At 35.1% G+C, this 72,089-nt stretch overlaps 4 protein-coding genes, 2 long non-coding RNA genes and 3 pseudogenes across 7 annotated transcripts; 4 read left to right on the top strand and 5 right to left on the bottom strand.

Annotated features, from left to right (window-relative positions):
* Positions 1 to 151: 151 nt before the first annotated feature.
* Positions 152 to 1,607, bottom strand: LOC120193944 (protein SOB FIVE-LIKE 6-like). Its single transcript, XM_039196365.1, has 4 exons — positions 884 to 1,607; positions 683 to 754; positions 514 to 580; positions 152 to 386 (listed from the first exon to the last, which is right to left on the bottom strand). Exons 1-4 carry the CDS (start codon positions 1,235 to 1,237, stop codon positions 376 to 378), a joined length of 504 nt encoding a protein of 167 aa, XP_039052296.1. The 5' UTR covers positions 1,238 to 1,607; the 3' UTR covers positions 152 to 375.
* A 7,717-nt stretch (positions 1,608 to 9,324) lies between these two features.
* On the bottom strand, positions 9,325 to 20,233 carry LOC120194187. 2 transcript variants are annotated; one of them, XM_039196575.1, is made up of 3 exons: positions 19,564 to 20,233; positions 19,350 to 19,490; positions 9,325 to 9,396 (listed from the first exon to the last, which is right to left on the bottom strand). In XM_039196575.1, the coding sequence occupies exons 1-2, from the start codon at positions 20,075 to 20,077 to the stop codon at positions 19,351 to 19,353; spliced, it is 654 nt and encodes a 217-aa protein (XP_039052506.1). In that variant the 5' UTR covers positions 20,078 to 20,233; the 3' UTR covers positions 9,325 to 9,396; position 19,350. The 2 variants fall into 2 exon arrangements, with proteins under 2 accessions (XP_039052506.1, XP_039052505.1); XM_039196574.1 differs by lacking the exon at positions 9,325 to 9,396 and having other exon boundaries at positions 19,262 to 19,490.
* A 53-nt stretch (positions 20,234 to 20,286) lies between these two features.
* LOC120194190 lies at positions 20,287 to 21,486 on the top strand. The gene is made up of 3 exons (XM_039196576.1): positions 20,287 to 20,530; positions 21,023 to 21,128; positions 21,430 to 21,486. The coding sequence occupies exons 1-3, from the start codon at positions 20,421 to 20,423 to the stop codon at positions 21,442 to 21,444; spliced, it is 231 nt and encodes a 76-aa protein (XP_039052507.1). The 5' UTR covers positions 20,287 to 20,420; the 3' UTR covers positions 21,445 to 21,486.
* A 565-nt stretch (positions 21,487 to 22,051) lies between these two features.
* On the bottom strand, positions 22,052 to 31,124 carry LOC120194191 (annotated as a pseudogene).
* On the top strand, positions 22,483 to 42,170 carry LOC120194194. The gene is made up of 3 exons (XR_005522952.1): positions 22,483 to 22,702; positions 26,764 to 26,773; positions 42,160 to 42,170. It is a non-coding gene; the product is annotated as an uncharacterized LOC120194194 (long non-coding RNA).
* Positions 42,171 to 44,058: 1,888 nt separating this feature from the next.
* Positions 44,059 to 48,754, top strand: LOC120194193 (annotated as a pseudogene).
* Positions 48,755 to 49,190: 436 nt separating this feature from the next.
* On the top strand, positions 49,191 to 50,615 carry LOC120194192 (annotated as a pseudogene).
* Positions 50,616 to 56,970: 6,355 nt separating this feature from the next.
* LOC120194508 (transcription factor RSL2-like) lies at positions 56,971 to 58,201 on the bottom strand. The gene is made up of 4 exons (XM_039196793.1): positions 57,551 to 58,201; positions 57,203 to 57,460; positions 57,058 to 57,123; positions 56,971 to 57,003 (listed from the first exon to the last, which is right to left on the bottom strand). Exons 1-4 carry the CDS (start codon positions 58,199 to 58,201, stop codon positions 56,971 to 56,973), a joined length of 1,008 nt encoding a protein of 335 aa, XP_039052724.1.
* Positions 58,202 to 66,637: 8,436 nt separating this feature from the next.
* Positions 66,638 to 69,790, bottom strand: LOC120193795. Its single transcript, XR_005522910.1, has 3 exons — positions 69,693 to 69,790; positions 66,869 to 66,978; positions 66,638 to 66,775 (listed from the first exon to the last, which is right to left on the bottom strand). It is a non-coding gene; the product is annotated as an uncharacterized LOC120193795 (long non-coding RNA).
* Positions 69,791 to 72,089: the final 2,299 nt, after the last annotated feature.

The raw sequence follows: 72,089 nt of genomic DNA on the forward strand, positions 1-72,089 counted from the left end.
CAGAATATTCTTTCAGTATATTACTAGTTTTAAATACTAAAATCTACGGTGAATAAACCTCAAGAATTTACATGGTCTTGCATGGTGATGTCAAGGAAAGAATCTGGAGATTAACACTGAAAAATAAAATAAATATAGACACCAATGACTCAGGAATTTAATTTATTTTAATGTTCTCAGGTTGTTTCCCACTGCAATGACAGGAACAAATAAAAAACTAGAATTAAAGGAAGGAACAAGATCCCATTGTGATCCAATGCCTTTATAAATTTTTTTACAAATTCCTCACATTTTTTCTCTCCAGAGCAGCTGCATGCAGTTGTAGAGACAAAGGCTGTGACAGTTTACCCGTTTTGTCATTCCCCAGTTTCCTCACTAGAAACCACCTGTATCCAAGAGATTAATACGGTACAAATTAGGCATAAATAACCATCAGTTTCCATTTTTACTCTACATATTGCACTATATTCTAAATGCCAAAGCTTCACGAGAAAGTGAAATGTAAAAATTCACCTGAATCTTTGGAACCTGTTTTCCCAGATTTCAAGAAACCAATATTTTTGTGGAATGCTGATTTGCCCTGAAAAAAGAAAAGCTCAAAAGTGGCATAACTAAACTTCAATTCAGGAGAATGTATACATAACAATGGAAGGCAAACTGGTTTAATGGATTTAACTAGTACCTTTAATTGTGTACCAGAGAACCCTTGTGAAAAGTCCAACAAATCCATTGAAACTTCTTTCTTGCAGCACTTCTGTTCATAGACACCAAGAACACCCATCATTACTCTATTTTTGTTTTAAAAAATGAACCGATACTGTGATACATATCAACATAGACTATATAGTAAGAACATTATCTTAATTGAAGAAGTGGAACATACCTTGGAAAAGCTTATTACAGGGGAACTGGCAGTGTCATCAAGATAAGAATGCTGTTGATTGCTACCATGATCTTTGATTTTTTGTTTGTTTTTGCTGCTTCTCTTAGCTGGTTCAGGGGTTGCAGGAACAGAACAGAAGCTCCCATTTTCCTTATGGCATTCCTCGTAATCTTGGTAGTAAGGTCTAGGGCCAGAAGATGCATCAGACATCATGGATAAGTCCTCCTCCTCATCGTCAACCACGAAGTTCCCACTAAACTTTTGATACCTTGATTGAGAATAAGAGGATTGATCTAAGTAGTGTGTCCAACCAGATTCACAGCCACTACCACATTTTGAAGCTGATACATTCATTTTTTTTTCACTCTCTTTTCTCTAACCGATCTACAACCCCTCGTATATTAAAAAGAAATGAATTTGCTATTGGAAAAATGAATAAAAAAAAAAGACTCCTCTCTCTTTTCTCTCTTGGATTTTCACATACATGCAAACTCTTGAAGCTGTTGTTTATAAACAGAAAAGGAAAAGAGGGTATAGCTGGATAAGACCAAACGAACCACACTCAAATCCTAGACTACTTTTTGTCCTTTCTTCGATCCTTTCTCCCTCTTGTTTTTTTCCAAGGTAAATCAATCAAATTTGCCAGTTGGCTTAGTGAAAGAGAGAGTGGAAATGAAAGCAATTGGTAACAATGGTGATAAGGGAAGCGGTTAGCAATTCATGCATAAAAGTAGTAAAACAGCAGCCTGTACAACCATGGAGCTGTCCTTTCGATAAGAACCTGTAAGTGGAAATTGGTGGATGTATTTTACTGCTCATTTAATTGACCTATAACACCTATTGCTTTCCTGCATGTCATTGTTGCTTATATGTAGTCTTTGATTAGTTTGGAAGTGATAGAATGGCTTCAAAGAGGGTAATAAAATCACTTCAAACGAATGTATCAAGCTGGACACCTAATTACTCAATAATGGTAACACTTCCCTTTAAAAGAGATTAGTGAATTATTTAAACAAGGCATTGTCATGACAGTACTGTCTCATGTCTTTAATACTCTTTTACTGTCAGGATTCTCTAAATGGGACCCTTTTTTTTCTTTTTGTTAAAAACTGCAAATTGTTCCATCTTCACTTGCTAGAAATCATAAATAAATCATGATTCAGAGTTTCATGATGTGAAGATCCAATTTTATTCTAAACTTAAAAATAATACCCTTCTTTAATTTGTTTAAACCAAGTACACCAAATGTGAAACGGGGAGACATGCATGTCCCTTTGCTGAGTTGTTGCGGACTCATTTTTGGTAGTAATCGAGACACTAATGTAAACCGATTCCTTTTCCCTTTTCTCTCTTATTTTCTCTATTTATTTTACCTGCGCCACAATTGAAATCTAAAGCTAGAAGTTGGAATGCATTAAAATGGTGGGGTATGGAGTGACCCCATGAATGTTAGGTCATTGCAAAGCATCTGGCATCTGAAGAATATGTATTCCGAAAGGTAATTTTCTTTTAGAAGCATATATGCAAATACAGCAAACCTTCCTGTGGTTGGACTGTAGAGACTCTGAGTTATGTTAATGGCTGGCGATGCTTTTTAGCACCATTGCACAGTTACACTCCAAAGATAATTGGGAGATGGAAAGTAAAAGTCTAAGAACTATTGATGCTTTGATATTTGACGAGTGAACTCTACAAATACGACTTTTCCTTGTTCATCCTGTTCTAATTCACATGGGGGAGGGGGGAGAGCTTTAATAACTCATATCTGAAAGTCATTGACTACTTGTACTGAAACTTTGAAAAAAAACACCACTTGCTTGAGGGACTCGGTCTTTAAGATTGAGAAGACTTTGGTCTTCAGCATTTTGGAATTGTGTGATTGATTCTTAAAACATTTTAACGACTCCGATTCGCGTTGAGCACGCAGCCATCACATCAAAAGCTTGTTCTATACTTGCTTAATCATCGGCATGATAAATGAACCGGTTTTGGTAGGACTGGGAGAAATCTACAATGATGTAATATAATCTGACCCGAGCATGTTAAAGATGATGGACTGACATATTATTCAGATGCTGCTTAAGAATAATATCTTTTTTTTCTCTTTCGGTTTTAAGGTAGAAAATCCACCCTAGTACATTCAAAATAGCTGTTCTTGGGCCCTACTAATAATGTTGAATCCTCATGGTGACCACTGATGCAATTGCAAAATCATACACCGATATCACACGGCTAAACCACGTACGACTTCAATTTTAGTTCTTACCCCAGTGTAAAATTTTGTTAGAAACAATAATTTACTGCAGATCTCATTTCATTTCCAAACCAGCCTTGATTTCATATATAAAGTAGACCAAATAGCTAGCCAACTGGATTCACCTTTTTCCAAGGGGGGACTGAAAAATGTTTTAATCTGGGATCCTTAGAATCTAGGATTATAAAAAGAAATGACAGAAACCATTGGCCGTTTAATTAGGCCAAAAGTGGATGCTTGATTTTAAGAAAACAATGATTATATAAGTTGCAATGCAAAAATGAATCATGGAGCCGTTGTAGTATCTTGTTCTGGATCAAAATGGTCCCAGGCATTAAACTCATGTGCACATGGCCTTTGGTAGTTTGTGGCCCTTTGCCAGTCCATGACTCGTAACCTCTATGAGTAAATCAAATCATCAGTTTCGCATTTGGTTGTTGTTATTGCATGCTCTCTCATTCAGTATTTATTTTATATACATAATGTTTCCCATCCTGCTCGATTATCAGATTAGCATACAAATTAATTTGAGGAGCAATACCTAATCAAGTACAAAACTGTAAACACTTTGAATTAGCATCCTTTACCTTGATTGCATTCTGCCTAGAACTAGAATCAGTAAGACTTTGGCCAATTGCTACAATCCGGTTGTTGAAGGGTATAACAGTATGGGTTTGCAGACAGCTTGGAGTTTTCCAACAGGGTCCCTTACAGTGGAAGAGTCAAAGCAAAATTGCCAGTTGCTTCTTAATGATTACAGCAAAATACCACCCTCCCCTCTCTTCTCCATCAAAATTTCCAACCCTTCCCCTAATAATTAAATGTATGGTTTTCTAGCATTAAAAATGGCAACTCATTTGATGAAACGATCTTAAAATATGCTTTAATAGCACTACTAAATAAACCCCAGGTTTTAATGGCTAAAGCAAACAAAGTGGCAGTCCGCATCAAACAAAAGCCAAGTCAAATCTCCCCATCTTCTAAATAGGGTTGTTTATCGAGCGAGTCGATCGAGAGTTAAACAGTGCTCGATTCGTGCTCGTTAAAAAATTTTGTTGCTCGACTCGATTCGTTGCTCGTTAAGTTCGTTAAATTTTTGCTCGACTCCTGCTCGTTAAAAATTTGTTGCTCCACTCGTTGTTCTTTGAGCTCGATGCTCGTTAAGCTCACCAAAATTTTTACCTTATTTTCTTAATTATAGTTAAAATCTACTAATACTATACAAACATAAATTAATAAATTTAACCAAAAATATTATCAAAGGAGTGTATGAAACAATTTCAAAGTTTAAACTCCAAAGTAACAATCCACGAATACATTAAAATAATAAATATGGTTTGATTTTTTAGTGTAGTAAAATACTAATTAATAATTTAGTATTTTTTGTTGTTTATTAAAAAATTAATAATAATTTAGTATTTTTTTATTGTTTATTAGAAAATTAATAGATTAACAATTTATCATATTTTTTATTATCTATTAGTAAATTAGTATTTTTTAATGAAATAATTTTTTAAGATAACTACTAAAAAATTATATAAAAATTAACAAGATGTTCGTGAACTTATCGAGTCGAGTTGGACTTTTTACTCTAATCAACTCGTTAAGGTCTCGAGTCGAGCTCGAGTTCGAGTTAAGTCATCTCAAGTCAATTTTTTATCGAACTTTGACTGAATCGAATTCGAACTGCTCATAAGTTACTGAACTCATTGAAACCACTACTTCCAAAGGAAAAAAAAAAAGGAGCAATAGTTTTTACACATAAAAGCACACGTCTACTTCGTATTTAATTTGGATTGCACGAATGATTGCGAAGTGGAAGAGGCTACGTATTATTTTATTTTGTTTTATAATCTGGAAAACAGTTGCCTTTCTGTGTTAGCAGCAGTGTCATATGTATTTTATATAATATCGTCCAAACTAATTTTTGTACCGACAGATACTATAGAACTTAGATGCATTCTCAAACTGATGACCATCCATTCCCCAAAGACTAGAGAAGCTCAAGCTCCCCATAGCTTAGTCGGTTTCAAACTGACATGATTTATCTTCATGTTGATGTATGATTCTTCCTCCACTTATACCCATATTTTGCCAGAGTTTTTTTCTTAAAGAAATATATATAAAACAGAGTAGAATTATATTAAATGTGATTGCAAGAAGGTGCAAGTTGTGATGAAAATGAAGTGGGGAAGCGGGTACAACTCGCCATGTTTTCGGGATCGAAAATCTTGCTGCTTTCAGTGGATGATGCTATTTCAGGGCTCAAAAACAAGAAACTATATATAGAGCCGGGACGACAAATTGCCTGAATCTCACCATAACCCAATTTCAGCAGAGTACGTTTTGATCCGCTGACGATCCTTGATTGTCCTTATATGCATACCCGAGTTCTGTTTCTTCCTAATTGTCTTGCCTTATTATTCTCTGCCTCCTAGATATCTTCAACTTCAGAATCTGTCTGCTCAAGTCCAGTCCAATTCTTTAGAAAAGGCTTGTTGGTAGTAGATGCTTTTGTGAGCCGGATATAATTAGATCCATTTATTAAAAAAAACTAATATTAAAACTTGGTTATATTAGATGGATTATTATTTGGTACAACATTAATGAAAAATAAAAAGAAATTAGCGTTAGTGACAGTTGGCAACATTTTCTTTAAACGATATCGAATTTTTATTAAAATAAAAGAAGATACAACGTTTACAATGCAAGAGAGAAATTTAGGGACTATGTTCACCAGAAAAATTCAAACAGAGAATAAAAAGATAATCTGAAAGTGCAATATAAGTGGAAACCTTCTTTTGAATCTTACGACCATCATATATATATATATATATATATATAGTAATCCAGTAATCGTCAATAGTACTCCTTTGTCTCTATCTAATTAGACACTTTAAAGATAATGTAGGAGTAACGAGCGGACCAAAGCAAATTTACAGACTCCTTCGTAAAATAAATCTGAATATATCGACAAACAACCACAAAAGAGAATCTAATCATTGAATAACCACCGACAATCACGAAGCATAAACGAGCGACATGAGGATCTCCACAGGATCACATATTTACCATAGAGATAAAAAAACATGTCATAAGGCGGAAGAAACAGGCCACAAGAGCATAGCAATGCGTACCACAAAAGTAGAGTTAAAATATACCAAAATTACATATGAACATATGCAAAATATACTAAAAGTCTAACAAAAGAGATTTTATTAAAAATTAAAAAAAAAAACTGAATAAAATTAACAAGCTAAAATGGGATATGAAAAAAATAATAGAAAAATAAATACCGACGATCAACAACCAATACAAAAACTGGTGTCATCGCCGACAAAATCAAAAGAAAAAAATAGAATAAGTTACGACCGTAGAGAATAAGAGAGAAAAAAGCTGGGGCTTTGTACAGTTGACAACATTTAAACGTTGTTTGCCAAATTAATTTTTATTGATCGTGTATCAAATAATATTAAAAAAAACAAAAGATTTATATATAATAGTTTTTTTTTGAAATTAAATTGTTATTTTAAGAATTAATTAATTATTTTTTTGGTTCCCAGTTTCAAGGCTTAACCTTGACTAATCTGGACAAATCCACCAACTAGACCAACTTGGTTCGCACACTTGGTTTTGGTGGATAAATTTCCTAGCAGAGATTTTTTGCATACACAATGACTCAAACTCGAGACCTTACTTAAACGATATCAAACTGCTTACCATTTCAATCAACCCCTATTTGTAATTAATTAATTACTTTAATAGAATAAAATGATATAAAAACTAAATAAACGCTGTTAAATAAATCAAAAAGAAAATGTTTAACAAATACCATCATTTTGTCTAAAAATTATATATTTAATCTTTATGTGAAAATAATAAATAGGGTGCAGTACCCTTTGTGCTAGGGCTTTCTCTACCTTTTGGTTAGCCGTAATTCTATTATGTGGGTAGCCCTATGAGATTTTCTCAGTTTTCTCTAGTTTTTTTCGCTAGTTTTGCTTTTGATCTATCTGTTGTGTGATCGGGTATGGAGGACATTAAGCGTGAACTGGAAGAATTACAGTTGGAGGATGAGGAGGAACAAAATTTGGTTTTAACGAGTACAGATTCTACAACGCAAATTTCGTTTGAATTTTTTTTTGTTGGGCATTTTCTTAATGCGATCATGGTAAATTTCCAAGCAATGAGGAATACGTTGGCGAATGTGACATCATATTGGGGGAATTTCCATTACTGAATTGAGAGAGGGGCGATATTTGTTTCAATTTTTTTCATATGGTGGATGTGGATAGGGTTGATATGGACGGACCTTGGTACTTTAATTCACATATGCTGCTCTTGTATAACACCTCAACTCGTATCCCATCGGACCCATTCGGATACGAATCCGATGTGTCACGTTGACTTTTCAAATCGTTTACTTTTAAAAGATAGTTGAAAATTTAAACTTTTATTTGTATAATAATGGTGAAACCCTTGATCAGAGTATATAAAGAGAAGAGAAAATAACTTCAGTGACCGAAAATGCCTTATAATATACGATTTTAACCAACTTTTTTTGAATTTGCCAAAATGACCAACAAATTCACAACACGATCTCAAATTTCGCAACCTAGGTTTCAAATTCGCAACGCGAAAGTCAAATTCACAACGTGAAAGTCGAAATTCGCAACGCGATAGTCAAAATTCGCAACGCGATACTCCAAAATCGCAATGCAATTGTTTCTTAAGAATTTTCTCTAAAAAGATAGTATCCGCGCGGACGTGTCGAAGACACGTATTACCACGACCACGACTGGACGAGATAGCGGCGACAGTGCGCGAGAGTCCCCCTTATTCTCTTTCACTCAACAAGGAAGTGGGAAATCCAAGCCTTAAATACCCATTCCCAATACTATGTGGGATTGAGTATTACCAACACTTGTTTACAATGCTAAGTTGAAACATTTAACATTTGGAAGTAGGAACACATTTAACCAAGTGAACATCCTTTCGGTGGCTAAGATAATTAAGTGATATTTGTAATCGAGTTGGGAAAACTTGGTTTGTTTTGCAATATTTAAATGATATTTGTTTTTAACATAAGATCCTATTCCATTATTACGTGCCAGGATGTACACAACACATTGGGGTTAATTCAATGTTTTTTATGTTGGCTACATTGTGTGATGGCGACATCGTCGGGGGAACACGACGAAGTGCTTACTCTTGCTTCACATCATCTCTTTTATCTTCTCTTAACCCAACTTTCGCCAAGTACATTGCCTTCTCAAGCATTGATTAAATGTGTTCCAACTTAATTATCGTGGCCACCGAAAAGATGTTCACTTGGTTAAATGTGTTCCAACTTCCAAATGTTAAATGTTTCAACTTAGCATTGGAAACAAGTGTTGGTAATACTCAATCCCACATAGTATTGGAAACACTATTGAGAATGGGTATTTAAGGCTTGGCCACTTCCTTGTTTAGTGAAAGAGAACAAGGGGGACTCTCGCGCACCGCTGCCGCCGTCTGTCACGTCCCGTCGTGATCGTGGTCGTTGTAATACGTGTTTTCGACACGTCCGCGCGAATACTATCTTTTTAGAGAAAATTCTTAAGAAATAAATGCATTGTGATTTTGGAGTATCGAGTTGCGAATCTTAAATCGCGTTGCGAATTTTGACTGTCGCGTTGCGAATCTTAAAATCGCGTTGCGAAATTTGAGATCGCGTTACGAATTTGTTGGTCATTTTGGCAAATCCAAAAAAAGTTGGTTAAAATCGTATATTATAAGACATTTTCGGTCACTGAGGTTATTTTCTCTAAAGAGAATTCAACTTAATTTGAAAATAAAAACTCAATATATTACATAAATATAATAATGTATGTTACAAAAATGATCAGAGCATACATGATTAAACATTTAATTACATGCCAACCAAATTCAATACAACAAAATACATGTAACACTCCCAACCCGTATCTGACCCGAATCTGAGTTCGAGGTATCACATTGACTTTTCAAAACGTTTTTCTTTACAATTTGGCTAAAATTTAAATTCACAATTCAAGAAAATGAGTATTTTACATTAATTAAAATCAATTGGTTGAACAAAACATATCAGAGCATATTCAACTCGAATCTCTTAATACATGCCAACTATATTTAATATCACGAAATACACATGATTCAAAACACTTTTCTGATCTAAACTTCGTAAAGGAGAGACTGACATGTCTTGCTCCTCTTAGCTTCTCTTCTTGTTCTCTAGAACCTACGTGTGAAACACTCACACGCTAAGTCGATGACTTAGTGAGATATAAATAAACTTAACTATAACATCTCATTACTAATTCCTACTATGCACACTTCATGTAGTCATATTAAACTATAAAACACATTATGCATCAAAACATAAATACATACATATACATTTCATTATCCTTATTATTATTCTTATCATTATTAGCATTATTATTATTCAATCTCTTAGTTATATGCTCTTGTACCTAACATTCTTAACCAAACAATATACACATCATCATATAATTTTTATAACATATTTCATATCACAAAAGCATATACATCACTATATTTTATTTGTTGTTATATTTTTATTAGCCCATGTATACTTCTGAGAACTAAAGATATGTGAGTACATAGAGGTTGTGCACATATGTTGTCACCACAGCTCGTATAAAAATCCACTGAGTGACATGTGAATTTGTCCCGAAAGACCGCGTAGAAATGTCCCGAAGGACCACATAAATGTCCAGAAGGACCGCATATAACACATATGTCCCGAAGGACCACTCCTTAAATATCACATATATATTCCAAAAGACCAAATATATGTTCCGAAAAACCCCATATATGTTCCGAAGAACCCCATATATATTCCAAAGGATTACATATATATCCCGAATGACCACGTAGAACCCTCGACTCTTGGCATACCAACTATACCCCTAGCTCTCATAACACATAACATGAGCATTATCTTTTATGTTTGTCACATATTCACAGAACAAAAAAAATTCTTATAGCTTCACGGGGACAGAAAATGAGGCCTGTTTCAAGTACCCGATACGTTCCGGTACGGGGACGGCTGGGGTACGTATCGGGGAAGTGCCACAGTGGCAGGGTACGGCTGACCGAATTGAGGGACGGTCAAAGCTTATCCGAGGACGTCCCCAGGGGTAATTTTGCTCATCCATCGGTGACCGGCTTGCCTTCACATCAACCGTCACCAGAAGCAACCGATGAACCCAACATCGAGCTTGAACCGAACTCAAACCCCATTTCCCTTTGTCTAAACCATTAAACCTAGAAAACTAAAATAAAAAACCCCTCGACCTTTGGTCTTCTCCGATCTCTGGTGACGTTTCTCAGCTTACGACTATCAGTTCATTTCCACGGTGAGAAACTCGACTTTCCCAACTCCGACGATACCAAACCCTAGGTCTAAGGTAACGAAAACACTCCTCTCCCTTACTTGTTATTTCGAAAATCTCTAAAAAAGAAAACTGAAAAGAATCGAGATATACCATTTTGAAAATCACTATCTCTAAAAAAATGGAATAATCTCATAGATAGTCCTCAAATATTATATGTTTACTGAAATGGTTACATAATTTACAATAATTACAATTTGATCAGAGAAATAATTTAGGGATTTTACTATTCTAAACTTAATATTATGGTTTGAGTCTTGATATTTGATTTTATTTATGATTTTTTATATATATTTATAATTTTAAAATTATTTTATATGTCGTACTCTTGCCGTTCCCGTACCTTGTTATTTTAAAAATTATCGTTTCCCATCCCCGTCCCCGTCTCAGTGCAACATAGGACGGCATTACCAATGACAAACATATTATTTTATACATGTAGCACTAAGTGCAAGTAACAATGCTGCAACCACATGAAAAGTATTAGACAACAGAATTATGATACCAGTCTATCACCATTCAATGTATTCATTAGTCTTCCTTGATAAGGTAAATTCTGAGCATCTACTGTCAATGACTTCCAAATACAAAAACATTGTAAGAAAATAGGTTATTACCATAAGAAAATTATGCAATTAAACCCTACAAATCCCATCAATAGAAACAAGAGAGGCTAAACTTCTGATTTCTATTTAAATCTTGCTAGCATACAGTCATCTACCTTACTAACTATGGTGCCGGTAGGCCTCAGGTCAGTGAAGGAAAGTAAAAGAACATTACGTTAACAAAAAAAAATTTAAAAAAAACTTCAAATTATCATAACTGATAGATAATATAAAATTTGCTCCACAAGACTAAAACATCAGGAAACCCATATCTTTGACAGACACCAATCACGACGGCTAAATTACATAACTGACACCGTTTGCTTTTAATTTTACCTTTCTGACACCGTTTGACCAATATTTCCAAAAGTAGCACCCTTTCTGCTGAGTTGGCAAAGGCGCGTCCCCGGGGACTTGCTTTACCCGTGTTTTCGCTGAGTTGGATGCCACGTGTGAAAGGCGCGTCCCCGGGGACGCGCCTTTGCCATATCAGCAGACACGTGTGGAAAGCGCATCCCCGGGGACGCGCCTTCCATTAAATGTCATAAATGCCCCCATCCGTTTTTCCTAACTACCCCTCCTCCTCCCCTATATAAACCCCCTCAACCCTCCCTCATTCTTCACACCAAAATCATCTTTTCCTCTCTTATATAACTCAAATTCTCCAACTATTTGAGTTTTAAATTTGTTATTAGTGGTAAGAAATTTATTTTTATGTTAGTATTTTTTTAAATAGTTATTATTTTTATATTAATATATTATGTAAATATTATTTTTTTATTAAAATAATATTATATAATTATTATTATTTAGAATTATTAATTTTTTGCTAATTATATTGTTTTGTCTACAGTTATAATGGAAAACGAAATGCTGTTGCGATTGGATATTGATCATATCTCCAGACATTTTAGCGATATGGTAATATTTTTATAATTAATGTTATATTTAAATTTATTTTTATTTTAAAGTTATTATGAATTTATATTAATTTTTATTTTTTATAATATATATTATTTAGGATGCTGATCGTATTTTATAAACTTTTATTAAAAATCCACGTATACCGACACCGGAACGTATTTTGCCATATTTGGCTTCTGCTGGGTTCGGGTATATTGCAACAATTATAGGCGGTTGCAAACTCGAACATGTCCTAATTTCTGCATTGATTGAGAGGTGGAGGCCCGAGACACACACTTTTCACCTTCCATGTGGAGAGGCAACAATTACATTGGAGGATGTCTCTATGCATCTGGGGCTTCCCGTCGACGGAAATATGATGTGTGGTATGGCGGATGGTGATTGGCAATCAATATGCATTGATTATCTTGGAGCTGCTCCGCCAGAGTTTAATAAAGGTAGAATAGCTTTATCTTGGTTGAAAGCTAATTTTGAGGTTTTAAATGAAAATGCTTCAGAGGATCAAGCAAAGGCATGTGCTCGGGCATATATTCTACGAATAATTGGAGGAATATTGATGCCCGAAAAATCTCGCAACCAGGTGCATTGTATGTGGTTGCGACATCTGATCGATTTTGATGAAGCTGGAAGATATAGTTGGGGTGCTGCAGTTTTGGCATTTCTCTTTAGAGAAATGTGTCGGGCGACGAATTATAAGAAAACTGCTATCGGTGGATGTCTTCTGCTTCTACAATAATGGGCGTGGTTCCGCATGCCTTTCTTATGCCCGATCGTGAATGAACCATATGTATTCCCCTTATTGTTGAGGTAATTTTCGAACTAAATTTTGATTTAAATATTTTCAATTAAATAGGGTGATATTTAGTTTATATTATATTTCATAGGTGGTCGATGAAAAGAAAGGACCATAAAAGTATACCTACTGGGTTAGAGGAAATTCGTTTACTTATTGATACGAAATCTGGGTCTGAGGTATGTTTTTAAATTTGTTTAATTATTAATATTTTAATTTAAAATGTTAGATATAATTAGAATATTTTATTTATTTGAATTGTATATTTATATTTCAGTTTCAGTGGATACCTTATGCGAGCGATGAAGTGAAAGCTTGCATCCCACCCCACCTTAGTGGGTCATTAGAGGTATGGATATCGGTTATACCTCTTATATGTTATGCTATTATTGAGTGGCATCCAGTTGATCGCGTGCTCCGTCAGTATGGTTGTACGCAATATATTCCTGGAGCTCCTAGGAATTTAGACGGCGTGCATAACATAGATAGACGGGGAAAGAAGGATGTTAACTGGGTGGTGAGACACAGAAATTGGATTGCGCTTTGGGAGAACCGATATACACTGTTGGCCCCTCGACAATATTACGCTGAAACTGGTTATATGGTTACGGATAACTATATGGACTGGTTTAATGAAAATGGGAAGTCGTTTCTACTTTCGGCGGAAGCACGAGGGGTTAACATTCCTAGGCGCCGAGAAAGACGTCAACCGTCTCAATATCATCGTCCCCCGACGCGTGGACGGAGAGAAGGCACTATCGGTTCTGCATCAGTCCCACCACAACATCCTTATTCGTCGATGCCGCAAGGGTACATGCCCAGCCCTCCACTTCATATGCCAAGCCCACCAGTTTATATGTCATCTCCGCAGGGTTACATTCCGAGCCCGCAGGGTTACATTCCTAGCCCGCCAGGTTACATGCCTAGCCCGCCAGGTTACATGCCTAGCCCGCAGGGTTTTGTACCATATGGAGGTGCATATACGACTATGTTTAATGATCCAGCATATGGTTCATATGCATCTTATTTGGCTGGTGGTGCTTCTTCGCAGACACCTCAATCTCCATCTGGATCACATACATCGATGCCAATGTTTCCACAGTTTCCACAGTTCCCGGGGAGCGGTGGGATTGTTACTAGCACTCCTCCAGGGTCGTTATTTTATACAGGCCCTTCAGCCCCTTCAGCGTCATCTACACCAAATGAAGAAAATGCTGCTGATGATGATAGTGAAGATAAGGAAACTGAAGAACAAGTTCCACGAAGAAATCCTCCACGAAATAGGCAACCACCGCCATGTGGAACTCATTCGAGAAGACGACATTGGTGATCCAATTATATTTAATGTTATTTAAATAATTATATTTCAGAATTTTATGTAATTTGGTTATGTTATTTAAATGTTTCATGGTTGTTACATACATATTTTTTAATGTTATTTTTTATTCACATTTAACATTAAATGTTTGATAAATGTTTTTAAAATACAAATTATATTATTCGAAATTTAAAATAAAATAAAAATAATATTATTCAAATTTAAATTTAAAATATAAATTATAGTATTCGAAATTTAACATTAAATTTCAACTTAATATTCCAATTGTATTCGAAATTAAAAGTTATATTCCAATTATAGTTCACAATACTTAAATTGAAATTAAATTTATCCATACATATGATTTTATCATTAACATATATATTAAAACGTATACATTAAAATCAACTTATGTTGAGTTCATCGATCGACGGAATCAGCCAAGAGGGGGGTGAATTGGCAATTTATTCAATGTCACATTTCAATGCTCATTCCATACAATTTCAATGTCACAATCAACTTATCACTTCACATTTATTCAATTTATCCATAACATTTTATCTAATTTATTCAAACTTCACATAACGTTTTAATTTAAGTTATTCTTAACTTGTTGAACTTTCAAAAGAAGTTAAATTTTGGTTATAATTTACCTGATTTACTGATATATCTAGTGTCCCCGAGGGACATGAGTGACATAATAGGGCAATGATAACATATTCTCTGATGAAATAATGGAAGGCGCGCCCCCGGGAACGCGCCTTTATGTGAATAGTGAAATAATAGGTACTGATATATCTAGTGTCCCCGAGGGACATGAGTGACATAATAGGGCAATGATAACATATTCTCTGACGAAATAATGAAAGGCGCGCCCCCGGGAACGCACCTTCATGTGAATAGTGAAATAATAGGTACTGATATATCTAGTGTCCCCGAGGGACATGAGTGACATAATAGGGCAATTATAACATATTCTCTGACGAAATAATGGAAGGCGCGCCCCCGGGAACGCGCCTTCATGTGAATAGTGAAATAATAGGTACTGATATATCTAGTGTCCCCGAGGGACATGAGTGACATAATAGGGCAATGATAACATATTCTCTGACGAAATAATGGAAGGCGCGCCCCCGGGAACGCGCCTTCATGTGAATAGTGAAATAATAGGTACTGATATATCTAGTGTCCCCGAGGGACATGAGTGACATAATAGGGCAATGATAACATATTCTCTGACGAAATAATGGAAGGTGCGCCCCCGGGAACGCGCCTTCATGTGAATAGTGAACCGATTATAGACACTATTATATGCAACATATTATAAACTTTCAAAACAAACTTCAGTTCACAATCTTTCAAATTCTCAAATTCCCAAACTCTAAATTCTCAAATTCTCTGAAAATGAGTCGTCTTTCTGCTGTTGTTTTGTATGATTGAGAAATTAAGGAAGCTGAAGAGGGGGTTGTTTTTGAGTCAGATCATTATATCCCCTTAACCTTGAAGAGAAACATCACAATTGAGGAGTTAATCACAAAAATTTCGTTAAAGATTCGTGTAGCAGGCCAGAGAAGACTATCTTCACTTCAGTATAGATTTCCTACTGAACTTTTTCCGCTCACGTATACATCATTTCAGCTTTCAAACGATGATGATGTTTCTATGATGGTTGATGCTCATATGGGGAGTTCACAATCTCTTATTGAAATGTATGCCACTTTTATTGAGGTTCGTGCAACTCGTGATCTCTCATATTTCTCTCACTTTGGCATTGCATATCAAACTGATCAAGTTGATAGCCCGACACAATTGATATGTAATGATTTCACATCATTAATGGCGGATCCAACGCCATATACCATGCCATCAAGTTCAATAGGAAGGCATTCATCTGCAACTGCTTATGATCTCAACCCACGTGGCTTCACCAATAATCCATATGGCAACATCTCTTCTACTTCAAGGGGCAGACATTCATCTGCCAATGTTTTCGACTTACATATGGAAATGCCAACGAGACGACAGTCTATTCACATCCCACATGATACAATGGCCTCAAGTTCAAGGGGAGGACACGCAAGCGGGAACTTATTTGACCTCAACATTGGATTATCGGAGGAACCCTCATCTCCACCAGAAGAACCTCTTCGGGAGCCAGGTGCAGATGGTGCTGAAACGAGATTATTCGTTGAACCTGACTCACCACAGTTTAACGTACATTTTGATGATGACGAGGATGACGTTCCGATAAATACAACACCAGCCGAACTTCCTGCACATATGTATGAGGCTGATTATGATGCAATGTATGAGCCTGAATTTCCAGATCTTCCTGATGTTGGCAACTATGGACTTCAATCATCAGTCAATGACGGTAATTTACATATTGGAATGGAGTTCGCATCGAAGGAGGAAGCAATGATGGCAATAAAGAGTTACAATATTCGTAACTCAGTTCAGTCCCGAGTTGATCGATCTAACACGGAGAAATATGTCTGCTACTGCGTCCAACGTCACAACGGATGTCAATGGATGGTCCGTGTATCAAAGAGGAAGAGGAAGAACAACTTATGGGAACTAACCAGATACAACGGTCCTCATACATGTTGTGGAACAGGTATAAACCAGGATCATCCCAACTTGGACTCCAATATTATTTGTCAAGCAATCATGCCCATTGTGAAGCAAAGCTCTCATATAAAAAAGCGTGGTTGGCAAAACAGAATGCCATTTGCAAACTTCATGGCGAATGGGATTCCTCTTACAACGAGCTGCCCAGTTGGTTTCATGTTGTGCAAAGACTTAATCCCGGGACAATTGTTGAGTTCGAAACTCAACATCATTACGTGAATGATCGAATGGTTCGCGATCGCTGCCAATTTTACCGAGTCTTTTGGACTTACCCTCAGTGTATTAATGCAGTCAAGTACTGTAAACCAATTGTCCAAATTGATGGTACTTTCTTGTATGAGAAATACAAGCAAGTTTTATTATTGGCTGTGGTCCAAGATGGAAACCACAATATTCTTCCTGTTGCGTTTGCCCTCGTTCAAGGAGAAGACACTGAGTCTTGGGCTTTTTTCCTTAAAAATTTACGTTTACATGTTGTCACCAGGGAACAACTATGCATTATTTCAGACCGAGGAGCCGGGATAAAAGCAGCAATGGACTCTTTGGGTACAATGTATAGACCTCCACATGTTCAACATCGTTATTGTGTCCGTCATATTGCTGCAAACTATTACGGAAAATACAAGAAGAACGATGAACGTCAGTTAGTCGTGCGGATGGGTATGTTACTTTTTCTCAATTTTTCTATCAATTTCTTATTACTTATTACTTATTTATACTTCATATTAACTATTACATATTCCTAATGGCTTAGGTTACGAACTCTTACCTTAAAGGTTTGAGTCGATGCTACAAGAGCTGTTTGGCAAAAATAAGAAGGGGTGCGAGTACATTATGGACATCATCAAAGAAATGTGGACAAATGCATATGACGGGGGGTATCGCTATGGTCATATGACAACAAACTTGGCTGAAGCAATAAATTCAACCTTAAAGGGGGCGCGTCATTTACCAATCACGGCGTTGGTTAAAACGACTTATTTTCGTTTGGGTCAACTCTTTGCAAAGCTCGGTGGACAAGCTCTTACTTGGATGCAAAACGGACATATTTACCACCCAAGACTAGTAGTTGATTTACAGAAAAAAGTGGCTGCATCAAATGTGATGTTAGTTACAAATTTTTCTCGCACCCGTGAATTGTTTCGTGTAACCGAAATGCCACGTCCGCTGCAAGGGATTGAAGCTAACTCTTTCAGAGTTAATCTGCAAGAGAGGTGGTGCGATTGTGGTTTCTTTCAAGTACTCAAATATCCATGCTCTCATGTCATTGCTGCTTGCTCACATTCGCATTTGGACTACAAAAATTATGTTGATCCTGTATACCAACTTTCACAAGTATTCAAGGTATATGAATTTGAGTTTCCGCCCATAGGAAACGAAAGAGACCCAAATGAGATTCAAACTTGGCTTACAATTGTACCAGATCCATTGCTATTGAGGGACTCAGGTCGTCCAAAATCTACTAGAATACATTGTGATATGGATATTCGGGAGAAGTCAACAGAACAAAAACGATGTGGCCATTGTAGAAACATCGGGCACAATAGAAAAAAATGTTCAGCTCTGTTATCATCATATAACCGTCAACTCTTATGTAATTAATATTGTATTTAAATGAATGTTTTTGTTTCTAATAATTTAATGTTATTGCATTTATATAATTTGTCAATGTATGTACACCTAAATAATTTTTTTTAACTTTTAAATACATAAATATATTTAATATATTTATTTAATATAATAATTAATATTAGTTATAATTTTTTTTAAAATATAATAATAATTCCACCTTCTAAGTAGAGAAAAATATTAAATTAAACAAATTAAAAGTTATTAAAAAATTTATGTATACGATGACACATTTCATGTTCTGATTGGAGGATTAAATTTATTAAATTAAATTTTCAATAAGACTAATTTTATAAAATATGTAAGTCTTGAAGATTAAATATGTAATTATACTAATTTATTAACTTATGCATCAATATTTTCGTTAAATATTGATATGAGATGACTAGATTGATAACATTTAAATAATTAACTGATAAAATTAATAGATCGATAATCAAAATCAAAAATAATCGAAACTTGATAATTCTTACATTATAATCGAAACATTTTACATAATATATTATTAATTTATAATAATAATAAAAATAAACTATTTATTATAAAACAAAATACGTGTATGCTGAGTTGGCAAAGGCGCGTCCCCGGGAACGCGCCTTCCACACGTGGCATCCAACTCAGCGAAAAACACGGGTAAAGCGCGTCCCCGGGGACGCGCCTTTGCCAACTCAACAGAAAGGGTGCTACTTCTGAAAATATTGGTCAAACAGTGTCAGAAAGATAAAATTAAAAGCAAACTGTGTCAGTTATGTAATTTAGCCAATCACGACAGAGTTCCCACACATTCAACAACAAAGGCTTAACAAAATTTACCAGAATTCAGTAATAGCAAAAGAAAATGAAGCAAATAAGGGCAAAAGAGAAAGGAATTACCTTATCTTCCCAAATGTGGAAAAAATGGTATGGGTGACCAGCATTGAAGGCTTGGATGAAACTCTCGGCTCCGCAACCATCGCGACGGAACCCCTCTCAATACAATCGTATCTGGATCGTGTCTTCCGCCCCTCGAGTAACCTACAAATAAAAACCCAGTTGAAAAGAAAAATCCCGATTTGACTTCAAATTCAAGACAAAACTGCATGCAAACCTCTATTTCGAAAAGCGTGTAACTCCTCCCAATCTTTCTTCATCGTTTCAAAATCGTCCGAAACTGGAATTTCAACAGCAAGGTTATACTCAACTCCTTCAAGATTAAGCTCAATCCCATCCATTTTCTCCGCTACATAGCTTCTCCAATCCAGAAATTTCTTTTCCAATTCCTTCACGTCATCTTCGGTCTCTTCACTCTTCTTCCTACTACTCAAAAACCCAAGGTCACGAATGAAGAGAGCGCCATGGGCAACCGGCTCGTCTCGCTTCCGTTTCTTGAGGTCTTTGAGCCTTTTTATCTGGAGGTCTTCTTCGGGAACGGTAACGGGGACGGAAAGCGAGGACTTGAGGAAATCTATCAGGGCTCGCTTTAGCTGCCATTCATCAATTGGTTTCGACACCGATGGGAGGGCAGGGTGGAAAGTGAGATTGAGTTTCACGCGCGGTACTAGTGACAAAGCATTCTCGATTTCTAGGGTTTCCGTTGGCAACAGAGTCTCTAGCGGTCGCATTTTAATCGAATAACCTGTCAAGTTTCCACCATTCTCTGCAATTCCTGATACGATTCTTGGTAGGGAAAAGAGAAAAGAAATAAGAGAAACGCTGCCGTTTAGTTCTTCAAGCCGCTGGAAATGGCTTTGTTACGACGCAGATGGTAGACACATTACACATATAATGCGTTTAAGAAGATACGAACGAAACTCCTACTGCCTCTACGAAAAGACCAAAAAGTTTCTTATTTATGACGTGGCGGCGTTCAATTGGTTTAAAAAGGGAATAAATAAGTAAACTCATCCGCAATCTATAAAAGAACGGGTAAGGAAAATCAAATCTCAAAGGAGAACGGAGAAAAAAATGGGGTGTTTCTCTTGCTTCGATGGAGGAAACAAAGAACAGCGAAAGGAGGAAGAAAGATTGGCCTCTGCCGAAGCTCGTGCCAAAGCTGCTGAGGCTGCTCAGAAAAGGTATCTTAGTCCCCTCTTATATTTAATTTTTCAATCCCTTCTACAATTCGCCTTTCTGTTATCTCATATTCGGTTGCTTCTATTATACTATTACCATATGAAAAATATGAGTCTCTTGCATTTTTTTGGATAATTCTCAAATGTTCGTTATCTTGGGCGATCGATGTAAGATTGATCCGTTTTTTTAAAAAAAATTGTTTACGGTTATTGCGTTTTGATCAGAAAAAGAGGAGTTCAATGCTGAAAATTAGGATTTGCTACTATGTTATGGAAGATTTAAACATTGTAAAATAAGTCCGATTTGATATCCTTATTGAAATTGTTACATAAATTGCTAGCAGCGATATAATTATATTTAGTCTATTGTTCTTTTTAGTTGTGAAAGACGAATTTTCCTCTGGTTTGATGTCAAGTAGAGAAGCAGGCCAAGTTGAGCTTTCTAACAGTTTATTTTATTTTATTTTAAATTGAAACCATTGATCAAAATTGCAGGCAAGAGCAATTTGAACAGTCAGCTGCAGGAAGAGCTGCACGTGCACAGATGCAAGCGGCTGCAAAGCAGTCAGCAAACTCTAATAATGGCGAACCTGTTTTGAAGGTTTTTGTTACTAATATGCTAAATTAGCTTCAATGACATTGGCTTCTCAAGTTTTATGGTTATGAAAATAAAATCTGCCTCATAAAGTGGGGAAGATATGAGAGTTTTTCTCCATCTTATCAAGGCACTGTGTTTCCCGTAATGATGCCCTTGTCCTCCAATCTCATGCCGTGCTGCCTTTCGCTCTTGCACACTGATAAATAATTTCCTTTCCTTTGGGGTTCAGTTTCCATTATATTTATAGTTAAGCAAAAAATACACAAATTTTACGCATCTGTAGATTGGTTATTACGTTTTGCAGTGGCAGATGGGTTGAAGTCGAAGTTTTGCTGTCTATATTCAGCCTAATTTGCTCATGTATATATGGGTATATATTTCTATATGTTTATTCAATTAACAATTTTGTTGATAGATTATCGTTAATTATTTTCTGTGTTTTTTCTTAAATCAGGTTTACATCCTAATTTCCACATTGGTAGTATCATGCACAATACCATTGAGAATTTTAACACATCATTTCCATCATAAACTCATGTTTTCTGATGTCTCTAAGGTTTCTTCACTTGATTTTGCTCCTTCTAAACTTACTGTTTTCTGTCGTGCAGAAATAAAATTTAATGCTACCGTAGTTTCCAAGTTGTGAGCTCCTCTTGTCAAATAAGTGATACAGTAAAAATGCACCAGCTGTCCATTCTTTGTTCTCTATCTTCAGTTGTAATGGATGATAAATCCAACAAGAAGTTGAAACTGTAATTTTACATGTTTGCTTTGTTCAATATATCAACCTCAACGTATCTAACTTCTTGATTACCTTTACAGATTCCATTCCCTCCCCGGTAATTTTCTGCCCCTGTAGACTTTTATTTGTGGCCTGGATTCAGCTTCTATGAAATAAAAAGAATTTCGTAATGGAGAGAAACCTGTGACTTAATAAGAATTTCGGTATTGATCAGAAAAAAGCTGAAGCTAAAAATTAAGAGGCTGCTATACATTTTGATAAAAACTAGTCAAAATCCCATCATGGCTAACTAATCAAATTCCACCATCATGTGAAAGCTTCAACAGGAGCTGATAGCCTCAACTCATAGGCTGCTTGAAAAAAGTCCGCTGCTAGTCGCAACGAACCATCCATTTTTGCAATCAATCCAAGGTTCATCCATGCATCATGATTTGTAGGATCTAATCGAAGAGCATTCATTAGGAAGCTTCTTGCGATTGGAACTGATTGACCACCAGATTGCCTGAGTAATGCAGCTGTTGAAACAATGCTGGGTACGTAATCTGGTTCCATTGACAGTGAGACTGAGAATGATACCAGGGCCTCTTTATAAAGTGATTGGGCTTCAAATAACAAACCTGCAAAACAAACACCTTTGAAATTAAAAAGGAACCGCATAAACAAACATGCAGTGATAGATGGATTTGTACCTGTTGTAAGCCAACTTTTGGGTGAATAAAGTTCAATTGACTTAGCTTTGTCTAAACATATTTCTGCATCAGGCTACGAACCAAATTTGGTATAAATTGTAGCTAGATCTTGCCAGGCAGCCATTTCCATATTTCTTTCAGCTGCAGTCTGCAGAAGACATCAGAACAATGGTGGAAAACGTTTTGCTTTCACCCTTAGGTAGGTTTTTCTCTTACTCTTGTTTAAAGAGAAAAGATCACAGAACAACAGTGTCAAACTAGCCAGTATTTTAAGTTAATTACAAGCATAATCTGCAAACGCATGAACATAGGCATGCTACTGTTTGAGGCCAAAGAACTCGTACCTCTGTATCAGAACTATTAGAGTTATTTATTAGACTGTGCTTCTCTTTGTGCTTGAACCAGAGACAGCAAGGTTTGGTAAGTTTCAATTGATTGCTTGGGCTGTTCCCGAGCAATCTGAAGTACAGCTTTCAAACTAAGAAGTTCTAACCGATCCATCCTACTGGCTTCATCTAAAGCAAACTCAAGTATTGTTTCAGCATCTTTGGACCGCCTGTCAGCAGAAAGTATCAATGCTAATAACTTCCATCCTCTTCCCGAGTTTTCAGCCACCATGCTAGAATACTTCATTGCATTGTCGAAGGCTACATTTTCCAAACTGAGGTCAAGCATCACTTCTGGGTCTTCCTTCATGCTGAGAGAAGCATAGTTAAGAGAGGTCAAGGATTCTTTCTCGAAGAGAGTTCTTTCAGAATCTGATATGGAACTTCTAGCGGCATTCCCATAGCAAATGCCAAGGAACTTATGGGCTTGAACCGTGACTTGTCCATTCACTTCATCTGTCAATTTGATCACATTACGAGCAAAAGTTATTCCATGATGAGCATGCTTTGCATCTTGAGAAGATATATAAGCACCAAACAATAAAGCAAGGATATGAGGTTCGTGCTTTGCTTCGGACAGGCCAGAAACTTTCTTTAACAAGTTCAATCATCAATGCCACCTCATTCTGGCCAGCAGCAGCATAACAAAGAGCAAGAAAATACCACCTCTCAGCTCTTTCATATATGCCCGGAGGGGCCTGCTCCCCATGTTCTGCTAGTAATTCAAACTGCTCAGTAACTGAGAGAGCAAAAGCGAGATGATCCATAATTTCTGCATCCCACTTTATTTCTCCAAATACCACTTTTTGCATAAATGTTAGAAGGATAAGAATTGCTTCCTCTGTATTACTATTCGGTGTAGTTGAGCCCCATACAGATAAGTGAGGTGGGAGGGTTGTTTCAACACCAAATTCCACGGTTTGACTAAAGCCCAAATCTTTTTGTACGCTTGCTAACCTCTGGGGATCCAAATTCCATGGCTTGACTAAAGCCCGACGATACGCAGTTATAGCTTCATCGAGATAACTGTTATGGATTGAAGAGAAATAGAGAAGATTACGAGAATAGAGAGGATAGAAGAAGAGAGAATTTAGAGGAAAGGAAAGTTCATCATTCATTTCATAACCCCTTTTTCCATTACATTGCTGTTTTATTTACATACAAGCAAATAGATAATCTGTTATGCCAGCTGGCCTGTCCTTGCTAACCAATTCTGTTATCTCCACAGGACTTGGGCTTTACTGGGCCACCCGTGTATCACTTGGATCTCCTGGACCCAGCATCTGAATCTGCTGGATCAACCGGTTTGGTGATTTAATAATCCCCGTGTGCCTCACGTGCTCCTCTTTCAGGTAATTACTTCCCCATTCAATCTTAATCCCTAACCCTTGTTTCTTCATTTCCCCCAATTCTCTCAATTCTTCTTCGATACTCTTTTCTCGCCCTTCGTCTTCTCCCTCTCGCCTACCTTCTCCAACTGTGACAATACCCGCCCCATGAGTCGTGCGTCTCGTCCAGGTTAGTCCAACGAACCAATAACTGTGTAACTGGTTTATTCTGTCTATTAATAATCCTTCTGCCCAATATTCTACTAGGTTCGATTTTGAACTGACCTTCAGCATCAATATCAGGAGGATCAGCTGAAGTTGTTGCTATGTCTCCAACATGCTTCTTCAATAAGCTAACATGAAAGACTGGGTGCAAACGCGAGGTATCTGGTAAGTCCAATTTATAGGCTACTTCTCCAATTTTATAAATAATTTTATAAGGACCATAACACCTTGCTGCCAATTTTAAATGTTTTCGCAGGGCAAGAGAAGATTGTCGATACGGTTGCAACTTCAAGTAAACTAAATCTCCAACTTGAAAAACTCGTTCTGACCTGTTTTTGTCTGCTTTCTGTTTCATTCTATTACTGGCTTGCTCTAACTGGACTTTGACCAATTGTTTGATTTCTTCCCTGCTACGCATTAATTCTGCTACTGCATGTACATTAGTCTCTGTATGCCAAAGCATTGTAGGAGCCTTGTAGCCATAGAGAGCCTGAAAAGGTGTTAACTTTAAGGCAGTGTGGTAGGTGGTATTGTACCACCACTCAGCATGTGGCAACCATTTAGCCCATTGCTTGGGTTGATAAAAACAAAGACCCCTTAGGTACTGTTCTAAGCATTGATTTACCTTCTCTGTCTGTCCATCAGTTTCAGGATGGTAGGCAGTGCTAAATAGAGTCTTAGTTCCTAAGAGTTTCATCAGTTCTCTCCAAAAGAGACTAGTGAAAGTCTTATCTCTGTCTGAAATGGCCAATTTAGGCTGTCCATGAAGCTTATAAATATGATCCAAATATAATCTAGCCACCTCAGCTGCTGAGTAAGGATGTGACAGAGCCAAAAATGACTATACTTAGTAAACTTATCAACCACTACTAAAATACAATTTTTCTTCAATGATGTAGGCAGCCCTTCTATAAAATCCATAGTGATGACCTCCCAAGCCTGTTGAGGAATAGGTAGTGGCTGTAGCAGTCCTGGTTTAGAAACATGCTCCACCTTAGTTTGTTGACAAACTGCACAAGCTGTGACATAGGTTGCCACCATAGCCTTAAGTTTAGGCCAATAAAAATATGATCTAATTCTTTGATAAGTGGCTTGACTTCCAGAATGACCTCCATAAGGTGAATCATGTAACGTCTGAAGAATCTGTAGTCTTAAGGTTCCAGCAGTTCCAATATAAACTCTTAAATCTAAGGATGCCCTTTGAAAATCTCCAATTAATATCAACAGTAGGATTCACAGTTAATTTAGAAATCCAATCAGCAGCCAATAGATCTTCTTTATAACTAGCCTCCACATCTTGAACCCAGTTAGGAATAATTACAGTTGTACCCATAGCAAAACACTGACCCTGATCCTCCCATTGCCTAGATAAGGCATCTGCCACAACATTGGATTTTCCCTTTCTATACTGAATAGTATAATCCAAACCCAAAAGCTTAGTCAGGCATTTCTTTTGAATTGTAGTAGTCAACTTCTGTTCCAAGAGATACTTTAGAGGTTCATGGTCAGTTTTAATGACAAAAGGATTTCCCTCTAAGTAATGTCTCCATTTAAAAACTACCAGTAGGATAGCTAGATACTCTCTTTCATAAATAGAAAGGCTAGAATTTCTAGGACTAAGAGCCTTGCTTAAATAAGCAATAGGTCTGCCATTTTGAGATAAGACAACACCTATACCACCTGAGCTTGCATCTGTTTCCAAGCAAAAATTCTTGGAAAAATCTGGGAGAGCTAAAACTGGAGCACTACTCATAGCTCTTTTAAGTTCTTCAAAGGCAGTTACAGCTGCACTAGTCCATTGAAAGTTGTCTGTTTTAAGCATCTGTGTCAGTGGCTTGCTGATAGCACCGTAGTCTTTAATAAATCTCCTGTAATAGCCTGTTAATCCTAAAAATCCCCTCAAAGATTTTAAGGATTTAGGAAGAGGCCAATTCTTCATTGCTTCCACTTTACTAGGATCAATAGCAACTCCTGCAGCTGAAATAATATGTCCAAAGTATTCCACTTGGTTTTGTCCAAAAAAACATTTGGAGAACTTTGCAAATAATTGATTAGCCTGTAACACCTCTAAAACTTTCTGTAAATGAGCAATATGAGCTGCCATAGAACTACTGTAGACTAAAATGTCATCAAAAAACACCAACACAAATTTTCTAAGGAATGAACTAAATAATTCATTCATTAATGTCTGAAAAGTAGCAGGGGCATTAGTAAAGCCAAAAGGCATTACCTTAAATTCATAGTGGCCTTGATGAGTTCTGAATGCAGTTTTGTGTATGTCTGCCCTTTTAATTCTGATTTGCCAATACCCTGATCTGAGGTCAATCTTTGAAAAATAAACAACACCATGTAACTCATCTAATAAATCCTCCACCACAGGAATAGGAAATTTATCCTTAATAGTCATGCTGTTGAGTTGTCTATAATCCACACAGAACCTCCAAGATCCATCTTTCTTCTTAATTAATAGGCAGGGATATGCAAATGGACTCCTACTAGGCTGAATAATAGAGGAAGACAACATAGTAGCAATTTGCCTTTCAACCTCTGCCTTCTGATTATGTGGAAATCTGTAGGGCCTTAGATTAACAGGAATTGAATCTGGCTTAAGAGGAATACCATGGTCGTGATTTCTTTTTGGTGGAAGGCCTTTTGGTTCCTCAAAAATAGTCTTGTATTTTTCTAAGAGAGGCCGAATAGCTGTAGGAATAGGGTTAGAACCTTCTGTCATAGATAATAACACCACATGTCCCAAAATAACAGAGTCTGAAGCTGTCATTTTCAATAAAGAAGCCCCTGAAATTTGCTGCAAAAATTGAGATGGTTGCTGACAATGTATAACAATTTGTTCATCCTGATGAACAAAACTAAGAGTCATTTTATTGAAGTCCATCAAGATTGGACTAAATAGTTTCATCCAATCTACTCCCAATACCATATCACTTCCTCCCAATTGTAAAAGTCTGAAATCATGAACAAAAGAGTGCCCTTGCATTTGCCATTCAACCTTATTGCACCTTGCTGAACTATAAAGTTGTTGTCCATTAGCCACTGTAATAGCTAAAGGGTAAGGTGTATTCACCTGTATACCAGCTTCACCCCACTGTGGTGTTAGAAAACTGTGAGTACTGCCACTGTCAATTAGAATGTTCAATGGTTTGCCTTGGATACTGCCCTGAATTCTTAGTGTATTATATCCAATACACCCAGTGATAACATTCATAGATATTTCTAGGCTCTCTTCTTCCTGTAGGACTGGCTGTTCTGAATCAGTAGGTACAATATCTGAAGGAAGAACAATCTCATCTTCAATCATCATGTTTAATTGTTTAATTTTACACTGGTGGCCTGGGACAAATTTCTCACCACACTTAAAGCACAAATTATTTTGCCTTCTGTACTCCAGTAAATTCTGTTTTGGTTGCAAAGTGGTTGAACTCTTTTGTGGAATTGGTAACTGATTTGGCTTAGAATTAGGTAGGGAATTTGTATAGGATGGGTTTCTAAAGACTGGCCTCAATCTTTTACTTTCAAATTCAACAGACAATTCATACAATTTAGCTTGCCTATATGCTTCAGACAGTTTCTTAGGATCTAGGGCTTTGACCCTATGTTTAATGTCATCCCTTAATCCACTGATAAACAAAGAGACAAAGAATTCCTCACCTAGAGTAGGGTTCTGTAAAAGCATGTGAGGTTGTAATTCTTCAAATCTATCTTGATACTCTTCCACAGACCCTTTCTGAACTAATTTAGTAAACTCTTCCACTATATCAGCAAAGGCCTTATTACAGAACCTATGACATAGGTCTGCTTCAAACTCATGCCATGTAACATGGTGTTTTTGCATAATATAGCCATCAAACCAAATTTCTGTTTTTCCTGTTAAGTACATTGTAGCTACTTGTACTCTTTGTTCCTCAGCAATATTACATAGTGAAAAGTACTTAAGACATTTATGTATCCAACCTCTTGGATTACTACCTTCAAAAAAAGGTAGCTCGATTTTAGGTCTGTGCAACATACTCCCTGAAGTATTAAAAGACCCCCCTGTGCCTCTTCCATCCACATCTAAGCCCATTGTATTGTTCTTAACAGCGCTGTTCTCCCCCACTTGATTATCATTTTTAAAACTAGTTATATGAGCAAGCAACTCCATTGGCTTAGATTTTAAAATTCCAGGCTCATCAGGTTTATAAGTAAACCTATTTTTATCATTAATCACTGTAACCTGTACAGCTTGCTTTCCACTCATATTATATGAATTAGGGGTCTGTACCTGTTCCTCCTCAGGCTGATTTTGATCTCTTTTTCGACCAGTCAAAATCCTCAAAAGCTCTTCCACGTATCCTTGATTTGTAGCCATTCTAGACTCCAAGGCAGTGATACGCTCCTCTTGATTTTCCCACCACTTAGGAATCTTAGTTTCATCTTGAGACTGCTTAACCAAAGTAGTCAATTCCTCCAATTGTTTCTGTAGTGCTGCAAAATCTGATGATTCAGTCATTGTCTGGTTTTTCTTTGGCATTACAACTTCAATGGCCAGGAAAATTCAGGCTCTCGATACCAATTTGTTATGGATTGAAGAGAAATAGAGAAGATTACGAGAATAGAGAGGATAGAAGAAGAGAGAATTTAGAGAAAAGGAAAGTTCATCATTCATTTCATAACCCCTTTTTCCATTACATTGTTGTTTTATTTACATACAAGCAAATAGAGAATCTGTTATGCCAGTTGGCCTGTCCTTGCTAACCAATTATGTTATCTCCACAGGACTTGGGCTTTATTGGGCCACCCGTGTATCACTTGGATCTCCTGGACCCAGCATTTGAATCTACTGGATCAATCGGTTTGGTGATTTAATAATCCCCGTGCGCCTCACGTGCTCCTCTTTCAGGTAATTGCTTCCCCATTCAATCTCAATCCCTAACCCTTGTTTCTTCATTTCCCCCAATTCTCCCAATTCTTCTTCGATACTCTTCTCTCGCCCTTCGTCTTCTCCCTCTCGCCTACCTTCTCCAACTGTGACAATAACCTACCTTAATCCATAGATTAGGGAGCAATTCCAATGCTTTGTGAAATATTTCTTGTAGCTTGCAATCTTCTGCAATTCCCTCAAGCATTCCATTAGGCAGTGCCGCCTCAACCACGTCTAAAATAAGTTGCAATCCTTTGCAGCCTCTGATAAATGTAGAAAACACAAGCATCAAAACCATTTAAAGCCTACATTCTAACAACAATTCCATGGATATATATATAAGCCATCCACCAACAAGGGCAATGCCATTTTTAAAATCCTTGATCTTCAACGACCAAATTTGAACTGTCCAAGAACAATAGAAACTACACTAAAACATCGCTCATCTTGATCCAGACATGCTCAGGGAATCATAAGATTGTAAGATCAGTACTTCCTAAGAAGTAAGCAGTCTATTGTGAAGCAAACCAATTATGTAAGTTCCTTGTAGGGAGAAACTAGAAATACCTGTAATATACCCAAGTTCCTCCTACGATTTTGCTTTCAATAAAATGGCTTCCAGAAGTAAGCTCACTGAATGCATTGACATCACAGTAGGAGGGATAACGTCACCTTTGGACCGTGGTTTGCGTTGCCGGGTTCTCTCAACAATAGTCATAGTCATCCTTGGTGTCAAACTTTTGATGTCAATACCCTGAAAAACCTGAAGCGCTGCATCAAAATTCCCTCTTTGATACTCTAGCCTCCCCAACAGCGCCCTTGCTTCCTTCAAATCCGTCCGAAAAACAAAACAAATTATCTTGCAAATGATGGGTTGGAAGAACAGATTGATTTATGGCAAATAAAAGCTCTTGCCCAACTCATAATTTAAGGAGAGAGCTTCTTTGAGAGTGGATTCAACTTCATCCACTCGAACAGCATCAAGCTTCGATTCCCAGACTCCGGTCCAAGATGAAAGTCCACTGGCAGAGAAATCTCTGGTTGCTAAGGACTCCGGCGACTGTGGAGCGTCTTCAAACTCGAACTTTTCACCTGAGCAAGGACACAGCATCTTCTCCAAGGAAATAACAGCCTACGATTTGGATGTCAACAGCTGGAGGAAAATGGATTGGATCAAACAAAATAAACAGATGCAATTGCATTTAAACCGTAATGGAAGCCAGTTATTGAACAGTTACAATATGATAAAACAGAAATGGAAATCCACAAACAAGTATCGATTACAGCAGTGACCCTCATAAATGATTGAGCCAAAAAGGAAAGAAAATGGAAAGAGACAAAATCTCTTGCGGACGGTAAGTTGTAGGAGGAAACGCCAACAACAAAAAGACAAAGCGTATTGAAAGAGAAAAAGAAAAGTTCACATGGAATGAAATGAGCGAGACCAAAGAAGAAAGCAGAGCAGAGCTTTGGACTTGCCAAAAACCAGCAGCGGTGGTTACACCATGAAAGCAACTTCTCTTGTTTCTTTATTTTCTGGTTTTTTGTCAATTCATAAATCATTTCAGCATTTCCTCTTCAAAAAAAAAAATTGGTAAGTTGGTGACAACTGAAACCAAATACTTCAAAAATAAATAATGGAGTGGTTTTAGAGATCTGATTAAGATATTATAGTATTTGTTGTTTGCTTAATATTATAAAATTAAAAGTTGTTTTGTATGTGTGAAGTGATGCAAGCCAATGCCCAATGGTGGTTTTGCAGAGCTTAACAGCTAGATTCTTCTTGTCATTTTCCGGCCCTTTTTATTCTTTTTCTTTCCTGTCTGTATTTTATGAAAATTTGGGCTGAGGCCGTGGCCGTTCTGAAAAAATATTTGAGCGTAGATACGTATATGGTAATGATAAAATAATTTAAATGAGAGAAGTATAAATAAAATTTTAGGATAGAAACTATTAATAAATATATCACTAATCGAAAAAAATTTAGATTTCATGATGAACATAATAAAATTTTAAGGTAAGTATCATCTATAAAATATGTGACTAACTTAAGAAAATACAGATTTTACGTTGGGCACATACCCACTTTCAACTATAAGTGCATCTGCTATTGGATGAGGACTGGTTTTTTCCATTAACACTTTTTCTTTTTTCAATTAAATAATGACACATGTTAATGTTATAATATCTATATTTTTTTTGGATAATTATGATGATAATATAATATATATTATTAATGATATATGTTATTATCTAATTAAAATGTTATTATCTATATTTTTTATTTTTTTTAATTAAATAATGACACATATTAATGTTATAAGAGACAATAGTCACAGAAAAAATTTATACATAAAACAAAAATATTAAATCTAAAGATAAAAAAACATAATCTTCTGTTGAGAATAACGTTTAATATCAAAAGAACCAAATAACCTTTATAAAATTCATTGTCTATGCCGAATTAGACGCTTTACGAAGTTATAAAAGAGTGTTGAGCGAATCAAATAACTTGACAGACTGCTTCGCTACACAATTCTGATTATATCGACAAATAACATTTTACCAAAAATAAAAAATCTGACAGTATGTGACATCCAACAAACTAATCAGAAAACAAATGTGAGAATCTTTATGCAAGCACCAACACGACTGTTGAGGTATGCGGAAAACTTACCAAAAGTCATAAGAAATGTGTCACAAGAGTAAAAAAAACATCTCATGTGGATAAATATTCTTATTTTAAATTAAAAACTCAAGAGAAAAAAGAAAAACAAATGACATAATATGATAAAGAACAATAAATATAATAATCACTTGTGATCGCAATCAATATTAAGAATAATATTGTCACTGATTAAATAAAAATCAAAAGAAAAAAAAACGTCACAAAAATAAGAGAAAAATTATATTGGATAAAAAGAAAGAGAACTTAGGTTTCCATTTACACGCATCAATATAAATTATTTAAAAATAAAACCCTAGCCACTATCTCCTTTCACCCTCTCCCCTTTTTTTTCCTTTATAATTTGTGTCGTTTTTTATAGATCAAATTATTTTTTTCTTCTTTGATATTGTTTAGTCAGTTGCGACATCAGCTTAGATATTGGTTGTCAATCATCTGTTGTCTTTTTTCTTTGTTTCTTTTTTAGTTTTTAATAGGATTACTTTATCTTTGTGACATGTTTATTTTTGTCTTTGTAACACGTTTATCTCTGTCTTTTAGTAATTTTTTTTTGCCATTGTTTTCGTTTATCTTTTTTTCTCATGGTTGAATTTAACATTGTCACGACTGATCAAGATGACACTTATTTGTTATCATGTTGATCTTTCCTGCTTTGGTCCCTCATATTAATTTGAATATGCGTTTTACGTTCGTTGATAGTTTTCTCACTTCACTCGACTCTAATTTGTTATTTGTCGGTGGTCTTTCAGTAACTTGTAAATCTTTATTTTAATTGCATATTTTCTATTTTTAATAAAACTTGCGACTTTCTATAAAAAATAAATAAAAGAATTATAATTGGATATGTTTTTTTCGTAAACTATATGAATGACCACTCAACCATGAGGTAGGTGTTAATATGACCACTATTTTCAAAATTGAGTTAATATGACCACTTAACTATTTAATTGATTCCAGTATAGTCACTTGTTGTTAACATTTAATGAAAATATTTACGTGACAGTTAACAAAATTGATATAATTATACTTTTTATTGTTGATACTTGTTCATTCAATCAATTTGGTCATACTTTTACTTTTATTTAATAAATGAATGATCTAATCAAGTGTGTCACATATGATCATGAAATGTGTCGCATTTGACATGTGGCAACTCTTAATTGTTAATGGTAAAATATTGACTTTAATTTAAAAATTTAAAAATAATAAATTTAGTATAAAAATATTGACTTTAATTTAGAAATGTAAGAATAATAATTTTACTTTAAATTTTAAAACCTCTTAAATACGGTTTATAGTACATATAATCTATTTTATAAAAAAAAATATTTGTTTAATTGATTTATATTCTCTTATATTTTATAATTGGTCTAGATTGAAATCATCATTTGAATGATTTTATTCCTTTATTTTTCTATCATTAACAATATTATAAGATAAATATAGTTTGTTGCAATACTTAATCAAATGAAGCATTTGGTCTAGTGGATTTGGTGATATTCTTCTAGTTAAGAGACCTGGGTTTAAACCCCCATCAAACGCAAATTATCTTTATTTTATTTTCTACCCAATAAGGAGAGGGCAATAAATTAAAATTGATTAAAAAACCTCTAATCAAGAGTTCACCCGTGTTATGATCATACGTTGAAACATGTTATCTTTCGATTGAATAGTTAATTTATTGAATAAAATTAAAATTATGACCACATTGATTGAATGTATAAGTATTGAAGATCAAATATATAATAGAGAAAATCGCCTCAGTGACCAAAAAAAAGTTATAATATACGATTTTAACCAACTTTTTTTGGATTTGCCAAAATGACCAACAAAATCGCAACGCGAAATAAAAATCGCAACGCGATCCCCAGAATCGCAAATCAGTTTCCAGAATCGCAACGCGATTCTTGAAAATCGCGATGCGATAGTACAAATTCGCATTGCGATTTTCCATAATCGCAACGCGAATATGAAAATCGCAACGCGAACACATAAATCGCAACGCGTATCCGTAAATCGCAACGTGTATCCGTAAATCGCAACGCGTATGGGTAAATCGCAATGCGTATCCGTATATCGCAACGCGTATCCGTAAATCGCAACGCGTATCCGTAAACCGCAACGTGTATCCGTAAATCGCAACGCGTATCCGTAAATCGCAATGCGTATCCGTAAATCGCAACGCGTATCCGTAAATCGCAACGATAATCCGTAAATCGCAACGCGTATCCGTAAATCGCAACGATAATCCGTAAATCGCAACGAGAATCTGTAAATCGCAACGATAATCCGTAAATCGCAACGAGAATCTGTAAATCACAACACTGAAATTTTGGGTATATAACACTGAAATCATAAACTAAATCCCTAAATCGCAACTCATTCCATCTCCATCTATCACTCTCTCCGGCGACATCCGTTCCTATATCCAACGACATCCTTCCCCATCCGGCAACAGGTCTTAGTTTCGCATCTCGTTTGTTTAGTTACAACCATGAAATCATCTAATGTTGATCATGTTTGGATAGATTTGTGTTTTGGAGGGTCATGGGATAATGTTAATGGTGTTTTACAATATATGCCTTTACCCATAAATCTTCAACTAAAATTGTCTTTACAAAAGTTAACTTATGAAACTCTAATGCTACGTGTTTCAAATAAATTGAATTTAGAGCCCCTAAGTGGATTTAGGCTATCTTATCAGAGAAATGGTAAAGTTTATTTGTTAACCGACAATGAAGATGTTGAACGATTCATTGCTTACATTAGTGTTTCACAAGATGATGTTACATTGTATGTTGTTGAACCTAGAAGTAGTATTGTTGGGTCAGTAGCGGGTAGTAATCAACTAAGTTTTTCTCAAAACCCACAACCTTTCTCTAATCCAAATCCCAATCAACTTTCAGCACCAAATTCCGGTTTTCGTATTGACCAGTTAGACGATGATGAGCCAACAGAAAAAATTGTGAGTACTAGTCAGTATTCGAAATTTGGTCTTGGTCAATATCCGGACTTTGATATTGGTCAATACACGGATTTTGATGATGTTTCAGAAGAAGAACAGACCATGCGTGTAATGATATTGATATTGGTCAATACCCGAATTTTGATGATGAAACAGCCGTTGCCGAAGAATGTAATGTTGATGATAATGAGGAGGAAGTTACGACTGTGAATGAACATGTTGAACATCCATTCTGTAATTCATATAATCCTGAAGAAGAAAAAGAAGAAGAAAAAGTCCCCGAAGAAAAGAAAATGCCACGGGCGTATAACTGGAATATGCCAGAATTACTTCAGATACCGGAAGAAGAGTTGATAAAGAAAGCAGTTGATTGTTACACAAAAGTTTTTCGTATCAAGAAAGATGATTGTTTTGATACAAAGGAAGACTTGAAGATAGCTTTATATACGAAATGTGTGGAAGATGGCTATCAACTAAAAGTTAACAAATCAAGCAAAGATCGTTTCGAAACAAGGTGTATGATTGACAAAAACTGTACGTGGCGTATGATTGCAAAGAGAATAAAAGATTGCAAAATGTTTCAAGTTAGGACTTTTATTGATAAACATACATGTTCAAGAACCCAAGTTTTTCCTCACCATAGACAGGCAAACAAAAAGGTGTTGGGTGGTTTTCTGGCTGAGTTAATGTTTTTGAATGGCAGGGTATATCGGGGACATGAAATTATGACTGACATGAATGCTCGGTTCAAGATTAGTATATCATATTCTCAAGCTTGGAGAGCCAAATGTTATGCCTTGGAATTGTTGAGGGGGTCGCCAGAAGCATCGTTTGCCCAACTGCCGGCTTATTGTCACAATTTAAAGCTGAAAAATCCTGGGTCGGTAACTCATATCAAAACAGATAGAGATGGACGCTTTGAGTTGCTGTTTATCGCCATTGGTGCTACGGTTAGTAAATCAATATAATTTTGTTGACTCATTTTTGTTAGTTACATGCATTTCACATTTAAATGATTATATTTCTTGTGTATATTATTTTGTAGATTCGTTCGTTTATTACTTGCATGCGCCCAGTTATTATAGTTGACGGAGCACATTTGAAAGGTCGATACCTTGGAGTAAACTTATTAGCAGTAGCCATGGATGCTAACAATGGGATATTGCCAATAGCTTACGGGGTTGGCAAATCTGAAACCTCTGATTCATGGACATGGTTTATGGGGCATCTTAGGGATTGCATAGGTCCTATTAGCAATCTGACAATCATATCCGATAGGGCAAACTCAATTGACAACGCTGTTAGAAGGTGTTTCCCAGATGCTTTTCATGGACTTTGTGGTGTTCATTTGTATAGAAATCTAAAATCAAGGTCTGCTGGTATAAAAAAGCACAAATGGACATACTGGAAGGCTGTAAAAGCTTATCGGGAAGTGGATTTCAATAAGCATATAAATTGTTTAAGACGTGTTTTACCTCAGTGTGCTCAAACACTAGAAGATGTCGGGTTTGAAAGATGGTCAAGAGTACATCAACTTGGAGCAAGATATGGTTTCATGACGTCTAATAGTGCAGAATCAATCAACGCTCTAAGTCGTCATTCCCGGAAATTACCCATTACTATGTTAATGGAGTTTTTTCGAGCCTCTATTCAACAGTGGTACTACAAGAAAAGAAACCATGCAGGTATTATTTCTTTGAATTCGTAACTTATCATATTTATATATTTTACTAAGTATTGTTTATTTAAATTTACAGGAACATTGGAACATCGTGTTACACCATGGACTGAAAAAAAGATAACGAAACGTGTTGTGAAGTCAACATCATGGAGAGTTGAACCATGTTCAAACACTTTGTTTCAAGTACTGGATAATAACTTAAATGGGCTAGTCGATCTAAATGCAAAGACGTGTAGTTGTATGAAATGGCAAACATCTGGTTATCCGTGTGGCCATGTTATAAAAGTTGCTCTTCATTTAAACCAAGATGATTCAAGCGCATACGCTATGGATTGCTACACTACAGAAGTTTATCGACAGACTTATGCCGAGATTGTCTACCCTATTCCACATCCTTCTGAGTGGGACATACCAGATGACTTACAAACAGTTTTGCCACCAGCCATGGACAGAAGGCTACCTGGCCGACCAAAAAGTCACGATCGTATACCGTCTAAGGGTGAAGAGAAGAAGAGATCGACATGTAGTCGGTGCAAGGAAAGTGGTCATACAAGGTTGACATGTGGATCACCAGTGCCATCAAAATCATCTTTTCCTCTACCAAAATATGGATCCTCATCAAAATCCAAAGCTCATATGGTGTGAACTTTGTATTATGTAAACGTTGTTATTCAGTTGTATTATGTAAACGTTTTAACATTTAACATTTTATGTGTATTATGTAAACGTTGCCATCAAAAGCTCATATGCAAACGTTGTATTATGTGGATTTTATGTGTGAACTTTTAACATTTTCAGTTGAATTAATGACTCAGGCCAACCATTTTGACTTAACCAACTCTTGTTATTCAGTTGTTATCACTATTAGGCATGCATTTGACTATCGCAACACGGAAAATACAATCGCAACGCGAAATGAAAATCCCAACATGAAAATCGCAATGCGGAAATGAAAATCGCAACGTGAGAATCGCAATGCGAAATGAAAATCGCAATGCGAAATGAAAATCGCAACGAGAGAATCGCAATGCGAAATGAAAATCGCAATGCGAAATGAAAATCGAACAGACATAATCGCAATGCGAAATTAAAATCGCAATACGAAATGAAAATCGCAATGCGAAATGAAAATCGCAATGCGAAATGAAAATCGCAACGAAAGAATCGCAATGCGAAATGAAAATCGCAATGCGAAATGAAAATCGCAACGAGATAATCGCAATGCGAAATTATAAACGCATTGCGATTTTCATTTCCGCATTGCGATTTTCATTTCGCATTGCGATTCTCTCGTTGCGATTTTCATTTCGCATTGCGATTTTCATTTCGCATTGCGATAGTCATTTTTGCCTTCAACATAATGCAGATTGAAATCAACAAAATCAACCATTACATTTCAATCAATTAAACAAGCACAAATAAGAATAAGAATTATGTTCGCATCAATTACACAAATCAACTTTTACAAATCATCTTTTACAAATCAATTAAACAATCAAAAATTGAATCAACTTTTACAAATCAATTAAACAATCAAAAACAATCAATTAAACTATTGAATCAACTTTTGCAGCTCGACATCATTTTCACGCAGTTCACTTCTGAGATTAACCTGCAGAAACCAAACATTTGTTCAAACAACACTTTCTACGCAAATTATTGAATTCTAATTACTTAACCAAACATTTTCATTTATAAGTATATAAACTTACCAATTGTTTATGGACATTTTTATAACGCGGATGCAGGTAGGCAGCGTCTCGTATATATCGATTTAGCCATATAATGCCGAAACCACAAGCCTACTGCAGCTTTATCTCTATCGGTGGGAGGTAGATACTTGATGCTTCCCGTCGTCAAACGCTCCAACGCCAAGCATACGAGAGGACCACAATCTCCTCTGGCTCCGCTCGTTTGTTGTGGCGCGGTCTCGTCTCTAATAACTGTAATATTGAGCTTCTTTGGCTTCTTGTTTCCAGAACGAGTCCAATAATTGATCGCATCCAAGAATTTAGCCAAATGAGAGCTCCATCCCTTAATAACATCTCTTAAATCAGCCAATGATATGTAATTTATCATGCTGTCATACACTATTGTCTTAAGGGATGGGAGCTGAAGCTCGACGAGAATCCAATGTTTACGTTCCAAAACAGGGATAAACACCTGCAATCATAAGTAATAATTCATTCATTTGCGCACTTATTTCATAAAACCTTTAAACTCAATCTAAAATAAATACTAACCTTATCGACCTCCCACCATGCAGGATAAAGTTTAGTTTGTCCATTGCCCAAATCAAATGATTCATCTCGTGCATTCTTCAAGTGAACGGCGTGAAAAGACGTCGGCATTATTGTATATCGTATATTTTTATTTTTCTTAAGTTTTCTATTATTAGAAGACGTGTCACCCACGCATCGATATGCTGTTTTACAAAAAAAGACATATATTAGTGACTTACATAAATTTAAAAAAAAAATTAATCAAATTGAAATATAAGAAAAATATAAGACTTACCCCCCATCGAAATAGCCATTGTCTTCGACCCCTAATAATACGCCCCACCAAGGCCGTTCAAGCAACAAAAAGATATCATCGGTGAGCTTGCATATGTCAGTGAAACACCCCTTGCTCCGCTCATGTAGATAAAAATCAACTGCGGTCTTAGCCCAAAGGGTGTTATCCAAAATTGTGTCCGGTAGTTGTTCCCTCTCCTCTTCAGATACCGGTATGGTACTGGCCGGTAACTCATACGAGAGCCAACTCTCATCCATCATGTCCGGAACCGGTGGGGGTTTCTCAATACTTCGATATATTACCCCATGTGAATCGGGCTCTGGAATGGTGGGAGGGACCTCTTCAACGATGACAGTTGCCTCTTGAACGGTGGGAGGGGACTCTCGAGGAATGATATGGGGGGCCTCTTCAACGATAGGAGTGGACTCTTGAGGGATGACAGGCGAGTCGGGCTTCTTCTTGCGGTGTCTTCGCACTATTGGGGTGTACGGAGACTTAATAGCACGTGCACGCTGTCTGATGCGTGAACTCCGTCGTGCAAGCATAACCCGACGTAAAGCATCCACTCTATCGGGCCGCTAAATAATTAAATACAAAAATCAGTAATAAACAGACATGATATTTAAACAGTGAAAACAAAGACAAATATGTTTCAAACTTGCATTGTATTCACCCAAGTCATTATTCTATCATAGTTCACAAAATGCATCAGATAACAAAGAAAAATGTTTCAAACTAATACCCTGAAGTTAGTATTTGTCTTTGATTTGTCTATTGGTTGAAGTAATGCAATCCATTCAAGTTTCAATTTGCAGAAGAAGAAATAGTTTACTTTCGCAACACGAAACTTAAAATCGCAACGCGAAACCAAAATCGCAACGCGAAATGAAAATCGCAACGACAGAATCGCAATGCGAAATGAAAATCGCAACGAAAGAATCGCAACGCGAAATGAAAATCGCAATGCGATTTTGGTTTCGCGTTGCGATCTTGTCGTTGCGATTTTCATTTCGCATTGCGATTCTGTCGTTGCGATTTTCATTTCGCGTTGCGATTTTGGTTTCGCGTTGCGATTTAAGTTTCGTGTTGCGAAAGTAAACTATTTCTTCTTCTGCAAATTGAAACTTGAATGGATAAATTTACTTTCAACCAAAAGACAAAACAAAGACAAATACTATTTCACAGTGTTAAAGAATACACAGTTTAGCAGAATTGGCAGCAACCGAACAAATTTACTTTCAACCAAAAGACAAACAAAGACAAATACTATTTCACAGTGTTAAAGAATACACAGTTTAGCAGAATTGGCAGCAACCGAACAAATTTACTTTCAACCAAAAGACAAAACAAAGACAAATACTATTTCACAGTGTTAAAGAATACACAGTTTAGCAGAATTGGCAGCAACCGAACAAATTTACTTTCAACCAAAAGACAAAACAAAGACAAATATATTTCACAGTGTTAAAGAATACACAGTTTAGCAGAATTGGCAGCAACCGAACAAATTTACTTTCAACCAAAAGACAAAACAAAGACAAATACTATTTCACAGTGTTAAAAATACACAGTTTAGCAGAATTGGCAGCAACCGAACAAATTTACTAAGCAATCTAAGTGAAATGGCTAATCTAAGTGAAATTACGAGTAAATTTATCATTAAGTTAAATATGGAAAATCTTAAACTTACCTCGTTGCGTAGAGTATGAACCTCATTCTGCAACGATACTATCATCTCACGTAGAGCGGCAACCTCACCACGTAAAGTTGACACCTCCACACGCCATGCACCATCGTTATCGCGTAGAGTACCGATCTCCTCACGCAAGGCATTGACCTCATCACGTAACTCCCTTGACTCATCCCGTTGAGGTGGAGGTGGAGAACAGGGAGATAGGAGTCGTGGCATCTTTGCCGGTCGCCTATCATGAGGTGATGGTGGAGAAGAGGCTCGATGATGTGACGGGATAGGTGATGGCTCTCGTTCTAGAGATGTATAGTCGGGTCGATCGGGTGATGGCTCTAGGTGAGGTGATGGCTCTCGAATTGGAGGAAGTGGATGCTGCTCATCATCCGTGCCATCAAAAAAATTCTGACTAGCTTGCCACCAATCAGTGGCAAGCTCTTCCTCCGTGGGTGTCAGTCTTTGTAATGGAATGTTGGCCTCCTAAAATATAAAAACTCAAACAAAGTTAAACGTCTACTATTAATAACTTGTTTATATATTATATGAAAGTATTTGTGTTAACTTACATTATTTATTGTGGCATATGGTATTAAGTCTTCCCAATCCAACAGAGTTTTCCTCTTCCAGGAAATAGCCCTGGGAATATCATTTGACGTTTTATTGCATATGTACGCATGCTGGGGAAAGCCTCGAATATCCAAATCTACAAACAATATAATAACAAAATTAGTAATTGTTAAATAATTAATTATAATTTTAGAAACATTATATAGAAATTCTTACCTTAAAGGCCCAAACAAAGCCTGACAAAGTGTATTTGGACCCATCGCCCCGCAAACTTTTGCGGTCATCAAAGGCAGACGACAACTTAGTCCAGGTAGCTTTCCATATATACGAACCCCACGGAAACAGATTCCATGCATTCAGGTCCTCTACCAATATTATTAGCTCCCGATGAATAGGTTGTCTGGCCTCTCTGCCTAAAAAGCCGGCATACACAAGTAGTAGAAGGCATACTCGGACAACATCGACGTCTTCCATCCGAGTGAAACCAGCTTTCTTATTAAATAATTTCTTCAGGTCGTCGACATGTAGGTTCGGCTTCTCCATTGACTCATCCGGAAAAACCCGGGATAACCATGATGGGCGGGCGATATGACGAGTGTACCGGCCTACATCATCGTGTCCGAATCGTAGACCAGTGATTAAGCAGAACTCCTTCCGCCCAAAGCAAGTATACGCTGGTGGAAAATGAAACCATATCTCTTCCTCACCACGTTGTATACTGTCGGGTAGATTTGATGTCATGGTCTGAAGCCACAAATGGGTCAAATTAGCATCTCCACCCGGATGCTGTACTCTCAGCCATGGCCCGAAGCAGGTTTCCTCAAACAATTGTCTTTGAGCAGGTGAAAGCTTCTTTGCAATTGTAGTGGCCAGGCTGACTTTATTTCTCAAGGTCAATTGAGCCGAAAAAAATTTCTACAAAAACAATAAATACCAAGTTAGATATACCAAAAACTACACTGTGAAGATATACCAAAAACAATAAACATAAAAAGTAGTAGTTTATTCTTTAAACTAAAATTTGCAACACTGTTTTGTCTTTTGGTTGAAATGAAAATCGCAACGAGAGAATCGCAACGCGAGATGACAATCGCAACGAGAGAATCGCAACGCGAAATGAAAATCGCAACGAGAGAATCGCAACGCGAAATGAAAATCGCAATGCGATTTTGGTTTCGCGTTGCGATTCTCTCGTTGCGATTTCCATTTCGCGTTGCGATTCTCTCGTTGCGACAGTCATTCCCTCGTTGCGATTTTCATTTATCTCGTTGCGACTCTTCTGCAAATTGAAACTTGAATGGATTGCATTACTTCAACCAAAAGACAGAACAAAGACAAAGACAAATACTAACTTGAAAATCGCAACGAGAGAATAGCAACGCGAAATGAAAATCGCAACGACAGAATCGTAACGCGAAATGAAATCTAAGTGAAATGGTTAATCTATTATTGAAATGACCAGTAAACTTATCATCAGTTTCAATATGAAAAACCTACAATAATGCAAACATTTCAAAATAAAATAATTAAAAAAACTAACCCTCGGAGGTTGATTTTCCATTTCTGAATATTGTGAGGGATTCTGACCGTGAATGGTTGTGAGGGATTTCGCGGAGATGGGGACGGAAATCTTCGGAGATGGGGACGGATTTCTTCGCCGTAGAGAGTGAGAGATGGAGATGGGACTGAGTTGTGATTTTAGGTTTTAGGTTATGAGTTGCGATTACGGGATTTTGTCTTAATATTCTTTTTGTAATTTGAAAATAAAATACGCGTAGCGATTATAATGGCGCTTTAAATATCGCGTTGCGATTTACGGATACGCGTTGCGATTTTATGTATTATCGTTGCGATTTACGGATACGCGTTGCGATATACGGATACGCATTGCGATTTACCCATACGCGTTGCGATTTACGGATACACGTTGCGATTTACGGATACGCGTTGCGATTTATGTGTTCGCGTTGCGATTTTCATATTCGCGTTGCGATTTTGGAAAATCGCAATGCGAATTTGTACTATCGCATCGCGATTTTCAAGAATCGCGTTGCGATTTTGGAAACTGATTTGCGATTCTGGAAACTGATTTGCGATTCTGGGGATCGCGTTGCGATTTTTATTTCGCGTTGCGATTTTGTTGGTCATTTTGGCAAAACTAAAAAAAGTTGGTTAAAATCGTATATTATAACTTTTTTTTGGTCACTGAGGCGATTTTCTCTATATAATAATATCAATATTATTAATCGACACATAAGCACCTCTTCGTTAAATGTTAACTATATTAAAACTAAATAAATAGTTAAATGATCATATTAACTTAATTTAAAAAATGATGGTCATTGACTAAATTTTAAAAACAGTAGTCACGTTGACACCAATGCCATAGTTGGTAGTCATTTTCACTGGTTATCAATTCCAGGTCGATGTTGTAAATGACCCAAAAGTCCAAAGGGCCCAAACAATACCCATCAAAAGAATACTACGGGCAGCCCACCCTCTCCCAATATCCTTTTGTAGTTGTAGAAGCAGCAGCTCTGTGAAAAGGGAGGGGAAGGGGACTGATTCGGACAAAAACTCGGAAACTCGAGGGAGGGAAGGCAACTGCTAAACAGGGGAATTGTGCCTGTTTATGATGCTTAAAATTTGAAGCCGATAAAGGCTTTGATAAAGGGAAAGAGGAAAAAAAGAAAGAAGAAGAAGAAACAGGTAGATTTTTTTTATAATAAAAGTTGAGGCTGAAGAGATGCTAGGAAAATGTGGAAGGATATCGGAGACAGAGAAATGTGTAAAATCCGTCCGAATTCCTTTTCCAGTCGGATCAAATCCAATCGGATTTCGAATCTCCAACTCTCCAATAATAAAGACATCGTTTCTCCTCACAGAGGCTCCATCAATTCCTTTCAGGTGTTCTCTTTTTTAATCCACAGCTCTTTCAGTTACCTGCTTTCTTATGATTATAATTAAATTCTACTTTTCTTTCTTTAAATGTATAGAAATTTATGGCATTTTTTTGGGTTATCGTGCAAAATAGGTGGATTTGACTGAGGGAAGATATTTGTTATCGGGTGCATCCGATGCATCGGCTGCTGTTTATGATGTTCAAAGGCCAACTTGCTATGAAGGAAATGGTCTGATTTCCAAACGCAAATGTTTGTTTTCAGTCGATAAGCAACGCGGAAAGGGTCATAAATATGCCATTTCATCGGCCATTTGGTATCCTGTTGACACCGGACTATTCGTTACTGGTTCTTATGACCATTATATCAAAGTTTGGGATACGAATACCACCCAGGTATTTTATTTGCTTTATAATGTTTGTATTGTGAATACCGATTCTGGGTTTTCTTTAAACTGATTTGTTTGTTATTATAGGTGGTGATGAATTTTAAAATGCCTGGAAAGGTTTATAGGACTGCTATGTCTCCACTGGCAACATCTCATATGTTGATTGCTGACTTTGTGATATTGCTTCGGGGGCATTTGCTCACACTTTGTCTGGCCACCGTGGTATGCTGAAAGTTTGATGGAATTAGTCCATTTCCATTTCCTTCTCTTATTGGTTGGCTGCCATTGATCTTCAATAGCTTTTATGTAGAATTTGTACTTATAGTTAACACTTAACATTTTGTGCTAAGTTTTATATAATTAAGAATGCACATTTTTTATTGTTTGCCTGAATGCTGCATTTGACATCCAGCTTATGTGGTTTATATGCACCAGTAAGTATGCTGAATTGTTGATATAAATTATAATAGAAAAACTTCTCCAATCTGACCCTTCTTTTCAGGTCCACTGCAATCAATATATTTTTGTCTTAGCTGAAGTTAGACAAGAAGTTGTCTAACGTATAGGTTCTTTGGCTGCAGGACTATGTTGTTGTGTACATGTATCAGCCTATCTGATTTTGGACCAGCCCTGCAACCAGAGAACTATCTTTTACTCTCAATTTTATTTTGGTCTTGCGGCCTAAAGCATGAACTCTTCTTTTTAATTGCAATTGGCTGCATGAGAATAGATTTACTGTGTTTGCTACTTCTTCTTCTTCATCTTGAGAGGAGGGAGGCATGCTAATATTTAAAATAGACCATTTTTGGATATTTTCTTTATGGTACAAAATACATCTTCCCTTTAACTGGTGGAAAGAGTTTGACCATTCCGTCATCAAATGATGAACTCATAAAGCTAGCAGTGCTACAATCCCAATTCTCACTTTTCACACTTGGTAAATAAATTCTAGGGTACGGGAAATTGTTAACATGAAATGATAAGTACTATGTGATTACGTGGTGGCTGATGGAGTAATGACTGTGGAATGGTCTACTTCAAATGAGTGGGTCTTGATAACTGGTGGGTGTGATGGTGCGATTCGATTTTGGTGCATTCGACATACTGGATGTTTTCTTGTTCTGGATCAGTCGCAGTCTCAACTCGGACGGCGACCACCTGTCTTGGCTCGTTCTGCTGCAAATAAGGTATGCTTGTTGTAAGCTTGGGTTTGTTGCATCACATCCACTTTCTGCATCTTTATTGGTCCTATTCCAAACTAGTTACAAGATCATAACTTACATTTGCAGTTAATATTTTGAATTTGTTGCAAATAGTCATGGATGTAATCTTCTGTTTGTCCAAATCAAGGAGAATTGATTTTTTTCTATTTATGTACGATGATACAAATGATGGCAATTCTAGTTAACTTTTCCTGAAGTGGATTATTATGCTGTAAGGCCATCCAGATTCATGCATGAAGGGATAATTGCGGATTTGCAGGGTGTATGAGTTTAAGAAAATTGACATTGTCTTATAACTGTTGTCCTGGTATCAGAGTATCAGGCACAATTCGACCCTCCCTCCCTCCCCCATTCAGTAGGACAAATGCTATATATAGTCTTACGGTTTTTTGTCCTAGCCGCATTTGCTCCACTTGCACTTTTTCTTAAATAGCTCATCGTGGCAAATTAGATATTTTATCTTGATAATTTTTTATTATATAGTGTAAAACTCTTCCTTTATTTATTTATCTTCTGGCCAGGAGTGCAAAGCTCTTACTTTGGTTTGGATAATGAGTGTAAAGATCTTTTTCATCGTGAATTTGTTTCTGTTGTACCTTTTGCAGGTCTCAGTCTCAAAGTCACTGTCAGCAGGCCAAAACTCATTGGGAAAACCACGAGCTCCACAAAAGAAATATGCCAATGGGCATGGAATGAAACAGTCAACAATCGGATAAATGCCAGCTGAGAGTTCTGCAAGACAAAGATTACATCCGGGGATGCTTTCCATTCAAGATCGTGCCACTGCTCATTATGGTGCCGTAACTGGTTTAAAAGTAACTGATGATGGCATGTACCTTGTAAGTGCAGGTTGAGTTTTGATTGTTTCCTTATTAATTATTTCTAGCTAAAGCTGATTCATATTAGTTGAGGGGCGTTAAATGTGTTATTGGGGAATCTTCTGTAGTCTATCAGGTAGCCTTAAAAAATGGTTACTGTTGTTGTTTAGGTGACTATAGCCTATAGGTATGCAAAAGCAGAAAATTGAGTTAGATATAATCTGTAAATGATGCTGCAATATTAATTGATTCTAAGCTTAGATCCATTTGACTGCTTTGTGGGTTTTATATGGAGTCCACTCTGATCATATAGGAAACTATCTGTGAAATTGTTTAACCTTCTTTTTTTGTGTCCTTGGCTGATATTTTAATATTTTTTGTGAAAACATAAAACAAAATTAGGCAATAATCTCTTCAAATTACATGATAATGTTACTTCTTTTCGTCTCATGTTTTTTCTTTTGAATTCAGGCTCTGATTCAAGAATAAAGGTGTGGGATCTTGAATCTGGCTACAATACACTTGTAAACTTTGAAATGGTGCACCTCCAAACGAGCAAGGCGGTTCAGTTAGCCATATCTCAGGAAACAGCTCAAGTCTTTGTCCCATGCATGACAGTTGTGAAAGTAAAATATTTTTTCTTTGTCATATTGTTCATATTTTATAATCATAATATTCTTCCAAGATTTACACCTTAAACGTCCATTGAATTTTTGTAGGCATTTGATATCTGGTCGGGTAAAATGTCCCTTGCATTTCGTGGTCACTATGAATCTGTAAACTGTTGTTGGTTCAGTTCACAGGATCAGGTATGACGTAGTTTCTCTAAAACTTTCCCAAGGTTAAATATACATTTTGGTACCTGAACTTGGCTCCAACGTTCCATTCAATTTTGTACTCGGGCCGTTTTTTGGTCCAATAAGGTACATAACTTGCCTTTTTTTTATTCATATTGGTACTTGAATTTTGTTTCATGGTTCAAATAAGTCATTTAGTGTAAGTACCAATTGGGACAAAAATACCAAGTTCAATACCAATTTGAACCAAGAAATGAAGTACAGGTACCAAATTGAACCTTAAAGAATAAGTTCAGGTAGGAAACTTAAGGTCCCAAATTGAACCTTAAAAGACGAGTACAGGTAGCTAACTGATCCAAGAAAAGCTTGGGCACCAAATTGGACATTAAAGCCAAGTTCAGGTACCTAAAGGTGTATATACCCAGTTATATATTATTGATAAGACATTTGTGAGACATGACATCACTTATTGATCAGCTGTCTGTAGGTTTATAAATATATGTAATGACTCGTAAGCTAAAATGCTATTTGGGATATACATTTTTTACCCATATCTATCTTGCAAACAATGATTGTACTGTTAAAGCACAAGAGTTGGAATAGTTTTATCTAATCATTATAGAACCAATCCACTCGAATCTAACTTTTAATAAATTGCTTGCCAAAAATAAAGCAAATGCTCCATGCCGATAATATATGTTTTCATAGCATGAAATCTAGTCGGATCTTTTTTATTGAAGACTGCTTTGCTGAACATCTTCAACCTTCCGCCACCTTTTGACTGTGACTGATTGTTCACTTTGTTCAGGAACTATACACAGGCGGCAACGATCGACAAATTCTTGTGTGGTCTCCATGCAAACCGATTACAGATGACACGGTACTTCTTCCAAGTCAAAGATTTCTTTTTCATTTCTTGTTGTTTCATTTGACTGCATTCTCATTTGGCTGTCTTACAAGATTGTTCTAACTAAGCAAATTTAAAAACGCAGGATGCAGGGCATACTAAAGATCAAGATAATTGGAGTGATTAGAATCTACTGCTACATCGAGTTGTTCTATATCACGTACCATCTTTAGCTTCTTTCTTCCACTTTTATATATTATATGTATGTGTATATGCACAGTTGTTTGCTTCTTGTCAATCATTTGTATTTCTTTTTCTCTTCGTTTGACCGTCGGTTGTTCTTTAAAGGATATAATATATACATATGATTAGCGTTTAATGGAGGGATCATTTATTGTCCTAAAACTAAGAAGGCTAGTAGTAATATGTCACTAATTTCCTAACTACTTGCATAAATATAATAAACCCGGCCTGCCTTACCGCTCGTCAGTCAAATTTGCTGCGTGTGAATTTGGGAATCCGCTTGTTCAACAGACGCTCAACCGTTAACGCTATTGCCGCTTTATATATATATTCCAGTCAATCTTCTTTATATCTAAGATAGGTTTGAAATGCGAATAACTTAACGCAGCAAAAGAAGACTTTTTTACCCAACTTCTTAGTCTTTGTTTTTTCGCCCTTTTTAGTTGAAGTAACCCCATATTCAGCACGGCATTGAGTGGCGTCTCATCCGAAGATGGAATCAGGAAAGCCCATTGTTGCAAAAAGCTTGAAACGTAGGACAGGCAGATCAGCAGAGATGGATCCTGGGATTTGGAGCAAGCTACCACCGGAACTTCTAGAGCACATACTTTGGTTTTTGCCTCTTAAAACGTTCTTGAGTTTGAGGTCAACTTGTAAGCGTTTCAAGTCTCTTGTGTTCTCCCCTTGTTTCATTTCCAAACACTCCTCTGCTTCTCAGTTGTCTTCGTTTTTGTTGCTTTCCCATCCCCAGTGCTATGGCCATTTCCCGCTCTATGACACAATCCGTGGGGCTTGGCGCAATTTAGCACTCCCCTCCTCTTTCCTGCCGCCTTCCGCTGCTAACTTCGATCTCCTTTCATCATGTAACGGACTTGTCTGCTTCTCTCTCCTAAATTCGTCTTCTTTCCTAGTTTGCAATCTCTTGGCCAAATCCTCCAGGATTATTCAATTCCCTTTCTTCCCCTTTTCCTTTGAGATGCTTACCCTGGTTTCCACAGCGGATGGATATAAGCTCTTCATGCTTTGCCTAAAATCCTCTTCCAATTATGCTTTTGTGTACGACTCCAAGGATCATTCATGGACACAGTACGATGGTTTGCAGCCGCTGCTGGTCGAAAATTTCCATCAGGAAGGCGCGTCCATGAATGGATCTTTGTGTTTCGCTACCCCTGAACCGTATTCTGTAGTGTCCTTTGACTTGGACAATGGGAAATGGGAGACCCTCAACACTGAAATGCCGGGGGAGCTTACATTTGTGAGGCTGGTGAGTGACACCGACGGAGGGAAACTGTATTTGGTTGGGGGAATGGGAAGGAATGGAATCTCGAAGAGTTTGAGGTTGTGGGAATTGGGTAGTGGAGGGAGGTGGGTGGAAGTGGAAAGGTTGCCAGAACTGATGTGCAGGAAGTTTATGTCTGTTTGTTACCACAACTAGGAGCATGTCTATTGCTTTTGGCATCGGGGTATGATCTGTGTGTGCTGCCACACATGGCCAGAGATTTTGTACTGCAAGGTTTCAAGGAGAAGTTGGCATTGGATACCCAAGTGCCCTTCACTCCCGGACAAGTGGAGCTGTGGTTTCAGGTGGTTCTCCTTTCTACCTGACTTCTACGCTTCGGCTTGACTTATCTTGAATTACTCGGTCTTCTCTGTACAATTTCCGGTGAAAGTGGGTGGGATGTACTCAAATCACCAACCTGCCTTCCCACTTGGAAGTTGTTTTTTTCTTCTTCTGGTCTCAGTTTTGTGTTTTCATCCATCTAATATTTGTGTAAGTTGATGTTGTTGCCCTGCTTGTGTTTGTCAAATCCCAGATTAGTGTGATGCGAGCAGCTAATATTTACCAAGAGACCTTTGTTTTGAGCAGTTGGATTGTGTTTTCGGAGTGATGACCGGTACTGATGCATTCGGCCAAACCTATGTTGTTTAAAATAAATTATTTGGATGTAATGTATCTGTTCAACTCCAAACCCTTTTATTTGCCTTTCTGGTAAACCAAGGAAAATAGCACGAGGTTTTAGAACCACGGTTTGAGGTTTGACGGTCGTTGAGCTTTCCTCTCCTTTTTAAAAAAATAATCGATAAAAGCAATAGTTTCTCATTGTCAACGTTATTGGTTTCATTAGCATTGTCCTTTTTCAGTTTATTTTCCCATATAACAAATATATATTTGTCGTTTTAGCTATAAAAAAATTCTGGATTTATACAAGTAGGGAAAAAATTAGGACTCGGGTAAAGCCGATTCAAAGGTAAATAGATACTTTGAACGAGGGAGACTATTTGGTTAGGATTTTTTTATCTGAAAAATTAGAAAGACTCGTTCATTCCCAGACAAATATAATAAATGTGGTATGAAAAAAAATTAAAAAATTAATTAAGATCAAAAGTATTAATATTTATGTCAAATTATGTTTTTTAAAAAAGGACAAATGATGAATGAACAATTTAAATATAATATAAGTTAAAGTTATATATTTAAATATTATAAATATATTAACTAAATTAGGATAAAAGTATTTACTCCATGAAAATATATAAAATTTATCTAAAAAAGCCAAAATGAGATATAAGATTTGAAAATCTCAAATAATTTATTTTGCTACTTGTAAGGTGATTCAATTTCGAACTTTGAGCATTTAGTCTAACAATGTAAATTAACATTTATAAGAGCAGCAACACTCAACCTGAAACTCAAGTAGCAATCAGACGATTTGAGACAAATTCATAAAGTGTAAGAGCAGAAATATTACGTTGTCAAACAGAGGCCAATAGAAACAAGGAGGAGATGGTGATTAGCGTACCAAACAGAGAAACAGTTATTGTCAAGAGAAAAGAAACAAAACAAAACAAAAAATCAAATTTAAGGATAACATGCTGAACCTGAAACCATAACGACACAAACACCAGGAAAAGAAGTAGCAGAAAATATCTGATCATCTAATTCATGCATCCAAAACTAGCTTATGTATATTTATATTAGTAGATCGGACCCTCACCTCCAAATTTAAAGCAAGATGGTATTAGATTAAACCCCAAAACTAGGTTCCAAACCAATAATTTATTATAACGAGTAAATATCAGAGATTATTTAACAATTCAAGACGTAAACACCGCAAGTGATTTCCATTTTCAATCACTAGATGCCAATGCGAAAGTGACAAGAAAGAAAACGATAAGATTTGGCAATCTAATCGGCTACGTTGTTTGTTGTTATCAATAAGTCAAACATGGGGAGTCTGACTTTGTCATGTTCACTCCAGCATTGTACAATTCACCAGAAGATCCAAAAGCAATGCTGAAAAATCAACAGCTGGGGATTTCTTCACTTCACGAAAATGCTGAACCTCCAAGTGACGGATGTATGTATCGTCCAGGGTGGCATCTTATGTTAGTTGTTACTAATCTTGAGTAAATCTTTCTTTTTTATCTTATCATTCTGTTCTGTTCTGTTCTGTTCTTTCTTTCTATAAACTCATCTTTATCGTGATTGTTCACTGTAGATTTAAGTTCGAACTATCGTGATTGTTTACCGCAAGATCCCTATGCTTTTCTCTCAAGAGCTCAACCGCTTTCTTAAATGAAGAAACCAAAGAGTATTGCCGATCTCTAACTCTTTTATCCAGCTCATCAATCGGAGGCTTAACCGTAATTTCCCCCTTTAAAATTTGTGAAGGAAAGAATTCCAAAAATTATCAGTTGAAGCCCCCAAACAATAAAGTTCTCCAGATTCAATGCTCACACACACAACAGACAGACAATGAAGCCCAAATCAACTTTTAGGAAGAGGAGGAACAAAATCGAGTCAAAAGATGGAAAGGTGGACAAATGGACCTTCCCTTTAAAAAAATTGGTACATTTTTTAAAGGCAAAGTTGAATGGAACATATTACAACATTCCTTTTCTTTTTCTTTTAAAAATATTAGAGTGAAATTTTTGTATGTAAAAGTAAATTATTATCACACTCATACTGCAAGTAATTTCTGCTATTCGAATCTTTACGTGTGTTGAGGGATGAACAATTTAGCATGGATTTAGGAGGGGTTTTAAATTTTTATATATCTTTATTAAAAATTTATTTTCGGTCTCCTCCAAAATTTTATAAACTTATTTCCCATTAAAATTTTGGGTAAACTATGCATTTAGTTTCTAAACTTTCAATTTTTTTAAAATCATATCTAATGTTTAATTTTTGTTTTATTTTAGTACCCTTTAAAAATTTAACTGAACTTTTTCACGTGACATTTTTATGGGTATTCAACTCCTATTTTGATCATTAAAGTTTAAAATTTTTTAATTTAAGTACTCAACTCTCAAATTGCTCATGTTTTAATCACTCTGATTTATTTTATTAATAATATTTTGTGACATGATATTTTTATTATTTTATTAATATATAATTAAAATAAAAAATTGAAAGCAAGAGTGATTAAATTAGGACTTAGGAGTAATGCAAAAGTTAAGTAATTAAATTTAAAAAAAAATAAACTTCAATGATCGAAATAGGATTGAGAAGATAGTTGAATGGTGAATGATGTAATTTATCCATAAAAAAGTGTCAAGTTGTAACAATTTTGTTAAGTTTTCAACGGCCGGTACTAAAATGAAACAAAAACTAAATGTTAGGTATGATTTTGAGAAAAATAAAATGTTTAACTACTAAAATGGACCAAAATTGATAGTTTAAATACTAAACATGTAATTTACCCTATAATTTTATAAGTTGAACACCACTAACCTAAAATTTTGCATTCGTGATTTGAATACAATCAGTTAAAGAGCTTACTTTGAATGTAACGAAAAAAAAGAACTTAATTCGATGGCTCACAAGCAAAAGCAATGATTGCTATTGATCCATGCTTAGAAAAGTAAAAAGGAAAAATGTCTACTTGGCAAATTTTCATATAATAGTTTTTAGAATGAATATTATGGAAAATCGCATTGATCTTGTTCAAGCATAATGTCACGGACTACCAGCGAACTTGTGGGCGAGGTCGGTCCACAACATACTACCCATGGGGCTGCAACCAGCACAAGGCAGGTCGTTCCCGCTGTGGTGCTGAGACCAACACCCACCAGGGTGCGACAGACGCAGCCCAGACAGCCCACAAGGGCCACACCGAGACCAAGGAGCATACAGAGCCGAATAGGGTCAAGACATGCCCGTCCAAAACTACCCACAAGCACGACCATCAAACAACAAGAGTCGCCTAGGGTCGTGATCACCGCACACCAAGGTGTACCTAGAACCGAGGCCAACACACGACAAGGTCAGCCAAGGGCTCTAACCAGCAAGCAACGGGACGCACTCGGGGTCGGGGCCAATGCACATCGGGTGTGCGCCTAAACCAAGATGAACGCACAAAGGGGGTCGCTTGGGGACGAGGGCATTACACATCAGAGGCACACAGGGCCAAGGCCTGTGCACACCGAGGGTGCACCGAGGGCCGAGGCCAGCACCGACTTAGGGCCTATTCACCTAGCAAGGCCGACCATTACTAGGAAAATAAAGCCAAGTAGCATAGTCCTTGTTTGAATATGACTCAAGTATTAGAGTTTCAACTAAAGGAGTTTTACTTGTAATTAGACTAGGAAGTAGTAATGAGGTGTAAGGGGACTTAATTATAAAAGGAGGTCTCCCCACCTCCATTGGATATAGAGAATTTGATGTGAATAAACTTAAGCATTCAGGCTAAAAATTTTCTTACACACGCTTACTTACATTTTTCAATGCTTTTCCATTGTTATAGCAACAATAATCGAGGAGTTTAGGTTGACTTAGACGTCGAGCAACCGAGCGAGACATCTAAGGGTCGCACGGACCAGCTAACCGACAGTCTAGCCCCGTGATAAGTGGTATCAGAGCTAGGTTCGTGATTAGACGAGATGACTTCACAACGTGGAGAGGCAACAACATTCGAGGGCGTCGAGACTCGCAACGCGGAGAAGAAGCGAGGAACGTTGAAGGACATGCTCACATCACTCCAAGGTAAGATCACCAAACTCAAAGACTCCGCGAGGGAAGCTAGGGATGTGTTGGATCGATTGGAATCCATTGACCTAGAAAATCTAGGGTCACTGGATCTCGAGAAGCTTGAAGCCTTGGAGAATATCCATGAGGATGTGCACACTGCACTCAACAGATTAGATGCAAAGAGTTCCCAACAAGATGATGCGTTGGAAGCCCAAATCCTAGCCTTAACACAAGAGGTCGAAGAACTTAAAAACCAGGGTTCCGAAACCGAGGTTGAAAACCTAAAGAAGGAGATCGAGCAACTCAAGACCGAGGTGGCCTTGTGCAAGGTTGTCGTGGCTGGTGGCATGTTAACCAGCGCCCTTAAAAGTCGGGTCAAGGTCCCTAAACCAGAAAAGATTAAAGGGACTAGGTCGGCCAAAGACGTTGAAAATTTTATGTGGAACATGGATCAATACTTTCGAGCCATGAGTATCGATAATGATACTGAGAAAGTAAACATTGCTTCTGTTTACTTAATTGATTTAACACTCTTATGATGGCGACGTAAATGCTCCGAGATGAAACGAGATGGCACCACCATTGGAACCTGGGCGGAATTCCAAGCTGAGTTCAAATAACAATTTTACCCTTATCATGCTGAGAACGAGGCACGATTGTCGAGTTAAGCCTACAAGTCCCGAGCCTAACCGAAGAGGACGGGTTCTTCACCTTCATGGACGGATTAAAGCCATGGGCCAAAAACGAGTTGGAAAGAATGGGTGTCAAAGAATTGTCTAAAGCTTTGACAACCGCCGAATCCATCATCGAACTTGGTGTTAAGAAACCCAAGCCTCCCAAATCAAAAGTCGAGGGTCCTAGTAAGATAAACCAAGATGAAGGCCAAGAACAAAGCCTATCAAGATGAAGGCCAAACTTTGGCAAGAGTGAGTGAACCTGATTGAGCTAAGATCATACCTTATTCTCCTCTTTTTTTTCCTTCTCATAACTTATGTATCTCAGCTAACCAATTATTGTCTTTTTTTTAAAGCTAACTGGTATTTATCTTAATGTTGTTAGGATAGTTATCGTCCCCAGACATCAATGAAGATTGGTGGGGATTCACTGCACACATCATCATGGTCTCAGTTGATACAGGTTTCTCGTTCACTTCTACTGCTTCATTGTTACTTGCATATTTTCATAACATTACGCAATTTTTTTGAGGCGCTTCCTTGCTGGAGGTTTCACTAAATACATGATGCAGGTTGGTGTTCTTTCAAGGGAGTAGACACTTGTTGATGCAAATTACTTGTATTTAATTTTCTGGTGGATTGTTATTTTCCTGTACAAAAAATACTATTTAATCAACCCGAGTTTTAATTATGTTAAAACTTTTTTCAGTGATCAAAATAAAGACTATAGTACTAAAGTTCAGTAACTATCAGGTAATCAACTCATGTGGTTTATAGAAATTATAAGGAAACTCTACCAAATTTTCTAAGTTTTTCAGTGATTGTTTGAAATAGATTAGTGAAGTTATGAGACGAAAAATACTTGTGGGTCTAACAACTCTGCAATAATAGTAGCACTTTTTATTTAGATTTCGAAAACAAGGACATTCCTCTTTGTTAATTATAGGAAAATAGAGATCCAAGCTACATGGATTCAGTAAATTTTTAATCAAACTAAGGGAGATAATTTCCAATAATGTAATTAATTAATTTCTTACAGATTTCACAATAATACAAGTTAGAAAAAATATATAATAAGTGTTTAATGTAATGACAAGACTCGTTACACTCCCAAAGATAGTCTTAAATTTATATTTGTTGATGATATTGTTGGGAAGAGCAGCTACGAGCATTGAACCGTACAACCGATAAGAATCGCATCAAGAAATATAAAAATTTGTTGTCAAATATTAACTTAGAACAACTCTGTAGGATGGCTTCTTCGAGGATCATAAAAGAGTGCAGATTTTCTTGTTGAGACTGATATCGACGCCATTGAAAGCAATGGGAGCATACATCCACAGTTCATCAGAGCTTAAAAGCTGCAACCATGGTAAAAAAAAAATTACTACAATATTATATTAATTTTACTTCAACTCGTTTCTGTGCCTAGATTAAAGCAAACCTCTTCATAGTTTGTTTTATAGGTTTTATTTCATCTAACCATTGTCTATTTTACCAAATTACCTTGATTTGTAGCTGCATGAACTTCACATAATGAACAGCTTCTTCAAGCATAGTGCTGATATCAACCTGTATTATCATCATCAATGATCATGAGTTTTGTGGATCTTCATTATGAAGTAGCTAAGTAGATCTCATTTATAAAATATATAAGAAACTATAATGTTGGTTAATTACCTTTGTGCCGTTTGGGACAAGGTTCTGTAAAATTCTCAATCTCTCATTAATCTTCTCTCTTCTTTTCTGCAATAATCAAGCAAAAAAGATTTAGATATTTGGCCTAATGCCAATCGAACCATGATAGAGCTAGGAAATTTCTTACCCTTGCATAGAGGCTTTGGGGATCAGTTGCAGACCCTCTGCTGGCTCTTTTCTTTCCATTCAAGTTAAGGGCCTGAGCTGCTTTGGAATATGAGGTTGCCAATACGCCCCCATTAGTATTATCCTGAGAAACATTGTCATCATCTGAAGTAAAGGTGCTAGAACTCTGTCCGTCCGAGCCGATGTTGCTCTCTTCATTGCCGTTTAAATTGTTCTTCCGGTTCTTATTCGACTGCAGATTCTTCCAAACTTTTGCTGCCTGCATTTCAAAACCCTGAAATATAACCTCCATAATGAGGATTATACATGTGTACGTATGTACTAGCTTAAAATTCATTTTTCCTCTTACATCTTTTGGAACCCGAGTTCTTTTCTTTCTGGTATGAGATGAATTGGTAATGATTTTATCCCCATCATCATGCAGTTCCAGCACATCAAGCTTCCTCTTGAGCACCAACTCGTTAACATTGTCAGAAGGATGCCTACCATCTAACTCTGGAAAGCAGTCGGCGCTCAAGTCTTTAATGACATTAACAGTGTCTTCCATAGCAATGTTCGGGAATGCCGGGGTAAATGAGTCGGTAATTTTGTCATACACCCCGTCAATGTCCATTGAAACATCCAAGGACAGAGAGATATCATTTGTTAAAACAATATGATTAGAACCACCAAGGAAACAGGTTTCATGATTTGGCTGGGGTACAAAAAAACTACTGCTTGAATTGCTACTCTGACTACTTTCCTGAGATTTGTAGTGAAAATTAGAATCAAGAGCATTGGAAGAGAAGAACAAACTCTCAGTGACACCACCAATGCTCATATTGGCTTCAGGATTAGGACAAAAGGTCGACGGATTTATGAAGTTCAACCGCTCGTCATGCTTCGGAGGAAAAGAAAACTGATGAAGAATTTGCTGCATGAAATCAAGCTGATCTTCATTGGAGAACATTCTGTTAAATGAGTCCCAGTCTTCATCATGAAAAACCGCTACCGATTCCATCGAAGCCTGTGGTGGAAAACAAAGAGGTTTTTGTTTGTGTGATGGTCGAGATGAGCAAAAAACTAGAGACACATTTATACCACCAAATCATAAGGAGAATGTTGGCATGTATTGACTTACATTAGTTTATTGATTTCTTAATTCCAAAATTATTATTCTGTTATTGAACCAGGAGTCCACTGTGGGGCCTAAACCAGGCAAAGTACAACTCACAGGATGTCTAAGTTCATGCATTCATCCATTAAATTAATTCCAAGGGCACATTCCTTAGACCTGACAATTAAATTTGTAGTTAAATTGACTTAGTGGTCTAATAACAGTGATTAAAAGATGACTAAATGTGATTACTTATGCAGGTTAGATTGAGCGGAGAGGCTTAGGAATAGAATGAACCACGCCTAAGTAGACTACCTTTCCCTTGAATATAATAAAAGCACCAGGAAGTTAAGCGGATTAAACAAACACAGAACGGCCCTGCACATCGTGGGAATTGAGTCTGACATTCTTTAATTAAAGTGAACTTAAAAATCCCGACACGGTAACGACCAAACTCCTCCCCTGTCCTGGCAAAATCCTAACTGTGTTGCCTTTGCTTTTAACTTGCTAGTTATGATCAAATATTATATATTGGTAAGATCATGGATGGACCGAGGGATATTTAGAGTGCAGTTGCACCCTTAAAAAATTCAAATCCTTTAGGTATTTTTTTAAACATTTTATTGATTATCTAATTTCGCACCTCTAAAATTTTGTAATTCGTATATCTATATTTCTAATTTAACTTCTAAATTACACACATAACATAGAATTTGTGTCCACCCCTGAGTAAGACTGGTACAAAATCATCTCTTTACAGCTGATCAGTTTGAACAGTTCAATCCTTAAGCCATTGCAGAGGGAAATTCATATGCACCAAGCTTGCTGACAAACTCCGGGCGATAAACTCAAAATATGATGACAGCTGTGAATCTTATTCAGGAACAAATTCTAATATGAGCCCGCTGTAATAGATCAATGAACAAATTAGCCATAAACACAAACTGACAATACATTATTAGACTTTAGGCCGTATGATACGGTTGAAACCCTGACGTGTGAGACAGAGTACATTGTTTACGTGTCGTTTGGAGCTTGCGCCGGCCATTGCACGACCTTTCAAACAAACATGTGGGACTGGGAGGGACTAGAAGAAAAGTGGGATCGATAACTTGTCACAATCTGATATTATTCTTCATTGGAATTTAGAATTAGATGTTCCTCACTTCCCACCTTTCGAAATTGGTTCTTAGTGCTTTGGGATCCGCAACTAGCAGAGTTTGCTGCATTCGTGTCACGTTTCAATGGTAATTTACATTATAAGTCTTTTAATTTAGCATCAGTTTTCATTCAACTCACTAATTACATCGCTAAAATTTTATTAATAACAAATTTGGTCGCTTATACTAACTCTATGAAGTAATTCTAATGGAAATGCATGCTGAAGTCATCGTTACATTAAAAATATTCAATGAAATTGGCATAGATGGCCTAATTTATTAATAATAGAAGTTCAATGATATAATTTGATAAAATCAAAGATTTGTGACTTATATGAAAATTGACAATAAATTGGATGATCTAAAATGCAAGTTACCCTGTTTAAAATTGCTGTTACTCTTATAAAAGACATTGAACCCTAATTGTGATTAGTTAATTACCTCGTTATTAGCAATATCTAGCGTAAATGATCAAAAGCTTTCAATTGATACCCCTATCTTTCTTAGATCGTGAGTCTAAAATCTATTAAAAATAATTTTTTTATTTCTCCTCTCTATGTAGAAATTGTTCAAAAAAAAAGTTAATTACCTCATTAACAATGATAAGCAAGGAAACCACTTCGCTTGACAGATATGGACGATATAGTGAACTTGATTAATTTAATTAAGACTTAATTAGTTTTATTCATGTAGATTAAAGTAATTTACTTATATTAATACTAAATATAAATGATAACCGGAAAGTGTGAAAATTAATATTATCTCATAAAAAAATGTCAATGGTTGGTAAAGCTTACTTTTCTTCATTAACATTATATGCATGAGCTAGTGTCGGTCCACGCTTACAAAAAGTTTAATTTGTTTTTGCACTTTAGTCTATAAAGTTTTTTTTATTATATAATAAAGTCTGCAAAGTTTAATTAAGAAACACTTAGTTGGTTATAAATTGTATTTTATTATTAATTAATAATTATTCAAAAAATAAATTTTTAAATGCACAATAGCGAAAATATCTAGTTAATAATAAATGTTAATTGAATTATAATTTACATTTAATACGCATTTATGATAATACATTGAATATACTACAACTTTGTCAAGGCGCATGGATCGAAAATAATAACAAAAAATAGTCAAGGAATATAAATTATAAGGAATATAAATTATAAACATGTACATATATTTTTTTCCAATGCTACCGATATATTATTATATGCATCATTTTATATCTCCTAGGTATAATTATATAGGAAAGAAAATAAGAGAAATGATTATTTTTATCTTATATATAAAAACAAGGGTAAAGTATATAAATAGTCCCTCAACTATAGGATGTTTTCTTAAGTCATTTGACTATTAAAAGTTACAAAATGGTCATCTGACTATACATTATGCTCCAAACTCGTCCTTTTATGTTAAAATATTGATGGTCATCTGAGTTAAGCATTAACATGCTGATTGAAATATGATAGTTGATGTTTGAGATTCTGAGATAAGATTTTATAATATCGCAATCAGCATGCCAACGTCCAGCTCAGAATGTCGTCAATTTTTAATAAAAAAATCAGTTTGGGACATAATAAATAGTTGAGTGACCATTTAACTTTTAATAGTTAATGGACACAACGAAGTAACATCATATAGTCGAGATATCATTTTATAATTTTTAATTGTCAGATGACTTAATAAAATAGTTTCCTATAACTGAGGATCATTTGTAATATTTTACCCTACAAATAAATCATTCTAATTTGAGAGGGAAAACATGAGAAAAAAATATAGAAGGAATACGAGTTAGTTTAAAATATATATTTTTCAAAGTATAATTTTATTTCATTTTTTAAATTCTATCAAATAATGAATGAACAATATACATTTTATTTTAACTTTCAATAACTTTACCAAACTCACCGATGAAAATCAAATTTGAATTTTTCTTATTTTTTATATCCTTTAATTTTTCGTCCTTTAAATTTTATTTTCACTTTACTAAATAAAAGCCAAGTGTTAGGGTTGTTGTCCTCTTTTATTAAAAAAAGTGTCTACTCTAGAATTATTAGTATATTAACTCTTAAAATTATTAATGTTTAAGATAAATTACATGTCTGTTTTAGTATTTAAACTTTTATTTTTTTTAAAAAATTATACTTAAAGTTTAATTTTTGTTTCATTTATAGTACCCATTCAAAATTTAACGTTAAGTTTTGATTTTTTTTAAAGTTTAAGTACTAAACAAACGGACCAAAACTTATAATTTAGATACTAAATGCGTTAAGTTTCAAATTGTGAGTACTAAAATGATTTAACTATTTTGACTTAAAAAGATAAATTTTTTGTCATGATAAATTTAAATTAATAATTATATATATTAAATTTATCTTCAAACTCATTTAGTTACATCAATTTCATCATTTGACTGATGTTGATAATTAAAGTGTTGACATAACAATTAATGATGATGTAGTTGCCTAATATACTTATATGACAACCCATGATAATAAGATGACAATCTATATATGAATATCAACGTGACATAATGCTTAATTGATTTTTTTCGACGATAGTATAATTAATTTTTTTGATCGGGTTTGAGTAAAAAAACCAGTTATAACTTTAAACTCAACAAAAGCAACCAATTAAATCCTTCTACTGCATTATCATTAACAATGGACGACCCAACCATTATAGTAGATTGTCATGTTCACATGGTAAAGTTGTCATGATTAGTATTAATCATAGAATGAAATTGATACAATTAAATGAGTTTAAAAATAAAAAAAAATATAATTGAAAATAAAAAAAATAAAAAAGTTCAAGATTATGAAAGAAATTATATAACTCGTTAAGCCATTTATGTTTAGATAAAAAAAATTGTTTTTACTTTTTCTTGTAATAAATAAACCATCTAAAGTCAACGCTCACTGAATATATTTTTATAGGATGCATGTAATTATGATTTTAAAAGTGATAAACTATTAAAAGTCAATTTTTTTAAAAAAAGTGAAATGTCAACTTATTATTATTATTATTATTATTATTATTATTATTATGTCAACTTTTATTACTATAGAATATACATTTACCCACAAAATAATAAAGAAAAAGGACCAATTCCTAATCTAGTCAATGACACACTTCATCTTTCTCTTAAGTGCTCCTGCGCACCATTAAACTATATAAATATTAAATTATATATTTTTATATGATCATGTTTAAAGATAAATTTATAATAATAAACAGATATAATGTGAACATAATATGTTTAACAAGAATATATAAACTAATATTTAATGCTCTCACGGTATTTAATTTTATATAATGTTAATAAATTAAATAATATTATATCATCGTACATTATAAATTTCCATTTATTTAAATATATTCGTATTAAAATATCATCTCCTATTTCATTCAACTCAATGAGCTGAAAATTATTATTCTCCTGTGAAAGACATTAAACTCTAATTACAATTAATTACTTACATTAAGGAGGTCAATAATAAGCAAGGTAATTATTTGAATATAAAAGAGATAGTAAACTTTGGTATAGTCTTAACAAATTTAATTAAGACCTAATTATGTATATTTATATAGATTTAGGTATTTAAAGGGAGTGTTGTTATCCCTAAAAAAATTAAGTTAGAGTAATTATATCGATAGAATATATATGACTAAAAAATATTTTAAATATATATTATTTTATATTCATTTAAACTATTAAAAAAATACTTGGCATTCATTAACATAGAATATAAATAACAAGACGGAAGAGTGAAAATTAATATTATCTCAATCTCATAAAATAACATGATAATGTGGGCCGTCCACCGTCGTGGTTAATAAAACTTAGCTATTTTATCAACAACATTAAATGCATGAGCTAGTGTCGGTCCATTTTTACATAGTTTAATTTGTTTTGCAGTTCAAAAATAAATTATAGTTTCTTATTAATCATAAATTTTAAGAAAATAAAATTTTGAATGCACCATAGAAACAAGTCTTATTAAACAATTGGTTAAAGGGAATTTAAGAAAAAAACGTATACAATTTAGGAAGTTCAAATTCGAATAAAAATAAGCTCCAATTCAATAATTATGGTATTTAAATTTTAAATTATGAATTATCCAAACAATATAATTCCGATCAATTTTTTTTTTCGGATCAATTTTTTTAACTATAACTAAATAGTGAATTATTTTATTGTCATGAGAGGAGAAAACAGTCTTTAATTTTTTTTTAAAATATCTTCTTCAATTAAAAAATACAAATAAAAATGGTCTGCTTTAGAAATATTAGGTATATTAATACTTGAAATTATATTTTTCTAAGAAAAAAATGTGTCTAAGATTATTTCTTCCTAAAGAACTGTGATTTAATTATTCTTAAACAATTTTCTGTTTGCCTTATCTTTTGCTTGTAATAAATAAACTAAATAAAGTCAATGCTCTTATTTCTAGTCTTCCAGATGCAAGTAATTAAAAAATGGTAAACAAGTACAATGTCAACTTTTATTATTATTTTTTATTATCAAATGTCAAACTTTTATTATTATTTTCTTTTATCAAATGTCAGCTTTTATTATTAAAGATTATATATTGTAATATGGAAGTTAATCTGTTGGTTGGAAGGTAAATTAAATCAAATAATGATGAAATAAATGAACTAATTCTATATATACCCACAAGACAAGACAATAAAGAAAAGGGGACCAATCCAAATTAAGTCAATTAAATAATGAGACCCTTGATATTATCTTAATATCATTTGTATAATTATTTTTTCTACTGGTAATGCATCAAACGATAATTCATAAAGATATTAAATTAATAAAATTAATGAAAATTAAAGTAAAACTATTACCAAATATATGATGTTAAATTACAAATTCTATAATTGCTAGTCAATTTTAGTTTTTTCTGAACATCCCATTATAAAATTTGAAAGAAATTAGGGACATACTATCAAAATCGAATAATCACTTTAATCTCTATTTTATTAAAAGCATTCTAACACCAATGTGAATATACAACATCATCATTTCAAGTGTATTCAACAATAAATGTTGACTGTTATTTTATCAAAAAGTAAGACGTTACACATAAGAGTGCATAAAAAAATCAAAATATCTTTTCAGGAAAATACTAAGAGCTTGATGTTATACGTATTTTTAAATATCTTTTAGTAGGGATTAAAATTGAAATTTGAAAAGTTTCGGGGACCAAAGCCCTCGCTATACCCTACCTTCGTTATTGACAGGTCAAACGAGTGCCTCCAGCCGCTGATAGAGATTCTTGTAAGTTTTGGTGAATTTGATGAATTATGATTGGATTTGGACAATTAAACTCAGAGGGATAGCTGAAAGAAGAGGTTTATATAACAAAACCGATACACGGTACACAGTATTTTGAACACATTTATCCTGCTGCAAATTACGAGAATACAAGCTTGTCTTGGGTTCGAATATCAAAATGCTTGGCGAGCATGGTAACGCAGATACCATGCTGTTATTCTCATATTGTAGTTCTTGCTTTTTCGATGTTCCTATCGAGATTTAAGCTTTAGATATTCAAGTGAAAGAGCATTCAACTGTGTGTTGCTCACGGTTGTCTTAAAGAGGGTGGTGCAGAATGTCGCCTCGTTACCTTTATCTATCATGTTGGTTAAAAAACCATCTCTTCCCCTGCCATGCTACCACGTAAATTTTCTTTCTTTTAAGAACATGTTTCTGTTTTCACTTCAGAACTAGTTCTCTTTAAGGCTCTTTGGTTTTCTTGTGTTCACTCGCCCTAGAAAAAGGCAACAGTACCAATGAGATCAATATTCAATAGTGAAGAATTCAATTCCGCTTGGAAACATGACAATGGCATTAATAGCAATAATGTCTTGTAGTGTAAACCAATGTGTCATCTCAACGAATGCCACTGGCTTCACTCGTTACATGAAGTAAAATAAAACTGTCCTCCAAAGTAGCTCTTTAGTGAAACAGGGAACAATAACTCCCAAATCAAAGTTAACATACTTCTGAGTTCAATCTAATGTGACCTTAGTTTACCAAATGTTAGCCCTTTTATTCAACAAAGTAGTTTTCTTAGGCTTTTGGCTAAAGTTCTAGCTCTGTTGCAACACTCAACTAAGGCCAACAAACAAAGTCTTCTTCCACCACAAAATTTGTGAGATCAAGTGGAGCTTACAAGAACAAACAGTGGTTTGTCTCATAATCCTGCCCTGAAATATAAATCGAGAAAACATTAACATGAAAGTGAATGCAAAAGTCATAGATGACAGGAGAAATATACAGAATACTTTATGCTTGAATCATAGCAGATGAGATGTCTGAAATCAACAGAAAGCACAAGTCAATAATTTCAAATCTCTGACAGTTGATACATTGAAAAAAAGAACGTTTAGCACAGACCGAAATGAAGTTATATTTCAGAGCTCCAATAGCTGTAGTAATTGGCTTTTCATCAACACAAGACAAAATTCCCATGCAGACTTACATCCACTCAAGCATGCCTCAATGCTGTAGTAGAATTTTCTATTACTAATAATGATTTTACACGAAACTTATTGCCATAAACTTTGCTAGTTTTATTTTAATAGAAATGACATAGGCCCTATTGCATATATCTCCAATGAACATGAAGGCAAAAACAAGTGAAAGAATGTGATTAGTAATGTGCCTCTTGGAACCTTGCATCATGCTCATAAAGAACAGTTATGGCTGTAATAAAGAAGACACTCAAATTATTAGAACTTATTGTCCGGCACAACATGCTCAGACATAGGCCTGCCATATGAAACTAGCACCAATATTCATTCTTCAACCCAGTATGGCACCACAAAAGCTCATAATCTGTTCTAATCACAATAAGCAGTATCTGGCAGACTTTTTCCTTTTTTACAGTGCATTAACATTTGTTATTTTATTTTATTATTTTTCTGTTTTCCCCTTCTAAAGCTGAATTAGAATTCTAATTGTTTATATCACTCCCTTGATATGCCCAACTACAAACAGCTCCCTGGATATGCCCAACTACAAACAGCTCCCTGGAAATTCGGTCAGTTTCGCAGAAGCATTATAAAGTCAGTAGTTAGATTCTTGAACTAACAGCTCCGTAGTAACCAACCCCATCAATCAAGAGATTTTCATGTGTTCAGATTTCAGAAACAGATTTATACTATGTATTAAGAGAAGAGATTTACCTGCAACAACAGAGATATCTTTCCCCCTGTACCTCTCAACAAACAAATCGATAGTATCACGAAATGCCTTGGTATCAAGAAGCAAAAGTTGTTATGTCCTGAAACATTATACCTGACAAAAAGGAATCGTAACCCTAAACAATTAATAAAGTCCAAAAAAAAAAGCAAACGGCAAAGAAGAGTGAAGGGAAGTTTTCTTTTTTACCAGGTTTGGGAAGTTTGGGATGATACGAATCGCAGAAGAACTTTTGGAAATACGAGGGTCTTGTTCATCTTGAGATGCCATTTTTGGTTGACTTGCAACTGAATCACTCGCTGCTCCAACTCAACACAGAAGGCAACGGAACAGTGGTAAGACTGTGTGTGAAAGAGAAAGACTGCCCGTTGACACACACCTGACCAGCCAAATTACATTGGTTCACCGAATATGATATTATCAGTGAAAATAAAAAATTACATTGTTTAATTAAAGGAATAAAATATTATTAGATTATATATTTTATCAAATTATCTTTATTATATATTTATTTTTTAACAAGTTGAATTCTACTATAATATTATTATAATTAATTTTTATATATATTTTTAAAAATTTTAAATTCATAAAATTTATATAATTTTTTTTTAATATTGAAAAGATAAATAGGTTTAATGAAAGGATAAAATTTTATTCTAACCCCTGAACTTCATATAAAATTTAATTATAGACTTTGTTTTTGTAAATCTAAAATAGTTTAAAGATAAATTTATAATTTAACATTCGTAGAATTTTTATTATTCAACGACAAAATAATAATATTTTTGAAAAAAAAAATTAAAGGCATTTTAGTCTAAAACGCCAATAATCCAACAATACCTAAGGGAAGGGGAGTAATCACATTCCTGGTAATATACCTTCAAAATACCACTGTTAGTAATAAAAGATTACCGATGGCTGAGAATGTTGGCCAACCAAACGGGAGAATGAGGGTAATAACATATGAAGCCCCTAAAGATTATATAAAATAATAATAAATAAAAAGTAACCACTAAAAATTCATGTTTTTATCCAAAAATTACCAAAATATTATAATATTACATATCATGTACCGTTTCTTTAAATTTTATTAATTTAACACCCTTTTTGATAAGGCACATTAACTTTACTTAGGTAGATCGAAGGCACATTTCCTGAAGCGTGCCTTGCATCATCCTTCAAAGCATTTTAAAAAAATAAACTTTGAAAAAAAATTAAAAAATAAAACTATAAAGACTAACGTCATAATTTGATACATATTAATTCCATGAGTTGAAGAGTTTAATAGAGTTAGTTTATATATGCATATTATAGTATTTAGGTTATGTTTCTTGACAATGTAGGATAAAAGTTAAAATGTATATTCTTTAACTTTTTATCTCTATATATAATGAATATACTTATACACTATTGTTAAATTACATTAGGTTAATATTTATTATTAAGGTTTATATTAATTAAGATTAGATATTTTTTATATGTTAATATATTTAAATAATTATTTTTTAATTAATAGTTCAAAAAATTTATGTAACACAAATTAAAATATTTCATTGACATATAAATGTATTATTTATTGAATATGATTAATTAGATCTATAATTTAAGTTGAATTTAACATAAAAATATAGAGAGAGAACATTATTTGGTGCCATGAACATGTAAGATATGAGGTTTATATAAAAATTTGTAAGAAACATAATAAAAAATATTAGATACTAAATTAACTTTTAAAGCTGATATATATCAATTAGAAAACAATTCGTAATTTTTTCAGCACAATAAATAGATGCTTATGTTGAAAGATTTAACAATATAAACCTTAATAATAAATATGTGTTATTAAGCTTTATATTAAATTAACTTTTGAAGCTGATATATATCAATTAAAAAGTAATTCGTAATCTTTTCAGCTTCACAAGTTCCTTCGGAATCTCCCCTTTAAAACTGTTGAAGCTCAGATACCTAATCAATTTTTTCGGTTAGTAGGAAGCATCAATCTTGATTATCATAAAATGAAAAAAATACTTCCAGATATTTCTTATAGATGTGTTAGACTCTTAAGCTCGCCAATTTCAAAAGGAAGAAGATCTTGTAGCTTATTTTGTATCAATTTACTACAACAAAAACATGTAATTAAATAAATTACATGAAAAATACTCATTTTCTCATAATCTAGATTTAAAATAAAAGAACATAAAATATTTTAAGGCGTTTAAGCCGCCCAAATATAATTAATCTTATATTTGATCTTACATAAGTATACCGTTTTCCCTTTGATATATATCAGCTTCAAAAGTTAATATATAAAAATAGTTAATCTTAATTAATATAAACCTTAATAATAAATATTAACATAATATAATTTAACAATAATGTATAAGTAGATTCATTAGATATAGAGATAAATAAGTTAAGTAATAAACTTTTTAACTTTTATCCTACATTGTTAAGAAACATAACCTAAATATTCCAGTATGACTATATAAACTAGCCCCATTAAACTCTTCAACTCATAAAATTAATATGTATTAAATTACAATGCTAATCCTTGTAGTTTTATTTTTTATTTTTTCAAACTTATTTTTTAAAATATTTTTAGAGATGATGTGGACATTGGGAAGCATGTCCCTTGAAGCCCGCCTTCCCACGTGGTGACATGTTAACATTTCCCTTGGAAGACACACTTAAAGAAATACATCTTCGGTTCACCTAAGCAAATGTATGTTTCACGTAACGTGCCTTATTAGAAGGGTGCTAGATCAATAAAATTAAAAAATGGCATGTTTCACGTAACACGTCTCATTAAAAGGGTGCTAGATTAATAAAATTAAAAAAATGGCATCTGACAGGTAATATCATAATATTTTGGTGATTTTTGGGCAAAACCTCCTAAAAGCTGCCCCTAGCTTAAATATCTTTATCCTATGTGTTTTTTACATTAATAGCCTTCAACAAACACACTATTTATATAGAACCGGGGAGAGTGTATGTCAAGGGAACAAAATATTACCAGAGCAGAGTGGAGGAGGGAGGGTACACTTGTAATTTCGCAGACGAAATACAGGTGGTTTGTAGGAAGAGGAAGGAGCGAACCAGCCGTCGTCTCGTTTGGGGAACACAGCGTAGCCAGGCGGAGGTGTCTTTGACAATTGAGAATAGATTGGGTTTGAAGAAAAGAGTACTAAGCCCTTCGTATCATTCTGCACCACCGACGACTAAATCATAAAACAAAAGAGAAAAAACAGTCATAACATTGGATCAAATGTTAACTCTAAATCGCTTGACTATTCATGAGGGGAAAAATATTTGAGGTGTTTCACAAACAATTTATGGTTGATAACTTGTAGTTGATTTTAATAGTTGATTTGATTAACTGTTTTAATCAAATGATTTGAAAATTTTATTTGATTAATTGTTTATATAGAATGTTTGATAAAATTTAGTTGATAGGTGATATGAGTAAAATGACAAATAAAAGATGATACATTTAATTGTTAAGTACATATATATTTTATAATACTTTAGTCTTTATTGGGTGAAATTATTCGGATAAAATAATTTTGACAAAAAATTAAAAATTTCATAAGAAAACTAGTGAATATTTTTAAAAAATTTAAATATTTTTTTAAAATTTAATATTTACAAATCTTAACCTCGTGAGATTGATACATACTATTAACCTTGTATAAAATATCAACATTCTATTTTTTCTACTTTCATGTTTTGCTATATTTTCTTAATTAAAATATATTTGAGAATCTACAACTAAAAAATAGAATATTAAAATAAAATTTCATTAAAATATATTAGTATGGAGACTATTTCATTATATTAGGTTTTATGGCAAGGATGTAATTATGAAAATAATAAGGTCAAATATGTCATTTAACATTTTATTTTGCAATAAGCTCTTTCAAACCGTTAGATTTGTTGACATTTTCAGCTTATTTTACACAATAAACTGTTTTAAAAAGGTGTTTACCAAATATTAAAAATAGAGGGTTTGACTACCCATAAACTATTTTATTTATGTTCAAATAAACTATTTTTTTCTCCAAAAAGTTGTTTATCAAACACTTCGGAGGGGAAAATGAGGTTTAAGGGAAAAATGAGATTCAATTAATCATACTATTTATATTTTTTCCTCATATTTCTTTAGGTTATAAGTTCTAAACTAACTAGTAACACTCTCAATTTCCTAGAATCTTTCATTTCCCCCTCGATTAATTTAAAATTTATCAAAGAATTATTTTTTATTGACGAGTTCTTTCAATTCTGCTTTTTAGTAAATTCGTTATTACAAATAAAATGGGCTAGCGTCTAGAATTACTGATATGAGCGAGCGTCTAGAATTAGAACAGATAGTATCAAAGTCCAAGGTGGTAGGCAAAGCAAGGCATGGTCCAAACCAAACAAGTGGCGTGAAAAATAACTTTTAAAAGGTCGCAATCTTGTTACGCAAGTGCCCCATCTTAAATAGTTTCCAACGCAACAACACTTGCTGTATTAAAAAAGATGGCGACGGTTTATGCCTTGGTCCATTGGAAGATCACTGCTTCCGCTCTTTAGCAGCTTAAGCTCTCAGCCTTCAATTTGCATATCCCTGAATTTTTCTCTGCAAATAAAAGCTAATAAATTAAGACCCACGTGTCTTCCATCTTCTTTAACTAATAAATTCGCAATGACGAGCTTTTAAATTATGGGATAAGTTCACTAATTGATTTGGACAATGAATCTAAAAACGAGAATCCCATGTGTGGTGCTTTTGTTCCCTGTAATAGTCGCCTTTGTTTTGCACCCAGCTACAAGAATAAAAATTATTTGATTATGTAAGCATTAAGAAATGACCTATGTAACATAAGCCACTTGAAGGATGTCATCAGAATTCTTGTGTTCGGGCAAATGGGTTTTCTTTTGCTTTATGTTGGTTTTGAACGGTTTTGATGATACCTTTTTATATTGATATGTGCATTAAGTACATATTTTTCTACCAAAATTGAACCCAGATTTTAAGATAAAACAGAGAAAAAACTAAATGGAACTCGTTGGACTATAAAAGATAAAATGGTACAAAATTTTTACAAATAACTGAAGGATGTGCGTTTTTGGCAAATAGCAGTGACATTCTGATATGTTACCACCACATTTATTGGGGAATCGCAATGGAACTTTACACCGAGGAAAACGAGACCTCAGACTGTCCAACACATAGCTTATATGCATACGAATGAGCATTGATACAACACTTCATTTTTGGAATATATATCTTTCCTAATGAATCACACTCACAGCTTCTAATTAAGTGGGTCTCACATTCTGGAATGTTTTTATCCGAATTTTTGAAGGGCTGTCTTGGGCCTGTAAAATGGACGGTTCATGATCAACCACTAGTCGGCGCTCTTGTTCC

The sequence above is a fragment of the Hibiscus syriacus genome, unplaced genomic scaffold (assembly GCF_006381635.1).
Source record: "Hibiscus syriacus cultivar Baekdansim isolate YM2019G1 unplaced genomic scaffold, ASM638163v2 tig00116997_pilon, whole genome shotgun sequence".
NCBI lineage: Eukaryota > Viridiplantae > Streptophyta > Magnoliopsida > Malvales > Malvaceae > Hibiscus > Hibiscus syriacus.

What these genes read in the sequence shown, in the direction of transcription:
- LOC120193944 (XM_039196365.1), bottom strand. Translation starts at nt 1,237, where the DNA reads ATGAATGTATCAGCTTCAAAATGTGGTAGTGGCTGTGAATCTGGTTGG. An exon ending in CTGTAATAAGCTTTTCCAAG is followed by an intron (nt 755 to 883) that starts GTATGTTCCACT and finishes GTCTATGAACAG; the next exon opens with AAGTGCTGCAAGAAAGAAGT. An exon ending in TCTCTGGTACACAATTAAAG is followed by an intron (nt 581 to 682) that starts GTACTAGTTAAA and finishes TTCTTTTTTCAG; the next exon opens with GGCAAATCAGCATTCCACAA.
- LOC120194187 (XM_039196575.1), bottom strand. Translation starts at nt 20,077, where the DNA reads ATGCGACCGCTAGAGACTCTGTTGCCAACGGAAACCCTAGAAATCGAG. An exon ending in ACACGCTTTTCGAAATAGAG is followed by an intron (nt 19,491 to 19,563) that starts GTTTGCATGCAG and finishes TTTTATTTGTAG; the next exon opens with GTTACTCGAGGGGCGGAAGA.
- LOC120194190 (XM_039196576.1), top strand. Translation starts at nt 20,421, where the DNA reads ATGGGGTGTTTCTCTTGCTTCGATGGAGGAAACAAAGAACAGCGAAAG. An exon ending in GCTGAGGCTGCTCAGAAAAG is followed by an intron (nt 20,531 to 21,022) that starts GTATCTTAGTCC and finishes TCAAAATTGCAG; the next exon opens with GCAAGAGCAATTTGAACAGT.
- LOC120194508 (XM_039196793.1), bottom strand. Translation starts at nt 58,201, where the DNA reads ATGGAATCGGTAGCGGTTTTTCATGATGAAGACTGGGACTCATTTAAC. An exon ending in GAACTCGGGTTCCAAAAGAT is followed by an intron (nt 57,461 to 57,550) that starts GTAAGAGGAAAA and finishes TTTGAAATGCAG; the next exon opens with GCAGCAAAAGTTTGGAAGAA. An exon ending in CCCAAAGCCTCTATGCAAGG is followed by an intron (nt 57,124 to 57,202) that starts GTAAGAAATTTC and finishes TGATTATTGCAG; the next exon opens with AAAAGAAGAGAGAAGATTAA.